Source organism: Triticum aestivum, chromosome 2D (assembly GCF_018294505.1).
Source record: "Triticum aestivum cultivar Chinese Spring chromosome 2D, IWGSC CS RefSeq v2.1, whole genome shotgun sequence".
In the NCBI taxonomy this organism is placed as follows: Eukaryota; Viridiplantae; Streptophyta; class Magnoliopsida; order Poales; family Poaceae; genus Triticum; species Triticum aestivum.
In genome coordinates, this window is record NC_057799.1 from 460,990,061 (window position 1) to 461,061,792 (window position 71,732).

A 71,732-nucleotide genomic window follows, 5' to 3' on the forward strand; every position below is an offset into this window, starting at 1 on the left:
CTCGGGGCCCACCTCGACGCCCTCCGCGCCGCCGTCTCCGCCGCCTTCGACCTCGTCATCAGAGGAGAGCGCGATAACCTCGCCGCCCTCCGCGCCGCCGTCCTCGCCGCCTTCGACCTCGTCATCGGAGGAGAGCGTGATAACCTCGCCGCCGTCCGCGCCCGCAAAGATCGCCCGCTCCGCCTCCACGAGCTCCGGGTGCTGCCGGCGGAGCTCTTGCATGTAGGCCTCGTCGGTGGCCTCAGCCTCGAGACACTCCCACGCCTCGCGGTCCTCCCACGCCATAGCCAAGCTCACCACCCTTGGCTCCGGCGGAACAAGGTGGACCGGACGTGTGCCGAAGGGGAAATTGAGCCTAGCCGCCACGCCATGGTAGCGGACCTGCCAGCGGTCGTACTCCATGGCCGCAAGCTCGGCTGCCTGGAAGCTACCGAGCCACCGGCGGGTGTGGGTCTCTCGATCTGTAATCTCGGCGACCCACGTCCCCCACTGCCACTGCCGGACCCCGAGGTAGGACTTCATCGGCTGCCGGGTCCGGGGGAGGACGGGGAAGTCCTCGAACCGGCGTAGGGGTGCGGCGGCGGGCGGATCGGGGGACCGGCGACGGCGGATCAGGCCCGCGGAGGACCACGGGGACACCTCGGCGGCCACCTCGCCGGTGTCGGGCGAAAAGGCCACGATAAACCTCTTTTTGGCCATTGGCTCCTCGAGCTCCCCGGCACACAGGCAGAGGTTGAGGATGGAGGCGCCGGCAATGGCGGTGACCTACCAATGGTTTCGAGGGCTGTGTTTGTGTGTGTGAGCGGAGGTTGTGTTTGAGGAAATACTGCGGCAACTGAAAATTTTACTAGGCGGGAGTAACAAGGCGGGGCTACTGAAAATTTGGATCAAGGGTGAGCAGATATTTTTGAGATTGCGAGGGATGCAGAGGCGGGAGTAAAATGTTGGGGCTACTGAAAATTTGAATCAAGGGACTGAAGCAGAGAGGGATGTAGAGGCGGGAGTTTTGGGGGAGCGAGCTAGTGTGCTTGACACGCCGGTTGTGGACTGTAGCCGACACACCTTCTCGCGTAAGCCATAGGCGTACTATACACCGACAGTGCTCCAAGATATTTTGTACTACATCTCACACGGTTGGTGAGAATAAACTGTGTGGGATCTACTTGATTTGAATTACAAAATGGGGTCACAGCGGCAATGGACGGTGTTTGAATTGCTAGACCTTTGATCTATAGTGAACATGCAACTGTATGTGTGTCGTAAAAGAATTGGAATTATTCAGGGTTCGTTTGGACATTTCATACATTAAACTGGTTTTCTAGCCATTTCAGGTGCACAATTCAAAATTAAACTACATGCACATGCTCCGGTGCATACAAATTGGTTGAAAAATCAAATTTGTGTCCTTCAGTGCATGCTTAGGTCCCATGGAAGAAATGGGAATGAATTTTTCGGGGTTCATTTGGCCTTTTTTATACATTAACTGGGTTTTCTAGGCATTTTATGTGCATAATTCAAATTTGAACTATAAGCACATGCTCCAATGCACTAAAGTTGGTTAAAAAATCACATGTGTGTCCTTGGGTGAATTTCTAGGTCCCATGCAAGAGATGGGAATGAATTTCAAACACCAGGGCACTGTTGATTGCCGGCAAAACGTTGAGATACCTAGTTTTTAAATTCTAGTAAATCTAAAACTCATCTGAAATTAATGAAACTTGGCATGCTATCATGGAGCAGCATCAACATGCCGTGGTGAAAATTTTGTCCCATTTGGGGCAGGTTTGGGTATAAGCTTCTCACAAACCAGAGCTTCTCACAACAAACATGATGGTTTCGATAGGGAACGTACCACCTTTGGGGACGAGACGATATCCGTTGCCTCTTATTGTTTTCAAAAAATTTCTAGTGTCAACATAGAAGAACAGGAGTGTTGTGTTCAATCTTGGAATTTTTCGGGGTTCGTTTAGCCTTTTTTATACATTAGCTGGGTTTTCTAGGCATTTCATGTGCATAATTCAAATTTGAACTACAAGCACATGCTCCAATGCACCAAAGTTGGTTGAAAAATCACATGTGTGTCCTTGGGTGAATTGCTAGGTCCCATGCAAGAGATGGGAATGAATTTCAAACACCAGAGCACTGTTGATTGCCGGCAAAATGTTGAGATGCCTGGTTTTTAAATTCTAGTAAATCCAAAACTCGTCTGAAATTCATGAAACTTGGCATGCTATCATGGAGCGGCATCAACATGCCATGGTGAAAATTTTGTCCCATTTGGGGCAGGTTTGGGTATAAGCTTCTCACAAATCAGAGCTTCTCACAACAAGCATGATGGTTTTGATAGGGAACGTACCACCTTTGGGGACGAGACGATATCCGTTGCCTCTTATTGCTTTCAAGAAAATTCTAGTGTCAACATAGAAGAACAGGAGTGTTGTGTTCAATCTTGGAATTTTTCGGGGTTCGTTTGGCCTTTTTTATACATTAACTGGGTTTTCTAGGCATTTTATGTGCATAATTCAAATTTTGAACTACAAGCACATGCTCCAATGCACCAAAGTTGGTTGAAAAATCACATGTGTGTCCTTGGGTGAATTTCTAGGTCCCATGCAAGAGATGGGAATGAAATTCAAACACCATGGCACTGTTGATTGCCGGCAAAACATAGAGATGCCTAGTTTTTTAATTCTAGTAAATCCAAAACTCGTCTGAAATTCATGAAACTTGGCATGCTATCATGGAGCGGCATCAACATGCCGTGGTGAAAATTTTGTCCCATTTGGGGCAGGTTCGGGTCTAAGCTTCTCACAAACCAGAGCTTCTCACAACAAGCATGATGGTTTTGATAGGGAACGTACCACCTTTGGTGACGGGACGATATCCGTTTCCTCTTATTGCTTTCAAAAAAATTCTAGTGTCAACATAGAACAACAGGAGTGTTGTGTTCAATCTTGAAATTTTTCGGGGTTCGTTTGGCCTTTTTATACATTAACTCGGGTTTCTAGGCATTTTATGTGCATAATTCAAATTTGAACTACAAGCACATGCTCCAATGCACTAAAGTTGGTTGAAAAATCACATGTGTGTCCTTGGGTGAATTTCTTGGTCCCATGTAAGAGATGGGAATGAAATTCAAACACCATGGCACTGTTGATTGCCGGCAAAACATTGAGATGCCTGGTTTTTAAATTCTAGTAACTCCAAAACTCGTGTGAAATTCATGAAACTTGGCATGCTATCCTGGAGCGGCATCAACATGCCATGGTAAAAATTTGTCCCATTTGGGGCAGGTTCGGGTATAAGCTTCTCACAAACCAAAGCTTCTCACAACAAGCATGATGGTTTCGATAGGGAACGTCCCACCTTTGGGGACGAAACGATATCCATTGCCTCTTATTGCTTTCAAATATTTTCTAGTGTCAAATAGAACAATAGGAGTGTTGTGTCAATTTTTGTAATTTTTCGGGGTTCGTTTGGACATTTTTATGCATTAACTGGGTTTTCTAGGCATTTTATGTGCATAATTCAAATTTGAACTACAAGCACATGCTCCAATGCACTAAGGTTGGTTGAAAAATCTAATATGTGTCCTTGGGTGAATTTCTAGGTCCCATGCAAGAGATGGGAATGAAATTCAAACACCAGGGCACTGTTGATTGCCGACAAAACATTGAGATGCCTGGTTGTAAATCCAAAACTCGTCTGAAATTTATGAAACTTGGCATGCCATCATGGAGCGGCATCAACATGCTATGTTAAAAAATTTGTCCCATTTGGGGCAGGTTCGGGTACATGCTTCTCACAAACCAGAGCTTCTCACAACAAGCATGATGGTTTCGGTAGGGAACGTCCCACCTTTGGGGACGAAACGATATCCATTGCCTCTTATTGCTTTCAAATATTTTCTAGTGTCAAATAGAACAACAAGAGTGTTGTGTCAATTTTTGGGATTTTTCGGGGTTCGTTTGGACATTTTTATGCATTAACTGGGGTTTCTAGGCATTTTATGTGCATAATTCAAATTTGAACTACAAGCACATGCTCCAATGCACTAAGGTTGGTTGAAAAATCTAATATGTGTCCTTGGGTGAATTTCTAGGTCCCATGCAAGAGATGGGAATGAAATTCAAACACCAGGGCACTGTTGATTGCCGACAAAACATTGAGATGCCTGGTTTTTAAATTCTAGTAAATCCAAAGCTCGTCTAAAATTTATGAAACTTGTCATGCTATCATGGAGCGGCATCAACATGCTGTGTTAAAAAATTTGTCCCATTTGGGGCAGGTTCGGGTACATGCTTCTCACAAACCAGAGCTTCTCACAACAAGCATGATGGTTTCGGTAGGGAACGTCCCACCTTTGGGGACAAAACGATATCCATTGCCTCTTATTGCTTTGAAATATTTTCTAGTGTCAAATAGAACAACAAGAGTGTTGTGTCAATATTTGGGATTTTTTGGGGTTCGTTTGGACATTTTTATGCATTAACTGGGGTTTCTAGGCATTTTATGTGCATAATTCAAATTTGAACTACAAGCACATGCTCCAATGCACTAAAGTTGGTTGAAAAATCTAATACGTGTCCTTGGGTGAATTTCTAGGACCCATGCAAGAGATGGGAATGAAATTCAAACACCAGGGCACTGTTGACTGCCGACAAAACATTGAGATGCCTGGTTTTTAAATTCTAGTAAATCCAAAACTCGTCAGAAATTTATGAAACTTGGCATGCTATCATGGAGCGGCATCAACATGCTGTGTTAAAAAAATTGTCCCATTTGGGGCAAGTTCGGGTATATGCTTCTCACAAACCAGAGCTTCTCACAACAAGCATGATGGTTTCGGTTGGGAACGTCCCACCTTTGGGGACGAAACGATATCCATTGCCTCTGATTGCTTTCAAAAAATTTCTCGTGTCAACATAGAACAACAAGAGTGTTGTGTCAATTTTTGGGATTTTTCAGGGTTCGTTTGGACATTTTTATGCATTAACTGAGTTTTCAATGCATTTATGTGCATAATTCAAATTTGAACTACATGCACATGCTCCGGTGCATATAAATTGGTTGAAAAATCAAATATGTGTCCTTGGGTGCATGATTAGGTCCCATGCAAGAAATGGGAATGAATTTCAAACACCAAGGCACCGTTGATTGCCAGCAAAACATTGAGATGCCTCGTTTTTAAATTCTAGTAAATCCAAAACTCGTCTGAAATTCATGAAACTTGGCATGCTTTCATGGAGCGGCATCAACATGCCGTGGTAAAAAATTTGTCCCGTTTGGGGAAAGTTTGGGTATATGCTTCTCACAAACCAGAGCTTCTCACAACAAGCATCATGGTTTCGGTAGGGAACGTCCCACCTTTGGGGACGAAACGATATCCACTGCCTCTTATTGCTTCCAAAAAATTTCTCGTGTCAACATAGAACAACAGGAGTGTTGTGTCAATTTTTTGTGATTTTTCAGGGTTCTTTTGGACATTTTTATGCATTAACTGAGTTTTCTATGCATTTATGTGCATAATTCAAATTTGAAGTACATGCATATGCTCCAGTGCATATAAATTGGTTGAAAAATCAAATCTGTGTCCTTGGGTGCATGCTTAGGTCCCATGCAACAAATGGGAATGAATTTCAAACACCAGGGCATCGTTGATTGCCGACAAAACATTGAGATGCCTGGTTTTTAAATTCTAGTAAATCCAAAACTCGTCTGAAATTCATGACACTTGGCATGCTATCATGGAATGGCGCCCGATATGATGTGGTATTTTTCATGTCCATTTTGAGAGAAGGCGCACTCGAATAATGACAGCCAACAAAGGCATTTTGAAAAAATAGCTGCCACTTAATATCTCAAACGTTTGTATAATTCAAAACGTGTGCGTTCTATTAACCATTCACGTGACGCCACATGTCTTGGTTTTAATGGCTGTAGGAGGTGCCGCGCGGACAGCTGCTTGACCTTGACTGAACGGGAGGCGTGCGAGTGCAGTCCGGTGCGCAGGCTGACCGAGAGGCATGCAAGTTGTCCTCCAATGCGCAGGCTCACCGGGAAGCGTGCGAGCTTTACGCTGCGCAGGCTCACTGGGAAGCGAGCCCTTTGACTTCCATGGTCGCCCGCCTTCCTCTCCATTAATGGCGCCCGAGCCGCTGTTTAATATGGGCGGCCTTACTGTTCGCCTCCCATTCCCCTCCCCCCCCCCCCCCGCAGACCTCCACCGCCATGGCGCAGAATGATCATCTGCCACTAGTCTTCAAGTTTGGTGAAGTTGACTCCGAGCCGGAGGAGATAGAAAATAAGGAGGAATGGGGCCTCATGGACATGGCCCAGAACAAGCTGGTCGCGGCGTTTGCTGCCCCCGCTCCGGTCCCAGCTCCCATCCCCGCGCCCGCGCCAGCGATCATCCCTGTAGCATTGACGGGCTGGTCGCCGATCACTATCGCAGAGCTGGAAGCCGCGGGCATCAGGGAGGTCTCCGCGGACCCGCGCAAGCTCGTGTACATGCCAGCACCAGCGCCGGTGCCCGTGCCCGTGCGCGCCCCTCCACCCATCGTGCCGCCGACCCCCGTGCGTTTGGCTGTACCCGCCGCGCCCATGTGTGCCCCTCCACCCACCGCGGCATCGGTCCCCGTGCGTTTGGCTGCACCCGCCATGCCCGTGCCCATGCCCGTGCCTGTGTGCCCCCCTCAGCGGCATGGGACACTGCCGTCGACCGCTACCTCTCAGCGGCGCCAGTTGCCGTCCTCCCGCGCCCCGCCCATCAATCGTGCGACGACATGATGTTTGATTTACAAGTGAAGAACATTTTGTGCTGCCTTGAAGACTTCAACAACGGCGTCCTGGAGGACGACAACGACAACGACGGAGCGGCACGCCGCCTCCGCCGCCGCAAACATTTTAGTTAGAACACCCGTATGCAAACCTACAGCATCCCCAGGAAGCCAAGGGAAAATGTGCCGAGCAGGATTTCTGCATCCCTTCAACGCAAACGGTTGTTTTGCATGACCCGTGTGCAACCACGTACAAACAATTGGGTAAGATTTGCATATCTATCATTTTGGGTATGTTGCCATTTCTCAAACTAGAAAGATTTACATTTGTTTATCTCATAACATTGCCATTTGTCAACCTTGTCACACTGCGATTTGTCAAAATGTGCAGCTACAAATCACAAGCACTATCTAATTTTTGCAACTAAAATCACTAGCACTGTTCATATGGACACCACTAGCAGGCATGAGTTCATGGACGCATATGCAAATGTACCATTGATTACATACAACATGTCGTCAACCCACAACGACAACGAGGATACACGTTGGATTATAGATCATTTCCAACAAAACATTCTAGTAAAGTTTTTCTCACACCACAAATAACAAAGCGATGAAATGAACTTCAGCTCAACCACTTGTCGGCGTTGGAAAGACTTGCTTTGAACCAGAAGTGATTCTCTGGGAAGGGCCAGCTACTGTCAATCTCGAGACCAATGCAGGACTGATCATCCAGGCTGAAGCGGCCTATTTCAATACCCATATTGGGACGGTAGGGAATCATAGTAATGTCCGAGGTATAGATACAGTTGCTTCTCATAAATGGTAGTAACGTTGTGTCAACAGTAGCTGGATCGCCTTCCACCATCATTGGATAGTTTTGTCCAAGGAGGAGCGAGTTTCCTCCAAAGGGAAACTAGCTAACCCGCATGCATGTGGATGAAACGATTATAATTACGGTGGAAGACAAACGTACCGAAATCATGAGGATTCCATGCAAAAACAGTGCCACGAGTGGTGGCAGCAAACACAAGACCCTCGTATTGAATTGCATCACAGTACTCATCCGTGTATAGAAACTGATTTTTGAGCAATATCCATCAAGTCGAACCATGAAGGACGGCAACAAGCTTGGAGAAGATAGCGACAACATAAGCATTCCTATAACCCAAGAGCGGTTGGGAACTCGACGAATTGCTATCTTCCGTAGACGACAGTCAGCATGATCGTATTTGAACTCACGTAGAATACCGGTGTACTCAACCTCTGGGCAGTCGTCTGAGATTTTTTGAAGTGAACCCAGTGACGAGTGTACACATTCACAAGTTCCCACTCGTAGTTGTACCCAATATAAACAACCCACTCTCCATTTGCGCCTGCCCAAGCCTTGCCCTCAAGCGATGGCATCTTAACATCATACGTATCATTATCAAGCGGCATCAACTTACACAAGGCGAGGCTTCCCTCGTCCCCGCGCCAGTCAGCAGGGTCACGGTGAAGAAGATAGGGGAGATCAAACCGCTCCTGAACCCCTGGGTTCCTTGTAATGATGTTATTAGTTGAGTCGAGAATGGTCTTGAACGACCTGCCATGCTAGCCGAGGTGATGACGTCGCACCGATCAATGAGTTCCTCCACCGCGCCATCATTCAGATCGGGGCAAGAATAACAGGGTCGTTTCTGGCTTGTTCCCTCCATGGAGAAGACGATCAAACAATGGCAGAAGGAAGGCTGAAGGCAAATGGAGGAGGGAGGAAGAGCTAGCGTGCGACAGCAGTTCCAAATCGAGAGGGAAAAGCGAAGAGTCGGTGGACGGTTGCCACTGTACACGAAGAGGCGCCTGGGGAGCGAACGGTTGCCACAGAGGTCACACACTGTCGACAAGGGCCAAGTGAACCGCATGCAATCCCATCGCACAACACACACGTCTTGTTAAGTTGAGCCATTTCTGTTCTCTTGTGTCAACGCAAACAGTTCATCCGAGTGAACCGCATGCCGTATATCCCACACACCTTGATTTGGCTGACCGTTTCTTTTGTGTTGCCTAATCACAAACAGTTCATCCGAGTGAACCGTATGCTGTATATCGCACACACCTTCATCTGGCTGCCCGTTTCTTTTGTGTTACCTAATCACAAACAGTTCATCCGAGTGAACCGTATGCTGTGTATCACACACGCCTTCATCTGGCTGCCCGTTCCTTTTGTTCCTCCTCATCGCAAACAGTTAATTGAACTGAACCGTATTCCCTTCATCGCACACGCAACTAAAACCTGAACCATGTTTGATGCATCCATCATCGCAAACGTTTGATACATTTCTGACGGTTTTCATACAGCACCGTTTACGATTATGGCATCGCACACAGTTTCTCGAAGGGTCTCTGATTGTAGTGTCGCGTTAGCAGCATCCTGCATTAGTGTCAATAGGTAAGGACATATGAGAAACCATTTCGAGGTTGGTTCACAAACAGTGGTTTAGTGTCTGCTACCTCTTGAGCACTGCGTTGGTTTTCCCTTGAAGAGGAAAGGGTGATGCAGCAAAGTAGCGTAAGTGTTTCCCTCAGTTTTTGAGAACCAAGGTATCAATCCAGTAGGAGGCCACGCATGAGTCCCTCGCACCTACACAAACAAATAAATCCTCGCAACCAACGCAATAAAGGGGTTGTCAATCCCTTCACGGTCACTTACGAGAGTGAGATCTGATAGATATGATAGGATAATATTTTTGGTATTTTTATGATAAAGATGCAAAGTAAAGAAAGTAAAATAAAAACGGTGCTAGAAATAGCTTGTTGTCGGGAGATTAATATGATGAAAATAGACCCGGGGGCCATAGGTTTCACTAGTGGATTCTCTCAAGAGCATAAGTATTTACGGTGGGTGAACAAATTACTATTGAGGAATTGATAGAATTGAGCATAGTTATGAGAATATCTAGGTATGATCATGTATATAGGCATCACGTCCGAGACAAGTAGACCGACTCCTGCCTGCATCTACTACTATTACTCCACACATCGACCGCTATCCAGCATGCATCTAGAGTATTAAGTTCATAAGAACAGAGTAACGCTTTAAGCAAGATGACATGATGTAGAGGGATAAACTCATGCAATATGATATAAACCCCATCTTGTTATCCTCGATGACAACAATACAATACGTGCCTTGCTGCCCCTACTGTCACTGGGAAAGGACACCGCAAGATTGAACCCAAAGCTAAGCACTTCTCCCATTGCAAGAAAGATCAATCTAGTAGGCCAAACCAAACTGATAATTCGAACAGACTTGCAAAGATAACCAATCATACATAAAAGAATTCAGAGAAGATTCAAATATTGTTCATAGATAAACTTGATCATAAACCCACAATTCATCGGTCTCAACAAACACACCGCAAAAGAAGATTACATCGAATAGATCTCCACGAGAGAGGGGGAGAACATTGTATTGAGATCCAAAAAGAGAGAAGAAGCCATCTAGCTAATAACTATGGACCCGAAGGTCTGAGATAAACTACTCACACTTCATCGGAGAGGCTATGGTGTTGATGTAGAAGCCCTCCGTGATCAATGCCCCCTCTGGCGGAGCTCTGGAACAGGCCCCAAGATGGGATCTCACGGGTACAGAAGGGTGCGGCGGTGGAATTAGGTTTTTGGCTCCGTTCTGGTAGTTTGGGGGTACGTAGGTATATATAGGAGGAAGAAGTACGTCGGTGGAGCAACGTGGGGCCCACGAGGGTGGAGGGCGCGCTTGGGGGGGTAGGCGCGCCCCTACCTCGTGGCTTCCTGGTTGATGTCTTGACGTAGGGTCCAAGTCCTCTGGATCACGTTCGTTCCGAAAATCACGTTCCCGAAGGTTTTATTCCGTTTGGACTCCGTTTGATATTCTTTTTCTGCAAAACTCTGAAATAGGCAAAAAACAGCAATTCTGGGCTGGGCCTCCGGTTAATAGGTTAGTCCCAAAAATAATATAAAAGTGTATAATAAAGCCCAATTATGTCCAAAACAGAATATAATATAGCATGGAATAATCAAAAATTATAGATACGTTGGAGACGTATCAGTGTCGTACTGGCCAAACCAAACCTGAAATGACATTTGTCGCCATCCCTACCATTGCATGATGAAACGTCTGATGATAATCCATCAAATCTAGAACCGACGATTCACATGGATGATAACACCATAGGCGCTTGTTGTTTGTGGTGACGGCAACACCTGGATGAGGATAGAGTCATGAGACATCTATCTTGTGTGATGTCCATCACCTCCACCATTGAGATGCCCCAACATTAACAAGCCAAAAGCTAACTGAAAGTGCATATGGCACTTAATTATATTTTGGTGTGATGACAATGTGGTAAGAGGAACTAATATCGGTTGTGAAAGTTTATCTCGGGGATATTGGTTCCATGAAGATTATTATGGAGTTGTGTGACCCCCCAATTCAAAAAGATCAAAGGCGTGGTCTACCGGTGACTCGAAGGTTTTCGTTTGATTTGATTCGTAGGAAAAACCGCACTATTAAGAGGGGTCATCGTGGATTTGTGTTGTGTGGGAATGCCATCCAAAATATATACACCTACCACCATATTGCCTATAGCGTGCTTCGTCGAGGTGTCCAAAGAGTGTCAACATGAACTTTCTGGACACCCCGTGCGCACGGGGTCTTCATTGGTGTCAATATGGATGTCCACGGTTCCGCTATTGATCATTGGACGAAAGGTAGTTTTGTTCATATTTATATTTTACCGGACCTACAGGTTCACACGCTTAAGGAAATCACAACCTGTTGAGTGTTAGTGGAGTGAGAGTTATGAGAAAAGTATTCTTAGAATAGTTTTGAGAACATAAGAAATAGTTTTGAGATAAACCGGAAGCGTTTCGGGGTTTACCGGGTAATACCGGGAAGTGGTATATAAGTGGAAAATGTTTTCGGAGACATTAAATAAATAATAAAAGGTTATAATATTGATTAGGGAGCTTTTGGAATGTATTTAACATAAATGGGCTAATGAAAATACTAAAAGGCCTGGTGGTGGAGAATTATTGGGCCGTAGGGCCCAATAACAAAGGCAGTGCCCCCTTAGCCATTTCAGAGGCCTAGGGAGGCCGAGTTGGAAGGGGAGGAGGACTCCTCCTCCTTCTAGGGCTCGCGCAAGGGGGAGGAGTCCTCCTTCCCTTTGTGGTGTCGTGGTTCTAACTCTGACAGTAGAATGGGGGGTAGGTTAGGAGAGGCAAGATCCTAGCTACGATGAGGTTGTGCACGCAAGACTTATGAGTTCAGACCCTTCTCAGAGGAAGTAACAGCCCTATGTCTCGGTGCCCAGAGGCTGGTCGATTGGATTATGCGTGAAGTTACAGGGGGTGCGAACCCTTGTCCCAGAGGAGGGGGTGACTTATGTAGAGTGCGCCAGGACCCCAGCCATCCCCGTTACATAGGGTTTAATGTACATAAAGATGGGACGTTACTGGTAACGTCAGCAATAAAGTCATATAAATGCTCATTAAGACAACGGGGTGAACGCCTGACCGTTGCCATCCAGAGTGACTTTAGATCTTCTCTACCCCGAGTGGTTTCTGATATGGTCGAATGATTATATCTCTGTCGAGTGGAACTGTTGGTCGAGTGGGTTACACCTTGAGGTGATTTCAGTCGGGAGATGTTGTTATCCTTTGAATGTCTTTAACTGTAGGGCAGTGTCCTTGGGAAGGGTGTCTAGATCAAGTCTATTACCCTACCCTAGGTACATGTCATCGTCATTAGCCCCCGAATGGTTCAGGGTCCGAGTGGAGATGGAGTTGAAGATGGTTCCGACTCAATTTTCGCGCTTCGGAAGCATTTCACTTGGATTGGTGAACCATGCAGAAACTTCGACCTCATCTTCAGTCGCCTCGATCCATTCCGAGGTCGTCGGGTGAACTTTGCTGATAAGCTTCGAACACCGATATGGTATAAAATCTTCGGCGCGATCGACTGCATTGCCGTTCCCGGATCTCACGGGATTCGAAATTTGGGGAAGCGCGCGGGACGGAGAGGACCGTAGTAAACGGGGCGGATTAGGCAGGAACGCCTCGATTCTCGCGCCAACTTTTTCGCCACGTACCGCGCGCGCGGCTATCGCGGGATTTGACAGGATTGCTTGGGCCCATGAGTCAGCCACTCGGGAAATAGGCCCATATAAGGCGTCGGGGCTGGTGTATTTTGCACAGTGCGCTCCATTCTCCTTCCTCCTCCTCTGCTTCTCCATCGCTTCCGCCTCCACTCTCGATGCCGCCGCCCAACCCGAGCGCAACCCGCTGCGATGGCGAAGGACAAGACGGCGGCCCTGGAGCATGCGAAGAAGGCGATGGCGAAGTCGAAGGGCAAGAAGACAAGCCGGGGGGTCGTCGTCGAGATCTGGCCTGCCGCCCGGCTGGATCCAGGGCGACTGGATTCGATCCATGATCCAGCAGGAGGATCTGGAGGATCTGGTTGAGGGGGGTCTGATTCCCCATGGTTCCTGGCGGCTTCCGGGGGACGAGACCGAGCCGCGGCCGCGGGAGGGTGAGTGTGTCCTTCTTGCGACTCACGTCGACCACGGTTTCTCTTTGCCCCCCCATCCTTTCTTCCGGGGTTTTCTGAACTTTTTTGGAGCCCAACTTCAACACTTTTCTCCCAACACTATCACATACCTCGCTGCATTCGTGTCCATGTGTGAGAACTTTTTGGGCTGTCGACCGCACTGGGGTCTTTTCAAACACATTTTCACTTGTCGTTCCCAGTCTGTAAAAAAGGCTAATCCGACCGATGAGAGGACACATGTGATCCAGATGTGTGGAGGTCTAGGGATCCAGATAAGGGGTAAAAGCATTTTCCCTGCTATGATTCTTCCCGACTCAGTTAGAGGGTATCAGTCCACCTGGTTTTACTGTAAGGACCAACCGACCCCTGGTCAGTTGACTGGCCTTCCTCCGTTTTCCATGGAGCGAGTTGAGAAGCCCTCTCCCTTAAAAGTGACTCCAGCTGAGAAAGTGGAGGTGAACATGTAGGTTGAGCGAGTAGTCCAACTTGTCCGTGATGGTGTGACTGGCATGGACATGCTAGAGGTGTTTCTCAGTCGACGCATCCAGCCACTCCAAGCTCGCGATAATCCAATGTGGATGTACTCGGGTATTGATGACAACACTCGGATCCACCCGGAGGAAGTTGACGAGGAGACGGTGGCCCAGTGGTTGCAGGGCATCACTGGCAACAAAGAAAACCCCAAGGGGTCTAGGAGGGTTCATCCACTCGACAACACCAACGAACCAGACAAGGTCCAACTCTTTACTTCCGAGTGTCTTCTTGTTCTGACATGTAATTGCTCTCGAAACTGACTGATATTCGCTCAACTCTGTGTCTTGCAGATTTACACTGAGATGTATTCGATGCCCAACGGAGAGCAGGAGCAAGAGGGAGAGGCGAGCGGAGGTGACAGTGGCGACTGGCATTCTGACGGAGGAGAAGACAAGGAGAGTGAAGACTCAAGCAGTGGTGAGGATGTCGGCTCTCCACCTCGCTCGGAAAGACGCTCCAAACAGAGGCAAGACCCAGCAAGTGTTCGTGGCAAAGCGACTGCGCCGACTGGACAGACTTCAAAGCGCACTCGGACATCTTCTCCTGTGCCGACTGAGAAAGCTCCGAAGTAGCCCAAGGTCGTGCCACCAAAGCCCCGGAAGGCCTTGCCCAAGATCAAGGTTGACGTTCTCGTTGCCTCTGCATAAGTGTTTAGTATTCACTCTTTGCTCAAGGAGTCTTATACTGGTTGTCGACTCATTCCCTTGCTTGACCGAGTGAATCCTGGAATTTGTAGTGCTGCTACCTCTGGGACTTCCATTTATAAATATGATGATGACGAGGAGATGGAAGACGCGGTCACATCCAACGCGGGTATGACTCTTGTCATCTTGTCCTTACTTTGTCAATCACTTTGACAGTCGACTGAATTCTTGTGGTCGATTTTTTGCAGCTCCGCGAAATATTATTGAACTTCCAGACGACGATGAAGATGTGCCAAAGAAACCCACGGGAAGGAGGGGCAGGACTTCTGGCAGGAGGGCACCAGCTAGCAAGACGCCCCAGTCGACGCCGGCGAGGAAACCAGCGATCCAGCAGTCCGGAGACCTCAACCGAGCTTCTGTTACTTTTGCGATCCCATTGTCAAGTGCACATCCTTCAGCATCGACTGCACAGGCCCCTGTTTCATCTGCGCGACCCCATGCTTCAGATTCTCAAGCTTCCGCGACTGATCCACCGTCTCCACTTTTCACCGCCTATCATGTCCCAGAGGACCAAGTGAGCGCTGCCAAGGAAGCCATACGCCAGGCAGGCCTTATGATGGAGCAAATGAAAGTGGTGCGCGAGGCCAGTCAGGCTGCCTACGACGCTAGCTCAGCACTCCTGGCCAATGTCCAGGTTAGCTGATTTCCGACTGATCTTTGACGCTTGTTCTGTTAGGATATGCTACCTGAAAACCTTTATTGTGCATCTATCTGTCAGTTTGCACCTTGCGACTATACACCCACTCGGTGTTTTAATTTTTCGCTGAGTAATTCGTTCACTTGAGTCGACTACTTGGTGTCGATTGTATCTTGTATCTTTGAACTAGTGGGGGCACGCAGAGTGAGTCCTTGAGGCCATTGTCGAATGTGTGATTCGGCGGGGGTCTTGATAAAAATATCTCTTTTCAGTTCTTCCAGTCAGACTAAACAGGTCTTGGTCGAGTGAAATCCGGACCAGTGGGGGCACGCTGAGTGCACCCACTGGGTGTAGTCCCTGAGACCGCAGTCGACTGCGGGCAGTCGGCTGTGGTCTGAGAATGACTGTTGCTCTCTCCTTTTTTTGACTGGACGGACCAAGTCGAATGAAAAGTCAAAACCAGTGGGGGCATGCTCAGTGCACCCACTGGGTGTAGTCCCCGAGACTACTGTTGAATGTTTGATTCGGCAGTAGTCTTAGAGCTCTTTGAACTTGAACTTTATTGCTCGGAAGCAATCGAACTCTGTTTCTGCCGACTGACTGTCCTCTGACCACAGAGATCTTGTGAACTTGGAGCTCAATTTGCTGACTTGGAGCAGAAGCAGATCCAGCTCAATCTTGATCTGGAGTTGGCCAAGGAGAACTTGCAAAAGGCTAAGGACGATGCTGCTGGTATGGAAAACTTATCAACTGGCCCTCTTCTGAACCGAGTGTTATTTCCTTCCTTTGAACCGACCGTTATTTTTTCAGAAAAAACGAGACAGGCTTTGGAGAAGAAGGATCTTAACCTTGCGGCCGCACAAAAGTCGGCCGAAGAGAAAACAGCACTTACCGACCAGAAGCTGGCTTCAGTCGGAAAGTTAGAAGAAGAAAATGCCAAGCTGAAGACTGCTCTTAATGAGGCCAATAAGGAGGTGACTCGGCTGAAGAAGGACAAAGGAGCTTTGACCGACAAGATTGGTGATCTCAGTCGGAGGAGAAACGAGCTGGAGACTTATCTGGGAGGACTCGCCAAGAAATTGTTCCTTACGCTTGAAGGTATTTTCCCCTTCCGACTGATTTGCTATTATCGACTTGCTCTAAATCTGTCGACTCACCATTCATCTGTGTGTGGGGAGTTTTGCCAGAGCTTCGAGGAAGAGACTAGGCGAATTGAAACGAGCTTGGATCCCATCAACTCCCCCATTAAGGACGAAGCTGCCATGAATGTGCTCCGGCTTGAGTCTCGCCTTTCTAGCGCCATGGACTATCTTGCACGACTGAAAGTGGAGGTGTCACGGATTGATACCGCCCTCTGGCCAAGGGAGACGCTCCAGAATGATCTTGAGTCTCTGATGACTCGACTTAACGAGATCCCTGGTCGAGTGCAGGAATGGAAGAAGTCGTCTGCTCGCTGCGGTGCTGACGTAGCTCTGTCCCTGGTTCACGTCCACTGCAAGGAGGCCAAAGAAGAGAAACTAACAGCGATCAAGGTTGCCAACACCAAGAAACTTGACTTCCAGTCTTTCATGGAGACCTTCATTGCTGTTGCTACTCGAATTGCAGATGGAATCGACCTGGATGAGTTCGTCAAGCCTGCCAGCCCTCCTCTCGCGGAGTGAACAAAACTTTAAGCCTTAATTAAATTTGCCTCGGTATGCCGAGTGATTTTGTAACCATTAAACTCCTTCGGGCCTGATGCCCGGGTACTTTTATCTGCAGTTCGGAACCTCGTGGGATTTATCTAGACTTGGTTTTTCCTTGAATATGCTTGTCTTTGCTCTCAAGCGGAACTTGTTTCTTCACTCAGAACAGACTTTTGTACATGTGATGCAACTCTAAAGAGAAGGTCGCAGACGACCTGCACCTCATCGTCCTAGCGGATCGAGATGGAGCATACATTGTATTTGTGGCGTAGCTCCGAGGAGAGGGTCGCAGACGACCTGTACCTCATCGTCCTTGCGGATCGAAATGGAGCGTACATTGTATTTGTGGCGCAGCTCCGAGGAGAGGGTCGCAGACGACCTGCACCTCGTCGTCCTTGCGGATTGAGATGGAGCGTGTGGCTAAGTCTCCGAGGGAGAGGATTGCTCTTCACTCGGAGGTTTAAAAACTTAGGCGGGTACGAGACTGCAGCTAAGCCCCCGAGTGAGAGGATTGCTCATCACTCGGTAGGATTTCTATAACTTAGGCGAGTACGAGACTGCAGCTAAGCCCCCGAGTGGGAGGATTGCTCATCACTCGGTAGGATTTTTATAACTTAGGTGAGTACGAGACTGCAGCTAAGCCCCCGAGTGAGATGATTGCTCACCACTCGGTAGGATTTTTATAACTTAGGCGAGTACGAGATTGCAGCTAAGCCCCCGAGTGAGAGGATTGCTCACCACTCGGTAGGATTTTTATAACTTAGGCGAGTACGAGACTGCAGCTAAGCCCCCGAGTGAGAGGATTGCTCATCACTCGGTAGGATTTTTTCAAACTTAGGCGAGTACGAGACTGCAGCTAAGCCCCCGAGTGAGAGGATTGCTCACCACTCGGTAGGATTTTTATAACTTAGGCGAGTACGAGACTGCAGCTAAGCCCCCGAGTGAGAGGATTGCTCACCACTCGGTAGGATTTTTATAACTTAGGCGAGTACGAGACTGCAGCTAAGCCCCGAGTGAGAGGATTGCTCTTCACTCGGTAGGATTTTTTCAAACTTAGGCGAGTACGGAACTGCAGCTAAGCCCCCGAGTGAGAGGCTTGCTCTTCACTTGGTGGGATTTTTTCAAACTTAGGCGAATACGGAACTGCAGCTAAGCCCCCGAGTGAGAGGCTTGCTCTTCACTCGGTGGGATTTTTTCAAACTTAGGCGAATCGGGTTCGCGGATAAGCCCCCGAGTGAGAGGCTTGCTCTTCACTCGGTGTTTGTTTTTCAAACTTAGGCGAATCGGGTTCGCGGCTAAGCCCCCGAGTGAGAGGCTTGCTCTTCACTCGGTGTTTGTTTTTGAAACTTAGGCGAATCGGATTCGCAGCTAAGCCACCCACTAGGGGATTTTGAACACATGTATAAGTAATAACAATCATTTAGGAGACTGTAAAACCATGTCTTTGATAAACAAACTGAAAGGTACTTCTTATTACATCTCAACAATATGAACGCTTAAGTAAAAAAGTGGCGGAGCAACTCCGCGTTCCAAGCGCGTGGCTCGTCTTTCTTGTGTTCCACATCGTACAGGTGGTACGCTCCATTGTGGAGCACCTTGGTGATGATGAAGGGGCCTTCCCAAGCGGGAGCAAGCTTGTGAGACCGTTGCTGATCTACTCGGAGCACGAGATCTCCTTCCTGAAATGCTCGACCTCTCACGTTTCTAGCATGGAATCGACGGAGGTCTTGCTGATAAATGGTCGACCTGATCAGGGCCATCTCTCTTTCTTCTTCCAGAAGATCAACAACATCTTGTCGGGCTTGTTCTACTTGTGCTTCTGAGAAAAGTTCTACTCGTGGAGCATTGTGGAGTAAATCAGACGGTAGCACAGCTTCAGCTCCATAGACCATGAAGAAGGGAGTCCGACCAGTCGACAGATTCGGCGTTGTTCTTAGACCCCACAGTACTGATGATAACTCGTCCACCCAAGCACCTGCCGCGTGTTTGAGCTCACGCATCAACCTGGGCTTCAGCCCTTGGAGGATCAAACCATTTGCCCTTTCTGCTTGTCCATTCGACTGCGGGTGAGCGACTGAAGCATAGTCGACCCGAGTGCCTTGGGAAGCACAGAAAGCTCTGAACTCATCTGAATCAAAGTTTGAACTGTTGTCCGTGATGATGCTGTCCGGGACCCCATATCTGAATGTTAACTCTCTGATGAAGCTGACGGCGGTACTTGAGTCGAGGTTTTTGATGGGTTTGGCTTCAATCCACTTAGTGAACTTGTCGACTGCAACAAGCAGATGAGTGAAGCCACTCCTACCAGTCCTTAGAGGTCCAACCATATCCAATCCCCAAACTGCAAAGGGCCAGACGAGTGGATTGGTCTTCAGGGCTGATGCAGGCTTGTGAAACATGTTGGAGTAGAACTGACAGCCTTCACACTTGTCGACTATGTCTTTTGCCATTTCATTTGCTCGTGGCCAATAGAATCCCGCTCGGTATGCTTTGGCCACAATGGTCCGAGAGGACGCATGGTGACCACAGGTCCCCGAGTGGATGTCGTTGAGAATCATTCGACCTTCTTCTGGCGTGATGCACCGCTGAGCAACTCCAGTAACACTCTCTCTGTAAAGCTGTCCACCTATTACCGTGAAGGCTTTAAATCGACGGACAATCTGACGTGCCTCATCTTCATCTTCTGGAAGCTCTTTCCTAAGAATATATCCAATATACGGTACTGTCTAATCAGGAATGACGACCAAAACCTCCATGATTAAGTCGACTACGGCTGGGATTTCAACTTCAGTCGGATCAGTAGAACTCTTAGGCTGCGGGGGCTCTTCTGTGAAGGGATCCTCTTGAACTGATGGTGTGTGAAGATGCTCCAAGAACACATTGCTGGGAATGGGCTCCCGCTTGGAACCTATCTTTGCAAGGTCATCAGCTGCTTGATTCTTCAGTCGGGGAATGTGGTGGAGCTCTAGCCCTTCAAACTTCTTTTCTAACTTTCTCACTGCATTGCAATAGCCAGTCATAGCTGGGCTCCTGATGTCCCACTCCTTCATCACTTGATTGACCACCAAATCTGAGTCGCCGTAGACCATTAGGCGACGGACGCCGAGTGAAATGGCCATACGCAACCCATACAGAAGTGCCTCATATTCAGCTTCATTGTTGGAGGAATCAAAGTGAATATGGAGAACGTAATTGAGTTTGTCGCCTCGCGGGGATACCAGGACTACTCCAGCACCAAAACCATTCGGCATCTTGGATCCATCAAAGAACATAGTCCAATATTCCGAGTGAATCTGATTCGGTTGCTGCTGCTCAATCCACTCGACGAGGAAATCTGCTATTGCTTGGGACTTGATTGCTTTCTTTGCCTCAAACTTGATATCCAACGGAAGGAGTTCAATCGCCCACTTTGCCACTCGACCAGTTGCATCTCTGTTGTTCAGAATTTCTGATAATGGAGCATCGCTGATGACTGTGATCCAGTGATCTGAGAAATAATGTGCAACCTTCTTCGTGGTCAAGTAAATTCCATAGACAAGCTTCTGATAATGCGGATATCTCTCCTTGGATGGAGTTAAGACTTCAGAAATATAGTACATTGGGCGCTGAACCTTGTAGGCTTTACCTTCTTCTTCCCGTTCGACCGTGAGTACTGTACTGACAACTTGTCCAGTGGCTGCAATATAAAGCAGTAAAGGCTATTTGCTGATTGGAGCAGCGAGCACCGGCTGGGTGGAAAGCAGGGTTTTGAGCTCTGCAAACGCTGCGTCAGCTTCAGGAGTCCACTCAAACTTATCAGATTTATTCATCAGTCAGTAAAGAGGTAATGCCTTTTCACCGAGACGAGAGATGAATCAACTCAAAGCGGCCAAACAACCCGTAAGCTTCTGAACGTCGTGTACACGCACAGGGTGTTTCATTCGGAGTATTGCACCAACTTTCTAGGGTTTGCATCGATCCCACGTTCGGAAATGAGGAAACCGAGTAACTTTCCACCTGGAACCCCGAATGTACACTTCGACGGATTAAGCTTGATATCATATCTCCTCAGATTGGCAAAGGTTTCAGCGAGGTCAGTCAGCAGGTTGGAACCTTTACGCGACTTAACCACGATGTCATCCATGTATGCTTCCACATTCCAACTGATTTGAGTGAGCAGGCACTTCTGTATCATGCGCATGAATGTGGCACCAGCATTCTTAAGACCAAAGGGCATAGTAACAGAGCAAAAGCACCCGAACGGGGTGATGAAAGCTGTTTTTATTTCGTCGGGTCCATACAGTCGGATCTGATGGTACCCGGAATATGCGTCCAAAAAGGACAATCGCTCACATCCCGTAGTCGAATCGACTATCTGATCGATGCGGGGAACAAGGAAGTGATCTTTCGGGCAGGCCCGATTGATATGCTTGAAGTCAATGCACATACGAAGTGAATCGTCCTTTTTGGGGACCATGACAACATTGGCGAGCCACTCAGAGTGGTAAATTTCACGGATGAACTCAGCTGCCAGAAGCCGCGCCACCTCCTCGCCGATTGCCTTTCTCTTCGCCACGGCGGACCGACGGAGATGCTCTTTACGGGTTTTGCTTTTGGATCGACACGCAAACGGTGCTCAGCCAGTCCCCTGGGTACACCCGGCATGTCAGAAGGTTTCCATGCAAAGATGTCCCAGTTCTCACGAAGGAACTGGATGAGCGCTTCTTCCTATTTGCTGTCGAGTGTTGTTGAAATATGAGTCGGAGCAGCATTGGGATCGGTCGGGTGAATGTGAACTGACTTCGTTTCACCGGATGACTGAAATGCAGAATCTGAAGCAGGCTTCCTGGCACGTAACAAATCACTCGGATCTGCGTTCTTCTGATATTCTTGCATTTCCACCGCTGCCATTTGGTCATCGGCAATTTTTGAGCCCTTCTGGAGGCACTCTTCTGCTCTCTGCCGATTACCAGTGACTGTGATCACGCCCCTGGGGCCAGGCATCTTCATCTTAAGGTACACGTAACATGGTCGAGCCATGAAACGAGCGGACGCAGGTCTGCCTAGAATAGCATGATAGGCACTTTGAAAATCCACAGCTTCAAATGTCAACTTCTCCTTTCGGTAATTCTTTGAATCACCAAAAACCACGCCCAGAGTGATCTGGCCAAGTGAATCATCTTTCTTTCCAGGGATGACACTGTGGAACCTCATGTTGCTCTCACTAAGTTTGGACATCGAAATGCCCATCCCTCTGAGGGTCTCAGCGTAGAGAATATTCAGACCACTGCCACCATCCATCAATACTTTGGTCAGTCGAGTGCCCCCAACAACTGGGTCGACTACCAACACTTGCCGTCCTGGAGTGGCAACGTGTGCTGGGTGATCAGACTGGCCGAATGTGATTGCATTTTGTGACCACTTCAAATATGTTGTCGTTGCCGGAGCAACCATGTTCACTTCTCTGTTGATGACTTTCAGTCGACTCTTGCTTTCGACATCAGCAAAATCACCAAGGTGGAGTTGACATTGGGGAAACCATCATCCTCCTCTTTGTCCTCATCCTTATCGGATTCCTTTTCTTTCTCACTGGGTTGTTTCTCTCTGAACTGCTGAATAAGGAGTCGACACTGTCGAGTGGTATGCTTGGGGTAAATCAGGTTTCCCTCTTCATCCTTGTTGGTGTGTATATGACACGATAAATCTAGCACATCATTTCCTGCCTGATCTTTTACCTTCTTGGGGATCCAGGGCCCTTTAGGTTTCCCCTTGAATTTTCCTTGGACTACGGCTGCAGTATCATCAGGTCCCGCGGGTTCAGCTTTGCGTTTCTGCTTCCAATTGGAATTACCTCCTCCAGTGTCCTGGCCTACTGGTTTGCTCTTGCCGCTACGGAGTCGGTCTTCTTCTTCGCCATTAGCATACCGAGTGGCTATTTCCATCATTCGGGTCAGGGTCATGTCTCCTGTCCGACCGAACTTCAAGTTAAGCTCTCGATACCGAACGCCCTCCTTGAAGGCGCACACTGCTTGATGCTGAGACACATTCTCCACTGTGTGATGCAAAGTGGTCCACCTCTGGATGTAATCCCTCAAAGTTTCATTCGGCTATCGCACACAATGTTGTAATTCTGCCAACCCTGCAGGTCATTTGCATGTACCCTCGAACGTTCTGACAAACACTCTGGCTAACTCTTCCCAGCTGAATATACTGCATGCAGTCAACTGATTCAACCAAGCTCTAGCTGATCCTTCAAGCATCAGGGGGAGGTGTTTCATGGCCACCTCATCATTACCACCACCGATCTGTACAGCCACTCGGTAATCCTCAAGCCAAGTGTCAGGCTTCGACTCACCAATGAACTTACTAACTCTAGTAGCCAACCTGAAGTTGGGAGGGATCTCTGCAGCTCTGATGGCTCTGCTAAAACACTCGGGACCAGAAACATGCACTCTGCTTCCAGTCGGGTGATCTCTGTCTTGCCTTTCTCTGTGTGCTCGATTTCTGTCGACTAAGCCTTGCACCAGAATTGATCTCGCATCAAATCCTGGCTCTTTGGGGTTGACCGGCAACCTCCGCTCCTCGCTGTACGGGCGCCTGTCATCATAATGCCGGGGCACATATGATCCGCCCCTCGGAGGGGGCGTAGGCACTCAACGGCGATCATCACGGCCGAGCCGATGATCGTACTGCTCATGGTTCCGACCCAAGTACTGCTCTTGGCGATGCCCACGTCCCTCACGCCGCGGAGGCGATCTAGGGCTGTGAGCCGACTGGATTGTGTCAGCCACCACGGATCTGCTACAGATTTTGTTACGCGACTGAGATACTGTTGTGTTTTGCTCTCCTGCTGCCCAGAGCAGTGCCCGGATCTGCATCAAACCTCGTCCAGCCTCTGACTGGGAAGGCTGGATGGACTCTGCTATACGAGCTGCAACTGTGAGATTCTGAATCGGAGTGCGGTATACCTGAGGTTGAGGTGGAAACAATTGTCGCCGTGGACTGGACTCAGGGATCTGCTATCGAGCGCGTTCGTCGAGTGCATGCTGAAGGTTCTCCAGTCGAGTGCGCTTAGCCAAAGTGGCCAGGCACGCGGCCTCCAAGACCCGAGCCTCAGAGGTTTCTCCGACGATGGGAGTGTGGAGCGCCTCCATGTTGCGACGGTGCAGTTCCTCCCTTTGCTGCGAAGAGAGAGCTTCGGGATGATATTCCTCATGAACACGCGATGGATCATCGCCGCCATCGCCGCCGTCGCCGCAACGGAAACCAGGCGGGCTGTGCGGTGTGTTAACAACCAAGACTTTTGCCGCAGGGTCACTGCTGTCACACTCGGACAGTGTCTCGCCGGAGCCATTCGACAGGTCGAACAACCCGTAGAGCAATTCGTCAGGCTCGATTGCCGCGACCTGAGGAGTGGCCGATTGACGGGCCACCGCATGCTTCACCCACCGCTGGAGTCGCGATCAACCGGGCCGCTTGCGGCGACGAACGGCGGGGAGTGAAGGTGTCACGGGAGCCGACCGATACTGGGTCGACGGCTGCCGCAGAAGGACACCGCGGACGCATGCACGAAAGTGAGTAGCTCCGCAGACGGGGAGCGTCTCGACGTCGAGAGGGGCCTCCTGGAGCCAGGCGGAATCGTCGGCGACGAAAACAAGCGCGCCGAGACGGATCTTGCGGCCCTCCGCTAATCCACCGCCGGAAACCATGATGATGGGAATCGGAAAAATCGCAACCTCACCGGAGAGTCGCTAAGACACCTGCCCCACGGTGGGCGCCAACTGTCGTGGTTCTAAGTCTGACAGTAGAATGGGGGGGGGGGGTAGGTTAGGAGAGGCGAGATCCTAGCTACGATGTGGTTGAGCAAGCAAGATTTACGAGTTCATGCCCTTCTCAGAGGAAGTAACAACCCTACGTCTCGGTGCCCAGAGGCTGGTCGATTGGATTATGCATGAAGTTACAGGGGGTGCGAACCCTTGTCCCAGAGGAGGGGGGTGGCTTATATAGAGTGCGCCAGGACCCCAGCCATCCCCGTTACATAGGGTTCAATGTACATAAAGATGGGACGTTACTGGTAACGTCAGCAATATAGTCATATAAATGCTCATTAAGACCACGGGGTGAACGCCTGACCGTTGCCATCCAGAGTGATTTTAGATCTTCTGCACTCCGAGTGGTTTCTGATATGGTTGAATGATTATATCTCTGTCGAGTGGAACTGTTGGTCGAGTGGGTTACACCTTGAGGTGATTTCAGTCGGGAGATGTTGTTGTCCTTTGAATGTCTTTAACTGTAGGGCAGTGTCCTTGGGAAGGGTGTCTAGATCAGGTCTATTACCCTACCCTAGGTACATGTCATCGTCAGGTGGCGCCCTCCCTCTCCCCTCAACCTATATATAGTAGAGGATTTTGCCCCTTGGACATATAAGTTTTTGGAGCCTCCTTTAGTTCTTTACTCCTAGTTCTAATTTATAGTTGATCTAGATTTGAGCTAGACCTAATTCTCTCTAATACTCATAATAGAGAATCCCCGTGTGGTTCTCTTCTTCTCCCTCTAATTCTTCGGGGACGATATCTTTGGACGGTGAAGTGTTGCCGGATGTGAAGCCCTGTACGCCTGCAATCCGGACAGAGGTCATGCTTCCGGTCTTCGGTTTGAGGGGGGCATTCATGAACGGTTTGAGGAACTTCATCAACGATCTACACCAACTCTTCTTCCACTGCAACTCAAAGTTGGTAACGATCCGATCTAAACCTCTAATGCATCTTCATAGTGTTCCTGGAATCGTGATTGTAGGTCAAACATTTTTGTTTTCTACTACGTTTCCCAACAATCATTGTCATAAGCATAGCAAGTATGAAGTTCATCAAAAGGAAACATTTCAAACGAATCCAAGGGATCATAACATTCATTCTCCGGTAAGCCCAAAGGGAAATTAAACAATGTATGAGTTAAAGAGTTACTCTCATTAAAAGGTGGGCTCGAGTGATCAATCCGCTCTTCCTCCTTTTGTTCCTTACTATTAGGGCATGACATGTTTGAATTATTGGAGCATCACAATATTTAAGAATTGTTTTGCTCTATTCGATGACAGTTTCCAAAGAACCAAATTCTCAACTCTTCCCAAGGCTTCTTTAGAGCAACTTGTATTTGATCAGATGGCATTTTGGTGTGAAGTGGCATGAACAAATTCTGAAAAATGGCAAATTGAACACATGGTAGAAAAATCACATGGCAAATTCAAAACATGGCAGTTCTTGCTTACTTAAACATGGCTTTTTAGAGCAAATTGTCTTTGGTCACATGGCATTTTTGTGTGAAGTGGCATAAATTGCAGTTTTTAGAGCAAATTTATATGCGAGAAATTCATATGGCAAATTCAAAACATGGCAGAAAAATCATATGGAAAATTCAAAAAACACGACAATGTTTGTTTAGTGAAACATGGCTTTTTAGAGCAAATTTTATTTATTTTTGTCACATGGCATTTTTGTGTGGATTGCCATGGCAAAACTATCACGCATACATAAATTTCTTCTCAATTCTTTTTGTTTTGAGATAGTATCAACTCATGAAGATTTTTGGATGCAAATCTTTTCGTACTAGGTATATGCCAGTTCCACATGTGCAAAAATGTCCACATGGCTCATTCATAGAGTTTTTGCCATGGCAATTACCTACAGTTTTTTTCTTAATCCACATGTAAAATATTTTGTTAACATGGCAAATTTATAGAGTTGTCATGGCATATAATTTTTTTTCAACATGCCAATTTGTTGTTCTATTTTAACCAACTTGTTCTAATGTTTGCCATGTGTAAATTTCATTATAGGTAGCATGATTTTTTTTACTTCTTTACACCATGGCATTTTAACTCGTTAGACCATGTCAGTTTTATTAATCATCCATGATAGTGTTATCGTTAAGATGATACCATTTTTCATTATCAATAATAGGATGGCAGTTTAATAATTATTAGCACGACATTTTAATCGTTAATAACATGAAATTTTTAATAATAATAGGATGCCGGTTTTTATGAATAACATGAAATTTTTAATAATAGGATCAAGCCCATAAAATTTTTCATTTTTTGTACAAGCATGGCATTTTGAAAAAAAAGAGGATGGTGTTTATTTTATGTTAAAGAGCGTGGCAATTTTTAATAGATCATGCTTTTTTCCCCCTCTTTTAGAGCATGTCATTTTTTGTTAGAAAGAACTTGGCATTTTTTAGCATGGAGTGGTAATTTTTCTCTTTGTATGGAATTTTTTAGGTACAAAAACATCCCAACACTTTTTTTGTGTGTGCATAACACATTTTTTAGTTTTAGATATGGCAAATTTGTACTTCGTCTCAAAATAAATGTCTTAATTTTAATACAACTTTATACTAAAGTTAATGGGTCTGCCTATGTCACATCTAGATGTGAGATATTATCTCGCATCTAACTCCCTCACCCTTAAAATCCATGGAAGACTTTAAAAAAAAAATCAAGGTTGAGTGAGTGGAAGACTTTAAAAAAAACAAGGATGAGTGAGTTAGATGTGAGATAATATTTCACATCTAGATGTGAAATAGCAAACCTGAAAGTTAATAGGTTTAATGTTGAGACACTTATTTTTGTGCAGATGGAATACAAACTAGACACCGGTCGAAGCGGTTGCGTTGCAGCAGGACAACTAGTCCGGTGGGCGCCCGCCATACCGTACGTACCTGTTTCCGGCGCAGGTTGTTGACGGACGTGCGCCTCGCGCCTCCCCTCCAGGTGCTCGCGGAAAAGGTTTTTCCACCAGGGATGGGAGGGACGCGGGAATCGGTGACCTGACTCGACCCGCACCCGGCGGGTATTCTTCGCACGAGATCATCATTGGCATCTTCCCCGCCTTCTCCCTCTCCTGAAGCGATCCTTCCGGCCGGCCCGCCGTCCGTTCGTCCAACAGCCGGAGCACCTGCTACTGTTTTTCCTCTATCAGAGTAATTTATTATTACCACTCGAATAGTGCCCATCTGTCACCGGAAGGTTGGGAACATTTTAAATCGTTGGAAAAGGGCTAAAGGCATTCCCACTTTCGCTTTCACCACCGAATAAAGGATAAATAATCATCGCAAAGCAATGCCTTTCTCTCAATCTTCAGTTCGCTTCATTCATTCAGCACGCACCTGTATTTATCTGTTTTTCTTTTGCATCAATCTGTATTTATCTGTTTGATGAGTACCAGCTTTACGTACACGACGGACAGCTTTACGTATGGCCCGAATCCGTGTGCTACCAACCGTCCGCCCGCAGTACCACACTAGCCGCCCACAGCAGCACCGTGAAACGTGCAAGCATAAACGCCAGCAGTCAGTACACCCGCAGTACGTACGATACAGTACAACACCGTTCGGTGCACGTAATAAATCACACGGGAAATGTGAGTCAAGCCACCACCACAGCACGGCCAGCCACCTCCCCGTTAAAAGGGACGGCCCCCCTGCCGACGCCGACGCGCCCACAACCCGCCCCATTTTCTCCCCTTCTCTTCTGACTTCTCCCAGTGCTCCGCGCATCGACGCATCGCCGCCTCCTCCCTCCCCCACAAGCCGGACAGAGTCCACTCACACTCTCCTCCTCCTCCTCCGCACCACCATCATAATAACCGCCTCCTCCTCATCCGCGCCGCCCGCCGAAACCGGGACCCCGATAATCCCACGCCCATGGCACCCTTGAGACTCCTCCGGTCCGCCGTCGGACGGCTCAGGGCGGCGCAGTCCGCCGGCCGCGCAGCTTTCTCCAGCGCCGCCGCTACGACGGAGGCCAAGGCGACCGTCCGCGAGGGGGTGATCGCCGCCGCCGCCGCGGCCGTCGCAGGGTCCGGGCTGGGGCTCTGGCTCATGCCGCCGGCGCTCGCGGACTCCGGCGAGCTGGCCCGCGCCGCCGCGCCAGGACAGATCGCCGCGGCCGGGCAGATCTCGGCGGACGCCGGCGCCGTGGAGGAGCGGCACGAGAAGAAGACGAGGTTCCTGCTCGCAGGTGAGCCGTCCTGTTCCCCCAATTTACTCCGATGTACGGTGCAGGACGCTCCGTCCGTCCTTGGTTCCAACGGCGTTTGGGCGATACAGGCGTCTGATTTCGCCGCCGCCGTTGCCCCGTGACGCTTGCTTTCCTTGCCCGCTGGGGTCTGGAAAAGCCGCGCGCTTTCGCATGATTTCCCCCCCACCAACACTGCCTTTTTTTAGCGGCTGCTGCTACCTTTCCCAATAGTTTGATCTCACGCCTTCCCTACTTTTCTTCTTCTAGCAAAGAACGTTACTAGTACGTTTGCGATAGGTACGGTGCTTGCCTTGCTGTACCGATATAGCTCCAGATAAGCGATAAGCCCACTGGCCGCAAATATCCAAACCTGTTGACACGGCGTTGGGTGGTGTAGTAAATCCAAACCTACTACTTCCTCTGTCCGGGTTTATTAGGCCTCTCAGCATCACAGACATGTCCCCTTTTATAAGGCCCCGCTTTGAAAAGGTGCATGCATGCAACCAATGAAATGGTTGCATTGAAAGCCATTGTTGTTGGTGCCATGGTTGGAAAATTAATATACTTCGTGCGTGCTTTTTCATTGGCTGCATGCACGTGAGAGAGTGCATTGGGAGTGGAATGGAAGAATTAATGTGAGCAAATTACTATGTGTCTTGGTCTAAGAAAAGTTGTTTTTAGGCCTACTACCTCCGTCTAGGTGAATAAGGGGGTGTTTGGTTCAGGGACTTTTTAGTCCCAGAGACTAGAAAAAGTCCCTAGAAACCAAACGGGAGGGACTTTTTCTACAGGGACTAGAAAAAGACTCTACTAGAGAGTCTTTTTTGATTAGTCCCTGGGACTAGAAAAAGTCCTAGGACTTCTGAACCAAACACCCTCTAAGTCATTCGCGTAGTTCTAGGTCATCGATTTGAAGAATTAAATATTTATTATATGTCATGAAAAGTATATCACTAGATTTCTACACGGATGTAGTTTCTAAATATATATTTTTTGTCACATATAATACATATTTAGATAGTTAAATTATCGACCTAGAACTACGCGAATGACGTATTCACCGAGATGGAGGTAGTAATAAACCCGGACGGAGGGAGTAGTATTAATGTAGTAAAGTCTTGCGACGCTTTCTGTCATGTTTTCAGATCAGACAGCAAATAAGCATGAACTGGCTATAACTACGTGCATTTATCGCTATTATATGCTAAGTTTTGAAAATTTTAACCCATGATGATCATCTGATCAAAACCCCTTTTCTCTGCTCTCACTGCAGACTCATACCGCCGAAGGGTGTTCTTCAACTACGAGAAACGGATACGGCTTCGCAGCCCTCCGGAAAAGGTGAAGCATCATTGTCTGCATTGTAGGTGGTTGCGTGTAATTTGATTTTGGTTTGTCCTATGTTTTCTAACTTTTGGTGCTATCTGCGTAGATTTTTGAGTACTTTGCGTCTGTGCGAAAACCGGATGGGGAAATGTTCATGTTGCCTGCCGACTTGATGAGAGCGGTGGTCCCTGTTTTCCCTCCATCGGAGTCGAACGTCGTGCGGGAAGGGAGGCTAAGGGGGGAACCCAGCCCCGGAGAGCTGCACTGCGCGCCATCCAAATTCTTTGTCCTGTTCGACACAAACACCGATGGTCTCATCTCATTTGCCGAGTAAGTGAATTGTGATTTCTCCCCGTTTGACACAAACACCATGTTATATGACTGTACTCAGCTTTGTTGATGGTGATTTATGCTTTTGGTGGCTATGGCAGGTACATCTTCTTTGTTACATTACTCAGCATTCCTGAGTCAAGCTTCAGTGCGGCCTTCAAAATGTTCGACGTTGATCTCAGTGGGTGAGTTCTATTTCTACCACACTACCTTGTCTTATGAACACGGTCCTGCTGTAGAATTATATGTATTATCCATGTAGCTGTTTGTTGATTAGCAAACCTGTTAGAGCAACTCCAACGGGCCGACCCAAACGGACGGCGATTTCGTCCGCTTTTTGTCCGTTTGGGTCGGCCAGACGGATTTGTCCGTTTGGGTCGGCCAGACGGACACGGATATCCGCTTCCGCATTTGGGTCGGCGCGTGCGCCCAACGCTAGCCTGAGACCCATTTTGACGGCGCCAAAAAAAAATGAACGCATGCATATTAAAAAAAAGGAAAAACAACATTAATTAAACATTAAAGCCGGCCACAAAGGCCGGCGAGAGTCCACGCGTCCACATTTGCATTAAAAAAAAGCCTAAACTACGAGGCGGCGCGCTGCCCTAGGCGTCGTCGTCCTCGTCCTCGGGGTCCGTGAGGTCGATGAGCGTCGGCGCCGGCCCGGCCCAGGCGAACGCCGTGTTCCAGAGCGCCGCCATGTCGGGCTGTGCCGGCGCAGGCAGTGCCGGGGCAGGGGGTGTGCGCCGCTCCGCCTCCGCCGCCTCCGCTCTGCGCCGCTCGTCCTCCTCGCTCTCCCGGTAGACGGCCGCAAGGGCCGCCTGGTCCTCCTCGCGGACGACGAGCGGCGTTGGCCTCCGGTCGACCTCGCGCACACCCCGTCGCCTCGCCTCCTCGTGCTCGAAGGCGAACCACCTCGCCCAGTTGGGTGAGTCGGTTGCGTAGGCCTTGTCGAGGAGCTGCTCCGGCGTCAGCAGCGCCCGCCGGCGCCGCACCTCCTTCGCGTGAGCACGAGCCGTCCGCGGCGCCGCCGGCACTGGGATCCTATCTGGATCCAGATGCCAGTCGTGCGGCAACGTCACGTCCGGATACGCAGAGGCTGGCGGTTCTGCCAGTGCCACTCCGCCTGGTGCATTGGCACGTTCACGCACTGCCTCTGCCAGCGAGGCGCCGGCGGATGTGGGAGGAACTCTGCAGGGGAAGGGGTGGAGGGGACTTGCCCTTGGCCTTGTTGCCGCTGGTGCCGGAGAAGAGGCCCATCTCGCTGTGGTTGTGGTGACTAGGGTTTGCCGGTGACCAGGGAGCAAAGGTGGGCAGATGTGGACGGCGAGTTTGGATGAGGACGGCCCCGCCGCACGGTCGGCTTAAAAAAGGACGAGCGCCGTCGCTGACGCGTGGGCCCGTCGTCAGAAATTAAGCTGACCGCGTGGGCAGCGGGTAGTTGGACGGCCGCCATGTGGGGACGCGGCGGATAGCGAGAAGGCGCGCGAAGCGTCCGTTCGGCGTCCGCGCCGACGCATTTGGGGCGCAAATTTGGGCCGCAAATGCGTCGGCGCGGACGTGATTTGGGTTTGGGTTGGCGCGTTGGGCCGCCACTTTTGTACGCGCCGACCCAAACGGACGCAGGCGGACGAAATGGGTCGGCCCTTTGGAGTTGCTCTTACAGTTCTGTTTGCATTAAAAAACAAATAATAGTAAAACACTGACTTTTTGGTAGGAGAAGAAATTAATTAATAGGCGGTGTTATGTATCAAGTTTAGTGGCTTCAATCCAATTTTCTTTGTTTATCGTGTAGACGTGTTTTGTTTACTGAAGCTGCTAAAGGTATGTTATCCCCTTTTGTTCTCTTTGATTGATTTATGCATAAACAAGATACATTTGAATAATATATCTTGTTTGTGCTATATTGTTGTTTACCTGTGATCATTCGCGTGCAGTTAATTTCTCTTGTCCAGAAAAAAAGACCTGCTCTTTATGAGCATGTTCAATCATCTGGCTTGTTAGTTGATGGTAAAACAAGGGTAATGAACAAATTTTGGCAATCTTCTTCTCGGTTGTTTTGTTGTTCTTATCTGTCGATTCTCATCATTTCCAGGGAGATAGACAAAGAAGAGTTCAAGAAAGTAATGGCATTGATGCGGTCCTATAACAGACAAGGAGCTGCCCATAGGCATGGCTTACGTACAGGATTTAAAGTTGGCCAGTCTGTGGAAAATGGTGGGGTTGTTGAGTATTTCTTTGGTAATGATGGGAATGAACCTCTACACTTTGATAAGTTCACAAGTTTTTTGAAGGAATTGCATGAAGAGGTAATTTGCTTCTTCCATATTCCTTTTGTGGACTTCACTAGGCACGGCCTCTCATTAATGCATGCAATATTCAGTGACTTGTCAGAAAGCATGTCGTGTAATGAACGTGAAACGCAATCTCACATTCTCTCATCATCTCCCCTGAACCATTTATCTTCTAGTCAGTCTATAACCGTATTTGCAAACTGGCAGCTGGTACATAATGTTTTATTTTTGCATACTGGAAGGATGCAACATTTTTTATTTCATAATGGAAAGTGAATGTTTCTTCTGATGTTTAAATCTGAATGGCATATTTGCTTGCTTCCATTTTTTGTATAGCTATAAAATATTTTTAACATAGTTTGTGTATTGAAAGTGTGTGTTTTTTATCTAAATTTACATTTACGATATTGCAATTGTCCAGCGTTTTTCCATTTGTATATCTCTCAAACTCCCTCTGTTTTTCTCAGCCCCCTTGATTCATTTCTCTGCAGATTATTCGTCTGGAATTCAGTCATTATGATGTCAAGTCGACGAACACTATCCCGGCAAAGGATTTTGCACTGTCCATGGTGGCTTCTGCTGACATGAATCACATTAGCAAGCTACTTGATAGAGCTGATACGTTGGAAAATGACCCTTATCTCAAGCACTTGCGCATTACCTTTGAGGTTTGACTTGCTGTCATGTTGGTCTTTTCTGCGTAATTACTTTCTCATGTGGTTCTTATAGATGTATTTTCTGGGACTTCAGGAGTTTAAGGCATTTGCTGATTTACGCCGAAGATTAGAATCATTGACGATGGCTATATTTGCTTATGGTCAAGTAAATGGGCTGTTGACAAAGCAGGATCTGAAGCGTGCAGCACAGCATGTAAGATTTTGTACCAAGCTTGTTTTAAGCGTTTAGATAATTACTCTCTCTGTCTCAAAATGTAAGACGTTTTATGACACTAACTTTTACATTTTGAGACAGAAGGAATACTTAACTTCTAGCTGTCCTTTCGGCTGTTCAATCATGTACCTAATACTATAACATGTTTTTTTTACTGATTTCATGCCTTTTCTGGTTTGTTATAGGTCTGTGGTGTTGAATTAACCGACAGAGTGGTGGACATCATTTTCCATGTGTTTGACATGAACAATGATGGGCACCTGAGCTCAGAGGAGTTCCTGAGAGCACTACAAAGACGAGAAGCCGATATTCATCAGCCAGCGGCGCGAGGAGGTCCCATGGGCTGGCTGAACCCTAAAAATCGTTCTTCGCTCCTACAGATGCTGCGCTAGTAGAGTTTTTGATCGTCGCAAGATCTTTTCTTCTTTAGCCTTGGGTTAAGTACCATCTGAATGGTATGTCTGCCAAGTCTAGGTCACATAAGATTAGTTCATCCAGTCTTGTTATAGTATCCTGTTCTGTCACTTGTGCTCAGGAGTGGGAGGAGATTTTGCTGTAAATATCGTGTAGGTATAGCGGTTGATCCGGTTGTAAATAGTGTCTTTGTTATAGTCTCTCAATACATTGGTGAGGGTAATGTATTGTATCAGTATAGGATATAGGTGTAAGTTTCAAACCTTGTCCATTTTTGCCGTTCCATTTTTATTGATTTATAGATGCATTTCATAATATGACAGCTTCAGCTCTGTCGATATTTGTTTCTAAATGATAAAGATAACTGGTTACTGAGATTGGTAGGCGCTATCGATGGCTAGAGTCCAAGGGCTCAATGCTTGCCTCTTACTGTAATAGATAGGCAAAATGCTGAGGTGACATTTCTTCTTTAAACGATGCTGGAGTACCGCCTTATGGGGGTATCCGCCGCCTCCAACACACTCCGTGTCGTTTGGCCTTTGCATCGTCTGATGGAGATGGGGCGTTCCTCATTGTGTTGGTGGCTTGGAGATCTATGATTTATTTGTCTATCTATGAATTATTGTATTTTCTTCTGGCATGTGTTGAATTGTTCTTTATTTTGCTTCGTTGCATTGTTGCATTGGTGATGAATTTGTGATATATGATGGATGTGCATTGAATTTGAATATAATGGATGTGGTTGTCCAAAAGGACAAATGAGGATCCGTTTGGTGTTGTCCAGAGACACGCGGGCGGACGTTTGGGAGGGTGGATTTGCCCAATCCAATTGTAGATGCTCTTACACCGTAGAGCCTAACAGGTGGACTGAAGAAAGGTAATCACTCATGCTGATGCGGAGCATCCCAAGGTCATCCCCATGGACCTACCGTCGTCTCATTAAGTGCCTAGTGGACCCATGACTCGATCACGTGCAAGAGCTCTCGAGACCGAGGTGACATCTCTCCTCTCACAATTCCACTTCGATGACCATGAGACATGGCTACTACCTCAAACGGAGACATTGTGCATACTCAGGTATCAAGGAGTTAGCCATGGAGACGCCAAGGAGCAAGGAGAATCCGAAGAGGGAGATGGACGTGAAGACGGAGAAGGAAAAGGGCTAAGTCAGCAGAAGCCCGGACGATCCGGACCGCCATCCGGACGATCCGGCTAAGATGCCCAACGACACCCGAAGCTTCAACATGAAGCCGGATCATCCGGACCCAGACCCGGATCATCCGGCCACACCCGGACGTCCGGACCCGGACATCCGGCCCTTCTGCAGCTGCTCCAACACAACCGGATCATCCGGACGCCGACCCGGATCATCCGGACCCCCGAAGCCCGGATCATCCGGACCAACTCCCGGATCATCCGGCCACCGCCTGCGTGCGTGACCTGGGCCGAGGCCCATGTACCCGTTTCGTCCCCTCACTTACCCCTTCGCCCCTTGGGCTATAAATAGACCTTCTCCTCCCCATTTTTAGGGTTAGCAAAGTAGTAGCTCATATGTGAGGATAGCTTTTGCTCATCCATACGGATCGTCTCCTCGAGAGTGACCGTGGCCCCTCTACGGAGAAGATCCCTTGGATTCAAGACCCCCTTTTGGGTGGCCCCATCAAGACCTCCTTACGGAGAAGAACCGGTTACCTTTGTATCGTCCTTTGTTGGATTTGGACCTTGTATCTTACCTTTGTGTTCATCGATCTAGCGCATGTGTGATCTATTCTTGTTGGTCGAGTGATTTCTCTCGTGTTCCCCTCGTGTTTCCCTCGTGTTTTCCCTCGTGTTCATCACGTTCTTCGTAGGGATCCGCTCCTTTCGTGAAAGATCAGCCATCTAGGGTTCCACCCTACATCATCTTGGTATCATGAGCCACGTTGATCACGATTTCGGAGCCTCCCCTCTTCGTTTTCTAGCTTGATTTTGTTGTTTTTCATCCTAATCCGAAAATCCCCACAAAAATAGCCCCATTTTTTGTGATTTGTGAGTTTTGATGACGTTTTGTTGGTTTTGATCCGTGAGTTTGTTGTGTTGCAAGTGGATCTAGCCTTCCCTCACCATCTCCACTTCGCAATCCCTCCAAAATCCGTGAAATCCCCAAATTTGTGGCCGTTTTCGAGTTCATCCCGAGCCATCCCCGAGCGAGATTGACCCGCCCGGATCATCTAGCTGTTTGCCCGGATCATCCGGCTCCTGGCCCGGATCATCCGGCTTCTTCTGTCGAAACTGCATTTCCTGCAGTTTTTGACCACCGCCGCCTACGCCTCCGCATACCCACTTCGACCACCACCACCTAACTTCCGCAAACTCCTCCGCAAACCCTTCCAATACCCCCAAACCATACCACCAATTGACCGCTACCTATTCCGACACTTTTTGTCACGTTTGGTTTTGAGAATTTGAGTTGTGGCTCACCGTTTCCTCTCGTGTTTCGGCTACATAGGGACGGTTCGACATCAACATCACCACCGCTCATCTTTGCCAAGGACTACTACGAACGACTACACCCTTGTGGTATCAACTTCACATTGGTATCATCTTGGTATCGTGATCTCATCATACTCTCTTGCATTTGCATTGATAACCCCATAGCCTTACTTTTGCGTACCTTTCCCATCGAGACTAGCCTTTGAGTATTGCCGGCAACTTGACTTGTGCACATTAGTGATCATACTTCCCATAGCATACATACTATCATCGTGTTGCATATCTTGGAATCATCTCTTGTGTCACAAAGTTGTCATTGCATTCACAATTGCTATCTTGGTTCGTGAAGCATTGCATGAAACAAGAGCTCAAACAACAAAGAGCCAAACAAGCTTTTAAGCAAAAGGGAAAGATAAGCAACGAGCTTATAAGCAAGAACCATAGCATCATACAACATTAAGATTGTCATACTCGGTCATATCTCCGGAACATCATACATAGAGCATACTTGGGATAGAAGTCGTTGCATTTTTGCTTAGTACGTTGTGCACAAGTTCGTATCCGCCTATTGTGCAATCGTGCTAGCGTCTCTCTAGTGTTGTGCAACAAGAGCATTTTCGTGGATTCAACATTTTGGCTCACCCTTGATTGCACGACCCCATTTATCTTTCCGTGTGTTGTGTTTCCGTGTACCATATCTTGCTATTGGTCTACTTGTTGCATTTACAAGTTGCGAATCTTCTCCAACATTATTGAATCTTGCTTACATTCGCATCAAAAATTGTGCCACCATCCTAACCAAGCTCCACCATAAGCTTTTACTTGTGTAGGTGTGAGGAACCGACAAGAATTGGTACCAATTGTGCTATTTCCTTGTTACACATTGGAGTGATCTTTGATCCATCTTCAACATCGGTCAAGGTACATTTGGTATTGGTTCTTCCTTTTCTCCCACTCACATATCTTTGTTTGGAATGATGGATAGGCCAAGTAATTCTACCAACCCACTCTTATTGGAGCAAGACAACGACATGTCATCCTACGTCACCAAGACTCAACTATTTGGTGCACATCGGGCTTTGCATCAAGAACAACTTGCTTTGGGCGACCGCATCGGCAATCTCGCCACCGACCTACGACAATCCGAGCAACGTACAAGAGACTACTTCGACGCATCCAGAGTTCCCTTAAAGAAGATATCCGAACCATGATGGTCCGCTCTTCTACAACTTCGTCCTCTTCAAGACGGAGCCGCTCAAGTCGACACTCCGACGACACCCTCTCCGGTTCAAGTACACCGACATCGAACACTCTTCATCGTGCCGCGCTTGAAGACCGTCAAGCTAACCTCAATCCTCTACACGACACCGACTCTCAAGAGCATCGACATCGTCAAAACCAAGCTGCTTTCGCACAAGCACAAGAACGGCAACGCCAACGACAACAAGAACAAGAGGAGCGAGCGCGACAACATCAAGATGCACAAGAAGCCGAGGCGCAACGTCAAGAACAACAACTACGTGAAGCTCAAGCACTTGAGGCGCAACGTGCCCTTCACGATTCAAGTCGTGCCGTAGCCAATCGAGGCCGACAAGCTCGACTACATCAAGAAGCACTTCGCGACGAAGCTCAAGAAAGGATTTTCCAAGCACGTGTGCATCGACAAGCTCCTCGTCAAGATAGACAAGCTCCTACTCAGGCGAGACAAGAACGTCAAGTCCATCGAGAGCAAGAAGACAATGGACCCCCTCCTCGCCAAGAGCAACATGAGATTGTCAATCCTCACCGACATGGGCGTCATCATCCCCGACCCCAACACAATGAAGAGCAACGATATGGCAAGCTAAAGTTCACCATGCCCAAGTTTACCGGAAGCAATGACCCCGAAGAATACATATCATGGGCATTGAAGGTTGACAAAATCTTCCGCTTGCACAACTACGAAGAAGAGAAGAAGATCGCAATGGCATCTCTCGAATTCCAAGACTACGTCCTCATTTGGTGGGAACAAGTCATTGAGCGCCAAGCGGCAAGAGGTGAACCACCCATCACCACTTGGGCACAAATGAAGGATGTCATGAGAGCACGATTCGTACCAAACTACTACAACCGCGACCTCTTCAAGAAACTCCAACAACTCAAGCAAGGAACCAAGAGCGTTGAAGAATACTACAAGGAAATGGAGATTGCCATGATACGAGCCAATGTCAAAGAAGATGATGAGCAAACTATGGCGCGTTTCTTGAATGGACTCAATCACCCTATCAAGAAGATTGCTGACTTCCAACCATACTCGAACCTCATCGAGCTAGTGCATCAAGCTACGAAAGCGGAACGGCAAGTCCAAGACGACTTCAAGTATGCCAAGTTCTCATCCAAGTCCTACGGCTTCTCCAACAATCAAGCTTCGATGACTCCCACTACAAGCAACGGCGACAAGTCAAGTTACAAGAAAGCTTCGACAAGCTCAAGTCGTCCTCCTACTACAAGCAACAACAAAAAAGCTCCATCATCATCTACCCCAACCGATGAGACCATCAAGACAAGTTCCATCAAATGCTTCATATGCGGAGGCCGAGGCCACAAGTCCTTCGAGTGCACAAACAAGCGCACCATGATCCTCAACGACGACGGAACCTATGACTCCATGAGTGAAGGAGAAATGGAAGCCCTTGAGCAAGTGGCCATGCACCGACAAGTGAACAATGATGAAGAAGATGATCACATCTTTTGTGACGAAGACTCAAGTCCCGCTCTTGTTGTCTCCAAGGTCTTGACTCTTCAACATCAATAAGACGAAGATCAAAGATGCCACATCTTCCACACAAAGGCCGGCATCAATGGACGGTCCGTCAAGGTCATCATCGATGGAGGGAGTTGCCATAACTTGGCAAGTGAAGAACTATGCTCCAAACTCCAATTGGTCAAGATGAAGCACCCGCACCCCTACAAGGTTCAATGGCTAAGCGACACCGGCACCATCCAAGTCGAGTATAGAGTACAAGTCTCTTTCAAGATCGGCGCCTATGAAGACACTTTGGAGTGTGATGTCCTTCCGATGACCGTGTGCCACCTCCTTCTTGGACGGCCATGGCAATTTGATCGAGGTGTCATTCACAATGGGCGTACAAATCACTTTAGCTTCAAGATGAAAGGGAAAGAGTTTGTGCTACGTCCTATGTCTCCAAGCCAAGTGCTCGCCGACAAGCAAAACACCCATCGTGGAGAGAATAGTGAGAGAGCGAACCACCAAAAAGAGAGTGAGCGCCACAAGCCCAAATTGAGTGCCTCCACGATGAGCGACAAGGAAACCTTAGTTCTCTTTGCCACCAAACGTGAGATGAGAGAAGTGTGTGAGAACCCATCAAGTGTCCTACACTATGTCCTATTGTGCAAGGACGAGGAACCAACAACTAACAACTCTCACAATCTTCCTCTAGTGTTATCCTCTTTATTGCAGGAATTCCAAGATGTTTTCCCCGATGAGCTACCTCCGGGTCTACCTCCACTACGAGGCATTGAGCACCGAATCGATCTCATCCCCGGAGCGCCGCTTCCAAACAAAGCTCCCTACCGCGTCAACCCCGAAGAAACCAAAGAAATACAAAGGCAAGTAAAGCATCTCATAGACCATGGTCATGTGCGTGAAAGTTTGAGTCCTTGTGCCGTACCGGTCATTCTTGTGCCAAAACGAGACGGTAGCTTTCGCATGTGTTCCGATTGTAGACCTATCAATGCTATCACCGTTCGTTATAGGTACACCATTCCACGCCTTGATGATATGCTTGATGAACTTTGCGGTGCCACTATCTTTTCCAAAATTGATCTTAAAAGTGGTTACTATCAAATCCACATACAAGAGGGTGATGAATGGAAAACCGCTTTCAAAACAAAGTTTGGTCTATATGAGTGGTTAGTCATGCCTATGGGTTTATCGGAAGCACCCGGTACCTTCATGCGTCTTATGCATTATGTGTTTCGCCCTTACATTGGTGAATTTGTTGTTGTCTACTTTGATGACATCCTCGTTTTTAGCAAATCTCTCAAAGAGCATGTCACCCACCTTCGCACCGTGCTACAAACTCTTCGAAAAGAGCAACTTTATGCTAATATGGAAAAATGCCTTTTTGGTGTTGATAAGCTTGTTTTCTTGGGTTTCGTAGTATCTTCTAAGGGTCTTCATGTTGATGAATCTAAGATCAATGCTATTAAAACTTGGCCCCAACCAACCAATTTGCAACAAGTGCGTAGTTTTCTTGGTTTAGCCGGTTTCTACCGTCGATTTGTGAAGGATTTTAGCACCATTGCTTCACCTTTGCATGCTTTGAGTAAGAAAAATGCACCGTTTGTTTGGGGAACATCCCAAGACATAGCTTTCAATGAGCTTAAGAATTTGCTTACTCATGCTCCCGTGCTTGCATTACCCAATTTTGATAAACCTTTTGAAATTCATTGCGATGCTAGTGGTAATGGCATAGGAGGTGTGTTAACGCAAGAGAAGCGCCCCATTGCATACTTTAGTGAGAAACTCTCCGGAGCGCAACTCAACTATCACATCTATGACAAAGAGCTATATGCTTTAGTGCGAGTTTTGCATGAATGGGAACATTACCTTCGCCCTCATGAGTTCATCATCCATACCGACCATGAAATGCTTAAATACCTTAAGGGTCAAACTAAGTTGAGCAAGCGTCATGCTAAATGGAGTGAATTTATTGAGTCATTTCCTTATGTCATCAAGTATATTAAAGGTAAGGAAAATGTTGTGGCGGGTGCACTTTCCCGTATATGCATGCTTGTTACTCAACTTGAATTAAATGTCATTGGCTTTGAGCACATAAAAGACTTGTATGAGCATGATCCTACTTTTGCCATTCCTTATGCCAAATGTTTGACGCACACATCTTGGGAACGCTATTACATCAAAAATGGATATCTTATGAGAGCTAACAAACTTTGCATTCCCGAGTCTTCTCTTCGTTTGTTACTTTTGCAAGAATCTCATGGAGGAGGACTAATGGGACATTTTGGACGCGACAAGACCCTTGCTACGCTCTCCAAGAATTACTTTTGGCCAAAGATGTTTCGTGACGTCAACCGCTTCACCAACCGATGCTCTATATGTCGCAAAGCTAAGTCTAAAGCTCAATCTCATGGATTATATATGCCTCTTCCAATTCCATTCCAACCATGGGAAGATATTAGCATGGATTTTGTGCTTGGTTTGCCTCGAACTCGAAATGGCAAGGATTCCGTTTTTGTTGTTGTGGACCGATTATCTAAAATGGCACATTTCATTCCTTGCAACAAGATAGACGATGCTTCACATGTTGCCAATCTCTTTGGTAGGGAAATCTTGCGACTTCATGGAGTGCCAAAGACGATTGTCTCGGACCGCAACGTCAAGTTCTTGAGTTACTTTTGGAAGACCTTATGCGCCAAGCTTGGAATCAAACTACTATTCTCCACGACATATCATCCACAAACCGACGGCCAAATGGAGGTGACAAATCGTACGCTCTCCACCCTTCTTCGCGTGTTAATCAAGAAGAACATCAAGGAGTGGGAGGAGTGCCTACCTATCGCCGAGTACTCCTACAACCGAGCAAGACACAAGACTACCGGCAAGTCCCCCTTCGAGGTCATCTATGGTTTCAACCCGTTGTCCCCATTGGACATCCTACCCCTACCACTCCAAGAGCGCACAAACATGGACGCGAGTGCCCGAGTCAACCACCTCAAGAAGATGCATGAAGATACACGGCACACTATTGAGCGCCAAGTACAACGACTCGCGACCAAGATCAACATCAACAAGAAACCCATGATATTCAACATTGGAGATCTTGTGTGGCTACACCTTCGCAAGGAACGCTTCCCCAAGGAACGTAAGTCCAAGCTTCTACCACGAGCCTATGGACCATTCAAGGTGCTTGCACGCTACAACAACAACGCATACAAGATCGACATCCCACGTGACAAGTACTCCGTGAGCGACATCTTCAACGTCAAAGATCTCTCCCCGTACCATGGTGATGAGGATTTCGATCCGAGGTCGGATCTTTCCCAAGGGAGGGGAGATGATGCGGAGCATCCCAAGGTCATCCCCATGGACCTACCATCGTCTCATCAAGTGCCTAGTGGACCCATGACTCGATCACGTGCAAGAGCTCTCGAGACCGAGGTGACATCTCTCCTCTCACAATTCCACTTCGATGACCATGAGACATGGCTACTACCTCAAACGGAGACATTGTGCATACTCAGGTATCAAGGAGTTAGCCATGGAGACGCCAAGGAGCAAGGAGAATCCGAAGATGAAGATGGACGTGAAGACGGAGAAGGAAAAGGGCTAAGTCAGCAGAAGCCCGGACGATCCGGACCGCCGTCCGGACGATCCGGCCTCAGCCCGGATGATCCGGACCCCGGCCCGGACGATCCGGCTAAGATGCCCAACGACACCCGAAGCTTCAACATGAAGCCGGATCATCCGGACCCAGGCCCGGATCATCCGGCCACACCCGGACGTCCGGACCGGACATCCGGCCCTTCCGCAGCTGCTCCAACACAACCGGATCATCCGGACGCCGACCCGGATCATCCGGACCCCCCGAAGCCCGGATCATCCGGACCAACTCCCGGATCATTCGGCCGCCGCCTGCGTGCGTGACCTGGGCCGAGGCCCGTGTACCCGTTTCGTCCCCTCACTTACCCCTTCGCCCCTTGGGCTATAAATAGACCTTCTCCTCCCCATTTTTAGGGTTATAAAAGTAGTAGCTCATATGTGAGGATAACTTTTGCTCATCCATACGGATCGTCTCCTCGAGAGTGACCGCGGCCCCTCTACGGAGAAGATCCCCTTGGATTCAAGACCCCCTTTTGGGTGGCCCCATCAAGACCTCCTTACGGAGAAGAACCGGTTACCTTTGTATCGTCCTTTGTTGGATTTGGACCTTGTATCTTACCTTTGTGTTCATCGATCTAGCGCATGTGTGATCTATTCTTGTTGGTCGAGTGATTTCTCTCGTGTTCCCCTCGTGTTTCCCTCGTGTTTTCCCTCGTGTTCATCACGTTCTTCGTAGGGATCCGCTCCTTTCGTGAAAGATCGGCCATTTAGGGTTCCACCCTACATCACATGCTTAACAGATCTCTGATAGAAATGTCTGTTCCCAAAATGTAGGAGAATTTCATTAACAATATACAAATATCCCGTGATAAGAAGTTTTGATATTATTTTAGGGATTAAGCATTCATTTCATGCGGAATAATATTGGACATAAACAAAGTGGTACTCATAAGGAAACGGTGTCATTACTGATCAAACTGAAGAGAAATATCTGAAAAGAACTGATATGTTGAGTTATGTTGAAGAAATATTTTAGTTAAGCTAGGTACTCGTAATAATTAGCAGGCTTGTTGGAGAATATTATTTTGGGGAAAATGTTTGAAACTTTTGTAGAATAAAAGTATATTGTGATATAGGGATAAGATTTTTTTTTAGGTAAATGCCGTCATGACGATTTATATTTCATGTGAAAAAGGGCTACATCGTTCGGTCAAATATCGAGCAAAAGTCAGGAGGCTCGGACTGCCACACAAGAGTTCGCTGGCCCTCGCACTTACTCCCTCCGTTTCTTTTTAGTCCACATATAAGGTTTGGTCAAAGTCAAGTTTTGTGGAGTTTGACTAATTTTATATTAAAAAATATAAACATTCACAATATGAAATCAATATTCTCAGATGCACCATGGGACGTATTTTCATACTATATAGTCTTAGTATTGTAGATGTTCATATTTTTTTATATAAATTTGGTCAAGGTTTGTGTAGTTTGACTTTAACCAAATCTTATATGCGGAGTAAAAAGAGACGGAGGAAGTACTAGCCAACAAATCAGCTGCCAGCATACTGACTTCCTTAGGGCAGTGTTAAAACCTAAGAAAATGAGTCCTCTCACTTAGTACATCGCAAAAAAAAAAAGAGTCCTCTCACTTAGTAACCACAGACATGGAGAATTATGACTTGCACAAGGAATAATTGTCTTTGATGTAGAACCCGGATGTTGTTTTGCGTACAATATTTTTGACGTGGTGAGAAAAGATAGGATGCTTTTGGCAAGAAAGAATAGTAAAGTGGAAAATGTGATTTTCTAGACAATACATCTTCAAGAATATAGGTATAATAAATTTTGCAATAAGCACATAAGTACAGATCCAAACAGCACAAGTTCCTCTCGTGCATGCTATACGCTGAATTTTAATCAAGCGTGGGTGGCCGTTGAGACCGCATTAAAGCTTAATCAGTCTCCTACGAGTATATGACATGTCGGCAAGCTGCTTTTTTTTCATGGTAATACGTGTCTTATTTATATCATAAAGATCCTAGTACAAATCATGTACATACCGACCTGACAAAACTAAAAAAACAGCAGAATGCTAGCCTTTGCATACAAGAACACCAGCCAAGAAGTAAAATTACAAACAAAACTGAAGAATCCTCTAAGCTTGACACCAACGCCTGTCACCTGCCTCTGGCACCACCATAGCAGCCACCAAAGAAGAAAATGACGGATCACCTCCACACCCGAACTCGACGCGGCTCCATCGCTGATATGCAGATTTGCGGACATCCAAGGTGGCTCGCCAAAAAAGGCGAAGCCATTGCCGCTGAACGAATCAGACCGGGACAACACCCCGGACACGCCATCGAACTCCAGATCTGACACCCCCGCCCAACTAAGACGTTGGAGGAGGAAACCATACCTGCCTGCCACGAACTACGAACCCAGATCCACCATCTTCCAGATGCCGTCGATGCATACCACAATCTGCATCCGCTCCTGGACTACCTCCCAAGCTCCACGCCGGCGCTGGAGCAAACGCCGTCGCAATGGCGGAGCCCGAGGACACAAGTCCACCATGAGGATGCCGCCGCCGCCGCACCATCCTTGCTTGAACAGTCTGGTTTCCAAACCCACCCTAAAAGCGGATTGCCTCGTTGGAGAAGGATCTGAAGATTTATTAGTCGACGCCGCCATCACCACCGTCAAAGCTATGGCGATAAACAGCCCAAAACCCTAAGAAACTAAGGACTAAAACAATCCACACGCGTGGATCCGGCGACCCCCTCACTACCGACGACCGAGGTCATCAGCGGAGGGGAGCCGCCGGAGGATGGCGGCGGAGAAAGGCGCCCTGGCGGCAAGAGGCAAGATCACCTTTCTTTCTTCTCCTGGAAGAAAGAAAACGTGTATCCAATCTAGAGTTCTAGACAGAGATGTCGGCAAGCTGCTACTCAGCGCTCCAATCTGCCAAGCAAGGACTCTACGTTTTTGCGAAAGAGAGAAGACATGTATTCTACGTAGGTGCGCAGAGTTGCACGCGTGGAGCCATGGCCGCGCGCGGTGCGCAGTTGTCACGCCAGCTGGGGAGAGAGGTGGAGCCGTGGAAGTCGGCTGACAGGGAAAGAAACGCCCCGCAGGCGGAGCCTCCAGATGTGTATCTTCTGTGTAAAGACATGATGTTTGTTGCAGTAAATATAATCCCAGCTTTCTCTCGCTCAAGAAAAGAGAAAACAAGAAACGCAACATCAAAGAGTTAAGACCGCGGCGGCTTCACAGGAAGCTACGTATCGTCAGACAGACAGCGCCCAAATTTGCAGATCTCTCGGCGGCTCCGCAACGAGCAACCGGCGCTAGCTGCTCCCCTTCCCTCCCGCGTGCCGACGGAAGCTGTAGGCACGCCCCGCTCCCTCCCTCCCTCCCTCCCTCCCTCCTCTGTTTTCTGTACCGCACCGGCCGAGAGGCAGCGCGTGGCGACCGCCGATCTGGGTTTGGGCGCGGCGGACCGGAGGCATGTCGCCCTCGGGGAGGCCGCCGCTGAGGTACCTGCCCGCACCCTCAAGGCGGCCGAGGACGTCTGCATCCTTGTCTGCCTCGGCGCCTCCGACGACGGGGGCCGTTATCATGCTGCTGCTACACCGCCGCTGCTGCCTCGCGTTGGTGCTGCTGGCTGCCGCTGCTGCCTTGCTGTGCGCTGCTCCTATCTGCTCTCTTCTCTCTTGCTACAGATTTTTGCTGGCTAGTATTTTTTTTGTATGGCTGGGTAAATTATCCTCAGAAGTACTGTTTGTTTTTATGAGTTGACCGGTACATCGATAATCAGTGCATCAGTTTGTTGAGTGAGGGGAACACAAATGCAAGTAGTTTGATGTTAGTAGTTATAGGAAATTGATAAAATAAAATACAGATGAGTGCATTTGAGGAGTCGGTTGGAGTGCAAGCAAAAAATGGACAGGGTATCTTCTGTAGTGACTCTCCAAATGAGGATTTGGAGATTCAGTTGGCTCTTCACTATCTTGAAAATGATCATACAAATCTTCACGCTCTTGGTGTTTTGTTCTTCTAATGCTACTTCTTTGTTTTGAATAATCATTAGCTTAAGTTAATATCCCTGATGAATAAACATGAATATCTGCATCTTCAGGCACCATGTCGATGTTCCCAGGGATGGATCTTACTAAAATGGATGCTCCAACTCTTACCCTCCTTGGAGCAGCTTGTTGTGTAATGTTATCTATGCATTTCACAGTGCAGCTGGTATCACAACATCTTTTCTACTGGAAAAATGCCAAAGAGCAGAAGGCCATACTCATTATTGTGCTAATGCCTCCACTGTATGCCATAACTTCCTTTGTTGGTCTTCTGGATATTAAGGGAAGCAAAGCGTTTTTTACATGCTTGGAGTCTGTTAAAGAATGCTATGAGGCACTGGTGAGTCCTCTTGGGTCAATGACATTTTCACCTGAAGTTTGTGATTTCACTCACTTTTCCTTATATTTTTTCCTTTCAATTGTGCAGGTTATTGCTAAGTTTCTGGCATTGATGTACAGCTACTTAAATATATCTATTAGCAAAAATATTGTACCTGATGAAATCAAAGGGAGGGTGCTTCATCATTCTTTCCCTGTTTCTCTTTTCCTGGTATCTACTTACACCCTTCTATACTCTTATAGAAAGTTTGATGAATGTTGCTGTAATCTGCTCTTGAATTTTGGTAATGCAAGCTGCACTATGAATGACAAATTAGTAAGGGGGTCCTAGGTGCATACCCATGCTGAACCTTTACATATTTGAAGGATGCTGCATTGTTCAGTAATACTAAAGTGATTCATGGTCTGAACAAAAAGGTTTTTATACTCCATTAATAAAGTACTTATTCACATAGTAATATCTGTTTTAATTGAACCATGTACATATGAGTAGTCATGCTTAAGTTATGATTTTAACTTAGATTCTTCATGTGTTGTTCACTATGTTTGCCTATATGCGTTTAAATGTTGTCCTGCATGTGTAGTCTGGAAGCTATTAGCAGTACTGATAGTTAAGGCTTTTCACGCTGTTCATTAGTTTTACTTTGTGTGTACTGAAAGTAACCAATATGCTTCTGGTTCTGTGCTTTGGCAGCCCCGCAATGTTCGGCTGGAGCACAAGACATTAAAGCTTCTGAAGTACTGGACCTGGCAATTTGTTGTTGTTAGGCCTGTATGCTCCATTCTGATTATTGCACTTCAGCTTCTTGGGCTGTACCCCAGCTGGGTCAGCTGGACGTTCACAATTATACTGAACTTTTCAGTCTCCATGGCATTATATGCCTTGGTCATATTCTATCACTTGTTTGCTAAGGAGTTGGCACCTCACAAGCCTCTTGCGAAGTTCTTGTGCATCAAAGGGATTGTCTTCTTCTCTTTCTGGCAGGTAAATCACTTCCTCTCCTGGCTGGAAAGAGTTTGAATATTCTTATAAATATCTTTGGGGTTACTTTGTCTGTGTGTATGAATGTTATTGATGTAATTGTATGCCAGTTTGTCTTGATGGTTGCATTGGAACATTTAATTGAGGTGGCGATATTGGTTTAGTAATGTTGATAGTTAAGACATTTTATTCTTGCCATGTTATCTGTGATAATTTTGCATGAAGCTTCTTCTCTCATTTGCTCTTTGGATTTTGTCCAGCATGATATTTAATTACCTTATTTATTTTTATTACGGCTGATGGTTATCGATATAGGAGCTTTGTCTGCAATTTAATTTTCCATGCATTGCCATGTAAATATCCAAATTCAGTAATAATAATAAAGGTCGCAAAGAAACAACTATACATGGCTACCCTTGCCGTGAAAAAATAAGCTAGAGATAAGTGTGAAACGAGTTTATGAGCATAAATCAGTTAAATTGTTTCACCTTTCAACGCACAACTTTGTTGCAGTAGACATTGCTAGTGGACTCTTGTTGTGAGTGAATCACCCTATTGTCTACTATGGGTGCTTGAGGCAACATTCTAACTTGCAATCCTTCGCTGTAGGAAACTAACTAGCTAAATACGACACCTGTTTCATTTTGTAACACCGTTTCTTTTTATCAAATCAAATACGATCAAACTCCTGATTCTTGAATGCCGTTACTTGTCTGCAGGGCTGTGCACTGGATATTTTGGCTGCTGTAGGGGTGATTCAGTCTCACCATTTCTGGCTGGACGTGGAGCACATCCAGGAGGCAATCCAGAATATCTTGATTATCCTGGAAATGGTCATCTTCTCAGTCCTCCAGCAATATGCGTACCACGTCGCTCCGTACAGCGGCGCTGACAAGGCGAAATCCGTGAAGAAGAACGAATGATCCAGGGCTTCGTGCCAAGCAACGTCTTCCGCTGGCTCTTGTATGATTTTGTGTGTATGTGCTGGGAGTATTGATTCAAAGATGTTATAGGACGTGTATTTCCTTGTGGACACGTGTAGAGTCGTCGTTATACCTTGAACATTAGAAAAACGAGATGATCAGGAACAAGATATAGGAATGCTACTGTTGTTACCGTGCTGTGAGACTATGTAATGCCCGAATAAGGAGAATTTTGGGGGTTTCCTGCCCCGAATTGCGCCCAGAATAAATGGTGGTTTACTGTCGCCAAGATCATCGCGTGTCACTGCATGATTGTTCCAAAACTTGTCTGAAATTATCACAGTGCTATGAGTCCAGGTATGGTTTGGATGGCATTGTTGTCGCATCTCTCTGCATACATAGGTGGTACCTGAAAGGGGAGGGCACCGCACACAGTGGCAAAGTGGGCGACTGACTGGTGTGGACTTGGGATGCCAGAAATTTGCAGGGTTTGATTTCAAGGTTCCTTTTCTCTTCAAGAAATGTAGTAAGAGGGTCCAGCGAAACGACTATCAGCGATCATTGATGTTCCCACTGGATGATGAGAAGCCCGCCTGTGTGAACGACACAGCCTGCACGACAACGGGACGATGCCCGATCCAGCCGTCGGCTGCACTTTACTGATATGCGTAGACGGACTGATATACGTTGTCGTTTGCACATCATCGTGTGCATAGCAGCACTCCACCATGATATGGACCTATTCATGAAGAACGAATCAACCTGTGAAGTTCAGCCTCACACAAAATTTAAGCCAGTGGAGAAGCCAAAGGAAGACCGGGCCGGTGAAATCGTATCTACGTCGGAAAGTTTGTGGTGCCTATTTTGGGCGGAATGCCACATCATATTTCAAGCTGCAACTTCCCATGTAAGCTAAATTAATTGCTCAAAAAACCCCAAGCTATATTAACTCTAGAAGGCTCTAGCACGTTTGAGGGGTTGCATAAGATGACATTTGAAGTCAGCTTTCATGCACAACAAACGATAAGTGACTAGCCTAAATTTGAATTTCAATCTATTGACATTTAAAGTTAGTGCAAAATAATATAAATGTGGTCAAACTTCTGACAAAATGTTAATAGGCGGAGAGAGAAAAAAACGAGAGGTAGTCATGTCATTACGAGAGAAGAGCTGCAAGGTTTTAAGAACTACAAGTACAGCATCGTGGACACAAGAACTCGAGAAGATCCGCGTTCTTTCGTGCTACCAAAAGACGGGCCCATAACTACGGCAGGGATGGCAACTTTTAGTTCAAGTGCGACAAGTTTCTTTTAGACGGTAAGTTTTACTAGTTTTTTGGGGGGTTGTTTTGGGATGGCAAAACGTCCATGCCACAGGGGCACTTGTTCTCTTGGGTCCTCAACACACTTCTTCTCTTGGGCCCCGCCGTCTGGTAGAAGATTTTGCACAGGACCAGCTCCCCATCTTCGTCTTCCTCGTCCTCGACGTCGCTGAGGTGATACTCGTGCATCACCCAGTTGGTCTTCCTGGCCTTGTCTCGCGCGCTGCCGCCGAACGTGTTGGTGTAGAGCACCAGGATGTTCTTCCAGCCCGTCAGCCGGCCGTTGGCCTTCAATGTCATGCTTTTGCCGGTCTTGTACCACGCGGAACGAGCGTTGCACTCCGCCTTTATCTTCCGATGTTTCGTCCGTCCACTCTTGAACGCCTTGGGACGGTAGAAAAAATGCTTGATCGTGCCGTCCATCGTCACACCTGCTAGATCGATGATCAGACGAAGTAATTAACAGTCAGTTTGAGTTCGGCCGCGCCTGTGCGTGAAATGCCAGTGCTCTATAGCTTGGCGGATGCTAGACGCACCAAGGTTTACTTGAGGATTTTACGGCCTAATTAAATCGGACCAGTAGAATTGCAGATTTGCTACTACTGAATTGCTCCGCCTTCCACTAGTAGGTCTGTTTGGATTGCAGCCAACAGCGGCCCAACCAAAAAATTGGTAGTAGACCGGGGCCAATAATTTGGGGATATTTGTTACTGAGGAGGTGTTTGATTCAGAAGTCCTAGGACTTTTTCTAGTCCCAAAGACTAATAAAAAAGACTCTTCAGTAGAGTCTTTTTCTAGTCCCTATAGAAAAAGTCCCTCCCATTTGGTTCTTAAGGACTTTTTAAGGACTTTTTTTAGTCTCTGGACTAAAAAAAGTCCCTGAACCAAACACCCCCGAATTGCTCCGCCTTCCACTAGTAGGTCTGTTTGGAGCGGCCCAACCAAATAATGTTACTGAATTGCTTCATCACAAACTGATTTCAAAAACAAAAACAAAAACCCAACAAACTCGACAGATCGGATCTAAAAACCCGAAACCCAACAATAATCCAATCCGTTCCCGGTTAGAAAATCCCGATAAGAATCCAAATCTGTTGACTAATACTTACAAGGTCGATTCCTTCCAAGGGGCTTGACTCATCTACTGCCGCGATGTTGAGGTCAAATCCCTTGAGAACTGGATCAACGACCATCGCGACCAGTGGATCGAAACGACGGCGGAACCTAATGCGGCTGTTCTGTTCTGGGAGGAAGAGGACTAGAGGAGGTTCAGCGAAGCGCTTGCAAGGGAAGCCTCTGGTGTCTCTTACTTCTCCATCTATCTATCTCTACCGAGTACTGACTGAGAACAGCAGCAGTTAATGCGAATGGGTGCGAGCTGGGGAAATTGGTGCCCTCGCCGGAAATCACAGGCAATAGTTGTTGCCTTTTTTTTCGGGGATACATTAGTTGGCTAATGTTGATCCTACTCGGCTGGATGATTGTATTTAGCCGCCGGGTGATTTGCTTCTTAACCTTGATCTTACGACTTACGACGGCTTATTTAGCAATAGTAAGTTTTACGTAGTCACCCCGCAAAAAAAAGTTTTGCGCGTTCTTTTTAAGAACTTCCAAACTATTCATTATCAATCTTTGAAGTACAACGAACACCGAAAATAATAAATATTATAATCAGATTTGTAGACCACCGAGCGACGACTACAAGCACTGAAGTGAGCCGAAGGCGTGCCGCGGTCATCACCCCTCCCTTGCTGGAGCCGGGCAAAACTTGTTGTAGTAGACAGTCGGCAAGTCATACCAAGGCCCAATAGGACCAGCCCGCTAGAACAGCAACCGCTGCCGATGAAGATAAGCGTAGCTCGAAAGGGTCCAATATGAACAAACACGAACATAGAGGAACGAATATCAGATCCGAGAGGATCCACCAAAGACAACCACCAATCGAATCTCCGTTAGAAACACACCTCCACATGTTCTCCGACGACATTTGTCGCACCGCCGAAACAAGGGCTAGACGGGGAGAACTTCATTCCATCTCCAGGGAGCCACCGCCACCTCGTCTTCCTGAGCAGCACACAATCCCTAAACGGACACAAAAAACATCTAAAAACGGAGAAAGAGCCTTCCCGCCATCAAGGACTGAGATCCACCACGCCTCCATGGCCTAAGGCCATAGGACGAGGTAGACCTGCCGCGCCGCTGGCAGGAGGCAAGAAACCCTAGTCTCCCTGTCTTGCGAGAGCACACAGGCAAACCCTAGTCTCCCTGTCTCGCAAAGTTCTACGTACTCAACCGAACCATTTTCTAATTACTCCCTACAACCCAATATATTGGCATTTACAAAAATCAGAATAGGTTAAGGAGGTGCTGAAATCTTCTTTCTACCCTTTGTTTTGGAAGAGCATCAGCTGATACCACCCTTCACATGCTTCCGTTCTCCCAAGTTTGGTAAATGTTTTAAAACATCTTGATTTATTTTGTGAATGTTCACAAGACATGTGTCTACAAACCTTAGAAACTTCAAATCCATATTTGAAAGACACATAGGTAAACAAAAATGATAAATCCAAATGTGAATAGTGTCATTTTAACTCCTAGCTTTTCCTTTTTGCTGCTCTAGTGTATTTCAAATTTGGATTTTGAATTATGTAGAAGTTGTACGCACATGCCTTTTGAACATTCATAAAAAATTCAGAATGTTTTGGAACATTTTAGAAGCGATTTTAAAAACTGGCAATCTATTGACAAAATAAAAGATTATACTCCCTCCGTTTTTATTTAGTCCACATATTAGCTTTGGTAAAAGTCAAGCTTTGTAAACTTTGACAAAGTTTATAAACAAAAAAATTAACATATACAATAACAAATTAATATCATTAAATTCATTATTGAATGTACTTCCACATCATTTTGATTTTTATGATAAATATTTATATTTTTTCTATAAACTTGGTCAAACTTTACAAAGTTTGACTTCAGTCAAACATAATATACAGAGTAAATAAGAACGAAGGGAGTATTACGATGGGACAACACGATTGTGATTGCCACCATATTTATTCGTGCCATCGTTTTTCTTTTTCTTTTTTGAGTCGACTGCCATCGTTATGCATAACCGGACCATGTGTGAGAAATTCCCGGTCCAGAAAAACTGCACACGACGAAGACTGTACATGACCGACGTGGAATCCATCATTTATGGAGCACAGTCGTGGGCAGGGAGCACTGTTCATAATATTGTCAGTATCATTAATACGTGAGCATATACAGTTCTTAGAGCAACTCCAATAAATGATTCAAATTTTGGCGGTCCAAAACTGGAGATGTAAAATTTAGACCGCCAAAAAGTGCATTTTGGAGCTCCGAAAAACGCTCAACTCCAATATATGGTCCAAATTGATGGTCCAAAAAAGCAACTCCAATAAATGGTCCAAACCAAAGATGTAAAAATCTGAAAACGGTCGCGGGGCTGCTGCCAGCCACTGTTCAGCTGCGGTGGCCGTCGGCGTGGCCACATCTTCCTCCACTGCCGGCGGTGGCGGCAGGGGAGGTTGAGGAATGGATGTGTGGCTGCTGGAGGAGGCCGCCGGCCGCATCGGCTGCGAGTCGTCGCCCCGAGCCGCCGCGGCCGCCTTGGAGGCCTTCACCGGCCGCGTAGAACTGTCGGTCGGGTTGCGGTTGCGGTTGGCCGCCCGTTTTCCGCCGCCTCGTCCCTTCGCCGGCTTCGCCGCCGGCGCGGTGGCCACCGGCCGGGGCGGCGCTAATCCGGGCCGGCGGGCGGGGGGCGGTGACATGGCAGCGGTTGCAGGCAAGATGGCAGCGGCGGCGGCCACGTGGGTCAGCCCACCGGCTGCGGCGGAAAACGGGCGGCGAAGAAGGCGACGGGGTCGTCGCCTTCGGCCATGGTGGCGCCGGACCGGGGGGGGCGGCTGGGCGGGTCGCGGGCGGGCAGACGGGCGCGGGCGGGCGGGAAAGGAAATGAAGTGGCGGTTGGACGTTCGCGGGCGGCAGCTGGTTTTGGACCAGATGCATCTCGTGATGTAAATTTGCACCGTGAGGTATTGTATTTTACATCACGAGGAGGCTGCGGTCCAATTTTTTTTACATATGGACCGTCTGTTGGAGCAGCGTTTTTGCCTCAGACGGTCCAAAAGTTAGGTATTTTTATATTTGGACCCTCTGTTGGAGATGCTCTTAGAGCAACTCTAGCAGACCCCGCATCCCGCCCCGACCCGGAAAATAACCGCCAAAATGCGGGTCGGGGCGGAAAAACCTGCTCGATCAGACCCCGCATCCCGCCCTGGTCCGCAAAAAATTTTAGGGGGCGCGGCAAAATCTCGGCCCCAACCCGCGAATACGCGGGTTTCCCCGTCGCGACTGCGGTGCCCTGCATCATAGAGAAGTAGTTGGCGGGAGGGACATTTCAGCCCGCGCGCATTTTCCCCACCCCTTCCGCCGCCGACCGCCTTTGCTTCCGCCCGCCCGCCGCCGGCGATTCCGCCAAATCTGCGGGTAGAAACGCGCGGCGGGGCCGCCCACCATCCTCCCGCGCCGTCACGCTGCACCGACACCCCCGGATCCGGCGAGAAGAGCGCCCTCGTCGCTGCCGCCGCCGGGGATCGACCACCGTCGAGCCTGCCCATCGTCGCCGCCCGGTATCACCCGCCGCATCCTCCACTGGTTAGTGCGTATTTTTGTGATCTTTGCGAGCGAGCGCTATAGTTCCTTGACGCGCCGGTGTGCATATAGATGGATTTGAACCCGTGCGAGAAGTTCTTGCTCACTGATTCGTCCGATTCGGACGATTCGGATGTTGAGACCATGCTTGCCAACTTTCGGCAGCACACATTAGTCATGGCACTTGCCGTGAAGGAGCACGAAGACGAGAACCGGAAGAGAAGGCGAGGATCGACCGTCGGGCGTCTTTGCATTCCTCGGAATCGTCATCTTGGGAATGAGATGTTGATGCAAGACTACTTTGCGGAGAATCCTACATATCCACCACACCTCTTCCGGAGAAGGTACCAAATGCGCCGATCTCTTTTTGTGAAACTTGTTCAAGCTTGCGAGGCAAATTGCCGGTATTTTACGCAAAGAAGAAATGATGCGGGCTTAAAGGGATTTAGTGCATATCAAAAAATCTCCGCAGCTATGCGGGTGATTGCATATGGCGTTCCGGCTGACTATGCCGATGAGTACCTTTGCATTGGTGAAGATACTACAATTGAGTCCGTGCGTAGATTTGCAAAAGTGATCATCCGTGTCTTTGGTCCTGAGTATCTTCAGGTACCCAACGAGGATGACACAAAGAAATTGATGGCATCTAATGGGAGGAGAGGTTGGCCTAGCATGCTAGGTAGCATTGATTGTTTGCATTGGACATGGAAAAATTGCCTGAAGGCATGGCAAGGAATGTATTGTGGCAAGTCTCGTGATGCAACAATTGTGCTAGAGGTCGTAGCATCCGAGGATTTATGGATTTGGCATTGTTTCTTTGGTATGCCGGGCACTCTCAATGATATCAATGTGTTGCAACAGTCTCATTTGTTTGCTAGGCTTGCTAGTGGTGATGCTCCTGCTTGCAACTACACTATCAATGGGCATGAATACACAAAAGGGTACTATCTTGCAGATAGTATATACCCTCCTTGGTGCACATTTGTCAAGAGCATCAAAGAACCCAAAACTAAAAAACAGTGTGAATTTGCAAGGGTGCAAGAGGCAGCCCAAAAAGACATTGAAAAAGCATTCGGTGTTTTGCAATGTAGGTTTGCCATTGTCCGTGGTCCTGCTTGTTTTTGGGATAAGAAAACATTGAAAAATATCATGACATGTTGTGTTATCCTTCACAATATGATTCTTGAAGATGAGAGAGGAATGAACTTGGAATTCTTCTATGACAATGTGGGTAGCCGTGTCAAACCAGCTAGAGACCCTAACCGCATTAGAGCTTTTCTTCAGACATACAAGGAGATTGAAAATGCAGACACACATTTTCAACTTCAGGAGGATCTCATTGAGCACCATTGGTAAAGGGCTGGACAGTGACTCCTTTTTGTATTCATTTGTATTTGTACTCATCACAAGTTTTGTATTGCATTATTTAAGATTTGAATAATTATTTGTAATGTGGATGATTGTTGTATTGGGTTGAATTTGAATAATTATTTAGTTTGCTTCCGTTTGTTGTATTATTGCTGGATTTGATATATTTTGCAGGCTGATGAGATGCGGAAAGCAGCGATGCAAGAGCAGACACCGCAAGCCGACCCGTATAAAAGCATATTCGGCGAATATACTTTTATACGGGTCCGTTTGGGGGGTCTACATCTGCGGCCGTCCTTGCTGGCCCGCAAAAGCCGTTTTCCGCGAACTGCAAGCGCGTTTTGCGGGCCGGTGGGATGCGGGGTCTGCTAGAGTTGCTCTTAGCTCAGACCCCAAAGAGGGCCATCGGCTCAGATAATGCTAGCATATAGAGGCATGACCCATATCGAATTTCCGGTACTGACTCCTGTAAAAAGCTGAGTCGGTGATGATGTCTGCCATCCTTGACTTATGACCGTCAGATATGCATCCAACGCAGGCGATACAATCTGTGGCGGTTTTGAAAAAAAACGCCCGCCACTCCGGACACATTTGTAGATAAGCCCCTGTAAAATATCGTTCAGCCTATGTCCCCTACCTCATCTTTTTTTTCTTTTTCTTTTTTTGCGGGTGCCTCATCCAGATCCAAGATAGTGTACGAACCATGGAGGCTGATCTGGAGCAGGTGGCCGCTGTCGACGGCGCGGCACCTGCAAGTGCAACACTACCATCGGCTAAAATAGGAGTATGTATGTGGGCGCTGAACCTTGTCTGGTTACTTTGTATTTTTATCTTTTATCCTTCTACTTTTCACCTCCTGTCGGATTGGTTTCTCTGACCACACAGGAGCCTTGGAGGTCCCCATCTGGATGGGTGGATGTCTGGAGCAAATCGATTGGTGGTCCCCATCACGGTGGAGCCTTGGAGGCGTGGAGCGTGGCACCTGCCGACGTCTGAAGATATTTAAGATGAATTCATCTGAACAAGAAACAATTCAATACAAACTGAGCACTTTCTACATCAATTGTTTTATCTTTGCAACATCGTGCCGAGTTACAACGTCCTAACAAATTCCCACTTTCTTGAATTGCCAAAAATATAATTTGGGTTGTTAGTTACTTTACAAACTTTGCAATGTTGAGGTATATTTCCACTTTCTTAAATTTGAGAAAAATATTGCCTTCTGCCTTCATGTCTCATCTGAAATATGATTTTTGGCTATTACTCAGTCATACGGGCCATGAAGCCTGATATTGGGCCAGCTATAGCCACTCCATTCAGTTTTAAAAATGCTAGCACCATGTTCTCGAAAGAAAATCCCTAACACCAGGCCACATCACGCCGCTCACAAAAGGAAAAAGAAAAAACAGGTCACATCACGCTTCCTCTGCCGTCGAGCAGAGGACCTGATTGCAGCCATCACATCAATCAGATCCCGTCCCAGCACCTGACCCCCCGAACCCCGACTCATTGGCAACCATGGCTCCGGCGTAGCGCACGACCTCGCGCATCTGGCAGGGTTCCTCGGCAGGCACGGCGACGCTCGCGTCCGGCCGCGCAGCAGACGTCGGCAGGTGCCATGCTCCACGCCTCCAAGGCTCCACCGTGATGGGGATCACCAATCGATTTGCTCCACACATCCACCATCCAGGCAAAAGGAGGTTGGCAAGCTTTGATTTGCCGGAGGCTGGATTTTACTGTGGTTTGTGGAGTTTCTAGAAGGAGCTAGTACTGTTTTTGGATTGGGGGGAACCCTGTGAGTAGCGAATCCTTGTAACATGAGCCGTTCGATCTAATAGATCCTACGGCTACAAATGAATTGATTATGCTAGCGGCGAGTAAAATAGGTGAGGCCATGGTAGATTCAAATATTGAAAAATTCGTGTACTTTAGTAGTAGAGATTTGAGGTTTTGAGTAAAAAATTGTGTAAAGTTTTTGTGCAAGTTGTCCATGAATTAATTATTTTCATGCATAAAAACGATGAGTGATTTGAGGTCTTGAGTCAAAAGTTATGCAAGTTCCGTTGCAAGCTGTTCAGAAATTAATTAACTTTCATGCACAACAAACGATGAGTGATTTGAGGTCTTGAGTCAAAAGTTATGCAAGTTCCCGTGCAAGCTATTCAGAATTAATTAACTTTCATGCACAACAAACGATGAGTGATTTGAGGTCTTGAATAAAGTCATGCAAGTTCAGGTGCAATGTCCAGGAACCACACAACGCAAGAGTCCACAAGTTCTTCCCCTGCTACAACTTACGAATTAATCCTTCGTTTTGAGTAACTAGTAGGTGATTCTAGTATAAGTACTCCCAGCTGTTCCATGTGAGGGGATGAGAAGTTGAGCGTTAGTTTCCTTGATCATTATCTCTTGTGTGTGCGTGTGCGTGTGTGTGTGTGTGCGCGTGTGTGTGGATTGAAAGGCTTGTCCTTAATCCATATAGGATTGGGTTGTGTCCTTATAGAGCATGCTAGTTAGCCAGTGCAATATATTTAGGAGTGTTTCCTCCTGTGTCTTGCCACTTGAGAGTTAGTTGTTCCTGCTAGTGAGTTGTTTGGTACCGTGAAAGATCGTCTCAGCGGCACCCCGCATCATCTTGGCATCAGAGCAATACGTTGATCATGGTACTATTTTTGTTTTCTCGATGATTTTGTTCTTGAGAAGCTTCCATGAGTTGGAGGAGGTCCAATGGTGTTGATAGAGTACATGGAGGTGGGCGCCTCATGGAGGAGGAACCACCACTTCCCGTGTACGATCCTAGTTTGCAACCCGCCAATGTGTTGGCATTGAAAAATACACGAGAGTGTGTTGAACAAGGTGGTGAAAGGATCGAGATGGACCTAGGGGGGGGGTGAATAGGTACATTTACAAATTTTAATTCTTACTTAGCAATTTTAGGCAATAATGCGGGATATGACGGTGAGCCTAACAATTGCAAATATGATACTAAGAGCTAAGCAAGGTAACCGGCACCACAAGTATACAAGTAAGCAAGCATAATAAGAGATAAGTAAAGACTAAGAGACAAGTAACCACAAGTAGGAGATAGGGTTAGGAATAACCGAAACTCTGAGAGACGAGGATGTATGTCGATGTTCACTTCCTTGGAGGGAAGCTACGTCACCGTTTAGAGAGGTGGGTCTTACCACGAAGGCACACCAATGCCACGAAGGCTCACCCTATTCTCTCTTTGAGATATCACCACGAAGGCGATTCTCAAACATTAGTGGTAGACCTTGGGGTAGTCTCCAAACGCTCACAAACTTTCTGGGGGTAATCACAATGAATGATTCCTCGCCGGAGTACTCCTACCGCCTAGGAGTCTCCAACCTCCAAGAGTAACAAGATGCACCACAAAAACAAGGGGGAATCAACTTTCGCTTTGGTGAATGTGTAGATCGGGCACTCCTCCTTTGCTCCTCAAAAGATCAAGAGCTTTTGGTGGCTAACGAGGGAGATCTCCAAGAAATTGAGGTCTGAAAATGGAGGTCCGAGAAATGGAGTCGTCACCTTCTTCGTGTTGGGGAACGTAGTAGTTCAACAAAATTCCTACGATCACGCAAGATCTATCTAGGAGATGCATAGCAACGAGACGGGAGAGTGTGTCCACGTACCCTCGTAGACCGAAAGCGGACGCGTTTAATAACGCGATTGATGTAGTCGAACGTCTTCACGATCCAACCGATCCAAGTACCGAATGTACGGCACCTCCGTGTTTAGCACACGTTCAGCACGATGACGTCCCTCGTGCTCTTGATCCAGTTGAGGACGAGGGAGAGTTCTGTCAGCACAACGGCGTCGCGACGGTGATGATGAAGTTACCGGCACAGGGCTTCGCCTAAGCACTATGATGATATGACCGAGGTGTTAAACTATGGAGGGGGGCATCGCACACGGCTAAGAGATTGTCTGTTGTGCTTTGGGGTACCCCCTGGCCACGTATATAAAGGAGGGAGAGGAGGAGGCCGGTGGCCAGGAGGGGCGCGCCATAGGGGGAGTCCAACTAGGATTCCCAATCCTAGTTGGACTCCCCTTCCTTTTCCAAGAGGGGGAGAGAGGGAAGGAGGAAGAGAGGGAAAAGGAAAGAGGGGGGCACCGCCCCCTCCCTGGTCCAATTCGGACTTGCCATGGGGGGCGTGCGGCCACCCTTGCAGCCCTCCTCTCCTTTCCACTAAGGCCCATGAAGGCCCACTACTTCCCCCCCCCGGGGGGGGGGGGGGGTTCAGGTAACCTCCCGATACTCCGAAAAATACCCGAATCACACTGGAACCATTCCGGTGTCCGAATATAACCTTCCAATATATCAATCTTTACCTCTCGAACATTTTGAGACTCCTCGTCATGTCCGTTATCTTATCCGGGACTCCGAACAAACTTCGGTCATCAAATCACATAACTCATAATACAAATCGTCATCGAACGTTAAGAGTGCGGACCCTGCGAGTTCGAGAACTATGTAGACATGACCGGGACATATCTCCGGTCAATAACCAACAGCGGAACCTGGATGCTCATATTCGTTCCTACATATTCTACGAAGATCTTTATCGGTCAAACCGCATAACAACATACGTCTGAAAACAGAATATTCTGTCTCATAGTTCTGAAATAGAGTTCTTTATTTTTATTTTATAGTATTACTTCTCATTAATTATACTGTCACTTTGTCATCGGTATGTTACTTGCCCGAGATTCGATCGTCGGTATCATCATACTTAGTTCAATCTCGTTACCGGCAAGTCTCTTTGCACATTCTGTAATGCTTCATCCCACAACTAACTCATTAATCACATTGCTTGCAAGGCTTATAGTGATGAGCATTACCGAGAGGGCCCAGAGATACCTCTCCGATACACGAAATGACAAATCCTAATCTTGATCTATGCCAACCCAACAAACACCTTCGGAAACACCTGTAGAGCATCTTTATAATCACCCAGTTACGTTGTGACGTTTGATAGCACACAAGGTGTTCCTCCGGTATTCGGGAGTTGCATAATCTTATAGTCAGAGGAACATGTATAAGTCATGAAGAAAGCAGTAGCAATAAAACTGTAACGATCATAATGCTAAGCTAAAGGATGGGTCTTGTCCATCACATCATTCGCTAATGATGTGATCCTGTTTATCAAATGACAACACATGTCCATGGTTAGGAAACATAACCATCTTTGATTAACGAGCTAGTCAAGTAGAGGCATACTAGGGACACTATGTTTTCTCTATGTATTCACACATGTACTAAGTTTCCGGTTAATACAATTCTATCATGAATAATAAACATTTATCATGATATAAGGAAATATAAATAACAACTTTATTATTGCCTCTAGGACATATTTCCTTTAGTCTCCCACTTGCACTAGAGTCAATAATCTAGATTACAAAGTAATGATTTTAACACCCATGGAGTCTTGGTGTTGATCATGTTTTGCTCGTGGAAGAGACTTAGTCAACGGGTCTGCAATATTCAGATCCGTATGTATCTTGCAAATCTCTATGTCTCCCTCCGCGACTTGATGGCGGATGGAATTGAAGCGTCTCTTGATGTGTTTGGTTCTCTTGTGAAATCTGGATTCCTTTGCCAAGGCAATTGCTCCAGTATTGTCACAAAAGATTTTCATTGGACCCGATGCACTAGGTATTACACCTAGATCGGATATGAACTCCTTCATCCAGACTCCTTCATTTGCTGCTTCCGAAGCAGCTATGTACTCCGCTTCACACATAGATCCCGCCACGATGCTCTGCTTGGAACTGCACCAATTGACAGCTCCACCATTCAATATAAATACGTATCCGGATTGCGACTTAGAGTCATCCGGATCAGTGTCAAAGTTTGCATCATTGTAACCATTTACGACAAGCTCTTTGTCACCTCCATAAACGAGAAACATATCCTTAGTCCTTTTTAGGTATTTCATGATGTTCTTCACCGCTGTCCAGTGCTCCACTCCTGGATTACTTTGGTACCTCCCTGCTATACTTATAGCAAGGCACACATCAGGTCTGGTACACAACATTGCATACATGATAGAATCTAAGGGTGAGGCAGAGGGAATGACTTTCATTTTCTCTCTATCTTCTGCAGTGGTCTGATGACCCACAAGTATAGGGGATCTATCGTAGTCCTTTAAATAAGTAAGAGTGTCGAACCCAACGAGGAGCAGAAGGAAATGACAAGCGGTTTTCAGTAAGGTATTCTCTGCAAGCACTGAAATTATCGGTAACAGATAGTTTTGTGATAAGGTTAACAGGTAACAAGTAACAAAAGTAAACAAGGTGCAGCAAGGTGGCCCAATCCTTTTTGTAGCAATGGACAAGCCTGAACAAACTCTTATACAAAGCAAAGTGCTCCCGAGGACACATGGGAATTATCGTCAAGCTAGTTTTCATCATGCTCATATGATTCACGTTCGTTACTTTGATAATTTGATATGTGGGTGGACCGGTGCTTGGGTACTGCCCTTCCTTGGACAAGCATCCCACTTATGATTAACCCCTCTCGCAAGCATCCGCAACTACGAAAGAACAATTAAGGTAAACTTAACCATAGCATAAAACATATGGATCCAAATCAGCCCCTTACGAAGCAACTCATAAACTAGGGTTTAAGCTTCTGTCACTCTAGCAACCCATCATCTACTTATTACGTCCCAATGCCTTCCCCTAGGCCCAAATAATGGTGAAGTGTCATGTAGTCGACGTTCACATAACACCACTAGAGGAAAGACAACATACATCTCATCAAAATATATCGAACGAATACCAAATTCACATGACTACTTATAACAAGAGTTCTCCCATGTCCTCAGGAACAAACGTAACTACTCACAAATCATATTCATGTGCATAATCAGAGGGGTATTAATATGCATAAAGGATCTGAACATATGATCTTCCACCGAATAAACCAACTAGCATCATCTACAAGGAGTAATCAACACTACTAGCGACCCACAGGTACCAATCTGAGGTTTTGAGACAAACATCAGATACAAGAGATGAACTAGGGTTTGAGAGGAGATGGTGCTGGTGAATATGTTGATGGAGATTGACCCCCTCTCGATGAGAGGATCGATGGTGATGACGATGGCGATGATTTCCCCCTCCCGGAGGGATGTTTCCCTGGCAGAACAGCTCCGCTGGAGCCCTAGATTGGTTCCGCCTAGGTTCCGCCTCGAGACGGCGGTGCTTCATCCCGAAAGCTTCCTTATGATTTTTTTTCAGGGAAAAAGACACCATATACCAGAAGATGGGCACCGGGGGGCTGCCAGGTGGCCCACGAGGCAGGGGGCGCTCCCAGGGGGTAGGGCGCGCCCTCCACCCTCGTGGACAGTGGTGGGCCCCCTCTGGTGCTTTCTTCGCCCAATATTTTTAATATATTCCAAAACTGACTTTCATAGAGTTTCAGGACTTTTGGAGTTGTGCAGAATAGGTCTCTAATATTTGCTCCTTTTCCAGCCCAGTATTCCTGTTGCCGGCATTCTCCCTCTTCATGTAAACCTTGTAAAATAAGAGAGAAAAGGCATACGTATTGTGACATAATGTGTAGTAACAGCCCATAATGCAATAAGTATTGATATAAAAGCATGATGCAAAATGGACGTATCAACTCCCCCAAGCTTAGACCTCGCTTGTCCTCAAGCGGAAGCCGAAATCGAAAAATATGTCCACATGTTTAAAGATAGAGGTGACGATAAAATAAAATACGGACATGAGGGCATCATGATCATTCTTAGAACAACAACATATATATTGTCATATGATTTCTTATGCTAAAGTAACGATCTATTCACAATGTATAGTATGAATCTGTCACGTCCCTAGTTCTGGTATGACCTAGACTAGCTAGTCATGTGTGCATCATGTTTAAATTCCATTTAAATTTGAAGTGGGGATTTGTGAAACCCTCAGAATCATTTCTGGAAATGACCCAGATAAAATTTGCTCCAAAAGGGTCCAAGAAAATGTTCATGTTGCTCTCTGAAAATATTGGACAAAGATAAAAATCAAACCAATATTTTTAGGAGCTCATAAATATTTATTTTGGGCATTTGGAATTAATGCAGTAATTATTTGCTTTGGATATATATTTTTATATATATAAAATATTGTCCAAAAATTATGCCATTTGTTGAGGAGTTCTAGAATAATACGACTAGCCCCCACAAAAATTGGCATAAGAAAATAAAATGGTTTATTATTTTCATTAAACCAAACAAATGTCAGAAAAATAGAAAAGAAACAGAAATGAAAAAAAACCTACCTGTGCTTACCTGCGGCCCAGCTGGACCAGCCCGCCAGCGCCGTCGTCCTCCTGGCGCCAGTCGGCCAGGCGTGTGGCCGGCGCGCGCACACGGCCGTGCCGCCACGCCACCTGCCTGCCTGTCCTCCCCCTCGTCGCCTGGATGCCCCGAGCGACGCCACGCGCCGCCCCACACCTCTCTTGCTCTCTCCCGTGCCCATTTCCTCTTCCCCTCGCTCTCTCTCGCGCACGGCCGAACGCCACCGTCGCCGCCGCTCGCTGCTGCCGCAGCCACCGCCTCCCCCTCGACCTCTCCCCGCGCCCGAGAGCTCCACCACGACGTCTTCTACGTCCTCGACGATCCAGGCAACTAGGAACGCACCGTATCACCGCCTCCACCGTCATCTTCAACTCCGGCCGCCGTGGATCTCCACCGCCCGTCCGTCGCCTGCAGAGCCTCCCCCGAGCCGCCGTTGCCTCTGCTGGACTCCCCGTGAGCTCCCACCTCGAATCCCCCTCTCCCCTTTGTCTTTTGCAAGCTGCAGCCACGATCCCGCCCAAGGCCGAACTCCGGCCGCCGCCGCGAGCTCCGCCGCCCCCGCAGCCTCTCGCTGGCTCCCCTGGATGCGCGGGCAACCTCCTGGTGCCCCTAGCCGCCACTCCCGTGGCGTCCAGCGGGGACTCCGCCGTGGCCAGTGGTCGCTGGCGACGAGCCCCGTCGCCTGAGCCCTGCCACGTGGGTCCGGCCTGGCAGGTGATTAGCTTAGCGCTAATCACCGCCTGATTAATCCCCCTGACACTGACATGTGGGCCCAGTGCGCCCTAATCTTTTAATTAGATTAGTAACCCCCCCTGTTTAACACTGTGTCACTGACGTGTGGATCCCACAAGTCAGGTTTGACCCAGTCAGCGCTGTTGACTTGCTGACGCAAGCATGACGCAGTGCTGATGCAGTTATTTATTTTCTGGATTTAAATTAAATCAGGAAATTCCAGAAAATAGCCAAAACTTCTAAAATTCATAGAAATTCAACCGTAACTCAGATTGAAATAATTTATATATGAAAATTATCAGAAAAATTCAATCTATCCATCTGTACCATTTTCATGCATGACAAACCAACCTATACATGCTGTATATATGAAAACACACTTATGGCATTTAAAGGGACTTAACATAGAATTGCATTTGAACCTTTGGTTCAAATGGACCTCTTCCAAGTTGAATGCTAGTTGCATTAACTCAAACAGAATCACATCTACATGCCATGATCATGCATCATATTGTTGCATATGCTTTTTAATTGATTGTCGACACCGTTCCTTCTCGATAGGTCCTGCTCCGAAGAGTGCTCGAGAGTACCTGTCTGAGGAGCAGTGGAACCCTGTTGATCTACCAGGCAAGCAAACCCCCCCTGTTCATTCCGATAAAATCCTACTCTCGCTCCTGCTCTCTTTTATTGCATTAGGACAACAACGATTCAACTGCTACTTTATGCTGCCATAGTTGAACCCATTCCTCTGCATGACCTGTCATTGCCACAGTAAATAGTTGAAACCCACTAGCATGTGTAGGAGTTGATTGAGCCATGTTGTCTTCCTACCATGCCATGCCTGCTATTTCTTAGAGTTGTGTCAGGTCTGATTCATTGGGAATGAATTGGAGTGTTACGATATGTTCTGGTGCTGAGAGTTAAGTGTATGAACACGATTTGGTAAAGGTAGCGGTGAGAGGCCATGTAGGAGTACATGGTGGGTTGTCTCACTGGAACCGTCCTTAAGCACTGAGTTCTGTGTATGTTGTCCAATGAGTAGCTACTACCACACATTGGGTTCCAGTAACTCGACCCCTCTCAACTTATTAACCAACTTGATCTCTGTCCAGGAGTTGCAATTAGTTTCTGGTGTTTGTAGGTAGTGTTAGTAGTCTACCAAGTGGCACCCGGCCAGGTGGGCTTGGGACAGACTAGGCACAAGTGGCACGGTGTACCAAGCGTAGATCCATCCGGCGAGGTGGGCTTGGGAACCCTGCACACATCGTTTGGGGCCGTGAGCGACACCCCGGCCGGATCTCCTTGCGGATGGAACCCGAATAGGCGATAAACCTGGATCTAGAGTCTTGTGTGGCTAGTCAGGTCGTGGCCGACACCCTCGCCAGGCTTCCGCTTGAAGGTTGCCGAGATACATGACGTGTACATGGCGGTAAGTGGCGAGAGCGTGTGTGAGCAGTACACCCCTGCAGGGTTATCATGATCTATTCGAATAGCCGTGTCCTCGGTTATGGAATTCTTGGATGCTTACGTGGTACATAGACAACTTGAAGTGGATACTCTAAAATGCTCAAGATAAGTGTGAGTGCTATGGATGGCTTCTCGTAGTGAGACGGGAATGAATCCATAGTGGTGTATTGAGGTGGTGATTAGTGGACTCGTGTGCGCCTTCTTACCTCAAAGAAGTTCCTCGTAGTCGTAGAACAGGATAGCCACTGAGTCAAAGCTGGCTTGCTGCAACTAAACCCCACACTACCTTCTTGATACAAATGCATGTATGATAGGATCTGATGTAAGTCTTGCTGAGTACCTTTGTACTCATGTTGCTTTATTTATGTTTCTGCAGCGGAGACTTCAGTCTTACTAGTAGTTCCGCTTGGACTTCGACGAGTAGCTTGTACCTCAGCTACGATCTTGTACCCTTGGGAGGGGCTTGTAGATAGTCAGGCTTCTCAACCTTTTCTTTTGTAGTTGTTTGTACTCAGACATGTAATGCTTCCGTTGCTTGTATGCTCTGAATGATGGGTCATGTGACCCCTGTTTGTACTTAATGCTATGTGGCTCTTCTGGGCCTTTTATCTATATGAGTTTGCGTTATGTTGTGATGCCATGTTGTACAACACATACTTGCATGTTATGCGTACGTGTAACGTGTATTGCTATGTGTGGGATCCGAGAACCTAGTTGTCTATCCTTGGTAGCCTCTCTTATGGGGAAATGTAGTCTAGTGCTTCCACCGAGCCATGGTAGTCCGCTACAGCCCGGTTTACCGGAGTCCTGCTAGCCCCGCACTACTGCTCCGGAACACTTAGACTGGCCGGCATGTGATTCACTTCGTTCCTGTGTTTGTCCCTTCGGGGAAATGTCACGCGGTGACATCCGGAGTCCTGCCTAGCCTGGTACAGCCCGGGTTCCCGGAGTCCTGTTAGCCTAGTGCTACAGCCCGGATTCGCACGCTGCTGACCGACATGCTCGATGTTGATTCATGTATGCCTGTCCCCGTAAGTTAGTGCCACTTTGGGTTCACGGCTAGTCATGTCGGCCCGGGTTCTCTGTCATATGGATGCTAGCGACACTATCATATACGTGAGCCAAAAGGCGCAAACGGTCCCGGGCCATGGTAAGGCAACACCCATGGGAATACCGTGCGTGAGGCCGCAAAGTGATATGAGGTGTCACAGGCTAGATCGGTGTGGCATAGAATCGGGGTCCCCACAGCTTTGGTATCAGAGCCTGACTGCCTGTAGGATTTCCAAGCCAACCTGGTCGAAGTTGAGTCTAGAAATTCTTTAGTTATATAAGGGAATTGATTGTGGAAGGGAACGTAAGGCTCTTTTTACTCCTTTTACCTCATGCCTTCTCATCTGAGTCATCCTATCTGTCCTACGGGGTTAAGGAACTAGGCTTTCGCTTCCGTCTATCAGGATCACGTGTTACTACTCCGTAGTCTCTTAGGATTGGTTGACCAGAGTCATATCCCAGTTCGAGTACCTCCGGTGTAGCCTGTTTAGTGAGGCCGCAAAGTGATATGAGGTGTCACAGGCTAGATTGGTGTGGCATAGAATCGGGGTCCCGACAGAATCAGAAACTTCATTGAAAATTGGCAAACTATAATCTTAGTCATTGAAGCAATTGCAATTTATCATAACATCGGAAAGATTCAATATAAAGGCTTTTCAGCAAGTTCACATACTCAACTATCATTTAGTCTTTCACAATTGCTAACACTCACGCGATACTTATGGGTATGAAGTTTTAATTGGACACAGAGAAAGATAGGGGCTTATAGTTTTGCCACCCAACCTTTTACCTCAAGGATAATGTCAACAATAATGTTTTATGAAATCCCACATCCAGTTGGATATATATATATATATATATATATATATATATATATATATATATTAGGATCTTTCCAACACATAGTGCTTGCCAAAGGATAAAGTGTAAAAAAGAAAGGTGAAGATCACCATGACTCTTGTATAAGGTATAAGACAAAAACAAAAGATAGGCCCTTGGCAGAGGGAAGCAGAGGTTGTCATGTGCTTTTGTGGTTGGATGCACAGAATCTTAATGCAAAAGAACGTCACTTTATATTGCCACTTGTGATAGGGACCTTTATTATGCAGTCCATCGCTTTTATTTCTTCCATATCACAAGCTCGTATAAAGCTTATTTTCTCCACACTAATAGATCATACATATTTAGAGAGCAATTTTTATTGCTTGCAACAATGACAACTTACTTGAAGGATCTTACTCAATCCATAGGCAGATATGGTGGACTCTCATTGCAAAACTGGGTTTAAGGATGTTTGGAAGCACAAGTAGTATCTCTACTTGGTGCAAAGAATTTGGCTAGCATGAGGGGGAAAGACAAGCTCAACATGTTGGATGATCCATGACAATATAATTTATTTCGGATATAAGAAAACATAACCCATTATGTTATCTTCCTTGTCCCACATCAACTTCTTTAGCATGTCATATTTTAATGAGTGCTCACAATCATAAAAGATGTCCAAGATAGTATATTTATATGTGAAAACCTCTCTTTCTTTATTACTTCCTATTAATTGCAACGATGACCAAAACTATGTTTGCCAACTCTCAAGAACTTTTATTCATCATACTCTTTATATGTGAAGTCATTACTCTCCATAAGATCAATATGATCTTTTTGTTTCTTTTCATTCTTTCTTTTTCTTTTATTCCCTCAAGATCATAGCAAGATAGCAAAGCCCTCGACTCAAAACTAATCTTTATTATATATAGCTCACGGACTCGATTACATAGATAGGGATCAACACAAAAACTCAAAGCTACATCATACTGAACTTTATTCTACTAGATCAAGATATAACCAAAAGGATCGATCTAATAAAAACGGTAAAGATAGAAGTGTGATGGTGATACGATATCGGGGCACCTCCCCCAAGCTTGGCAGTTGCCAAGGGGAGTGCCCATACCCATGTGTTTATGTCTCTTTCTTCGGAGGTGGTGATGTGATATTTTTGGCGATGATGCCCCTTAGGATACGGTTCTCCTCCTCAAGCTTATTGACTTGCTGCTTACGATTCATTGTTTCCTTACGGAGTTTACCCGCGACGGTTAAAGCTTCATTCACCCATGGATGTTGCATAGCTGCGGGAGAAAAAGTACACTCTTTTTCATATTTTCATAAGAAAGAAATCTAGCATTGGGAGGGATGGCCGAATTTGGAATTGCTGAGCTCTGGAGTTCCTCCATCATAAATCTGGCTTGGAGACAAGAGGTAACTTTTGATCCTCCTCCATGGCATCTATCCTTTTTAAGTCGGCCTCCATCTCTTCCTCCGTTGATGGCCCAAAGTGATCAACATCGCTGTTTGCTCTTGGCCATGGTGTCGGGTGAGATACCCAACTCTCCCCGACTGACTCTTGAGAAGACATCTTGCTCTAGATCAGCTGCAGAAGCAACTCAAAACAAAAATAGAGGATTTCGTCATGGTACGGTGGTCAAAACCTTCGGGAGATTATATAATGAATTTTTACCGACCAAAAGGAGCATCGTGCAAGAAAACGGAGTCCGGAGGGCACACGAGGTGCCCACGAGGCAGGGGGCGCCCAGGGGGTAGGTCGCACCCTCCACCCTCGTGGATGCCTCGTGTCCTTTCCGGATTACTTCTTATTTTCCTATTTATTAAAATATTCCAAAACGGAGAAAAATTGCCATTAGAACTGTTTTGGAGTCGGTTTACTTACCGTACCACATACCTATTCCTTTTCGGAGTCTGAAACGTTCTGGAAAGTGTCCCTTATGTACTCCTCCGGGGTTACGGTGTTAATAACATTGGTTTCAACATTTATGGGATTACTTGATATATAATGCTTGATTCTTTGACCGTTCACCACCTTCGGATTTGTGCCTTTGAAGTTGTTGATTTTTATGGCACCGGAACAATAGACCTCTTCGATAACGTAAGGACCTTCCCATTTAGAGAGGAGTTTTCCTGCAAAAAATCTTAAATGAGAGTTGTATAACAAAACACAATCACCTACATTAAACTCACGCTTTTGTATCCTTTTGTCATGCCATCTTTTAACTTTTTCTTTAAACAGTTTGGCATTCTCATAGGCCTGGGTTCTCCATTCATCAAGTGAGCTAATGTCAAATAGCCTCTTCTCACTGGCAAATTTGAAATCATAATTGAGCTCTTTAATGGCCCAATATGCCTTATGTTCTAGTTCGAGAGGTAAGTGACATGCTTTTCCATAAACCATTTTACGCGGAGACATGCCCATAGGATTTTTGTATGCAGTTATATAGGCCCATAATGCATCATCAAGTTTCTTAGACCAATTCTTTCTAGATCTATTAACAATCTTTTGCAAAATTAATTTAATCTCTCTATTACTCAATTCTACCTGACCACTAGACTGTGGATGGTATGGGGATGCAATTCTACGATTAACATCATACTTAGCAAGCACTTTACGAAAGGCACCATGAATAAAATGTGAAC

At 47.0% G+C, this 71,732-nt stretch overlaps 3 protein-coding genes across 5 annotated transcripts; 2 read left to right on the plus strand and 1 right to left on the minus strand.

Moving 5' to 3' along the window:
- Nucleotides 1–28,366: 28,366 nt before the first annotated feature.
- Nucleotides 28,367–34,475, plus strand: LOC123053818 (calcium uptake protein, mitochondrial). The gene is made up of 8 exons (XM_044477384.1): nt 28,367–28,905; nt 30,179–30,246; nt 30,338–30,561; nt 30,663–30,746; nt 32,657–32,870; nt 33,347–33,523; nt 33,606–33,725; nt 33,932–34,475. Exons 1-8 carry the CDS (start codon nt 28,590–28,592, stop codon nt 34,136–34,138), a joined length of 1,410 nt encoding a protein of 469 aa, XP_044333319.1. The 5' UTR covers nt 28,367–28,589; the 3' UTR covers nt 34,139–34,475.
- An 11,660-nt stretch (nt 34,476–46,135) lies between these two features.
- On the plus strand, nt 46,136–49,596 carry LOC123053819 (protein LAZ1 homolog 1). 2 transcript variants are annotated; one of them, XM_044477386.1, is made up of 5 exons: nt 46,136–46,368; nt 47,117–47,403; nt 47,491–47,613; nt 48,097–48,387; nt 49,104–49,596. In XM_044477386.1, the coding sequence occupies exons 2-5, from the start codon at nt 47,122–47,124 to the stop codon at nt 49,305–49,307; spliced, it is 900 nt and encodes a 299-aa protein (XP_044333321.1). In that variant the 5' UTR covers nt 46,136–46,368; nt 47,117–47,121; the 3' UTR covers nt 49,308–49,596. The 2 variants fall into 2 exon arrangements, with proteins under 2 accessions (XP_044333321.1, XP_044333322.1); XM_044477387.1 differs by having other exon boundaries at nt 46,149–46,364.
- An 841-nt stretch (nt 49,597–50,437) lies between these two features.
- On the minus strand, nt 50,438–52,082 carry LOC123053820 (NAC domain-containing protein 73). Of its 2 annotated transcripts, none has more exons than XM_044477389.1 (2): nt 51,738–52,082; nt 50,438–51,062 (listed from the first exon to the last, which is right to left on the minus strand). In XM_044477389.1, the coding sequence occupies exon 2, from the start codon at nt 51,049–51,051 to the stop codon at nt 50,635–50,637; it is 417 nt and encodes a 138-aa protein (XP_044333324.1). In that variant the 5' UTR covers nt 51,052–51,062; nt 51,738–52,082; the 3' UTR covers nt 50,438–50,634. The 2 variants fall into 2 exon arrangements, with proteins under 2 accessions (XP_044333324.1, XP_044333323.1); XM_044477388.1 differs by having other exon boundaries at nt 50,438–51,059; nt 51,738–52,076.
- Nucleotides 52,083–71,732: the final 19,650 nt, after the last annotated feature.

Coding starts and splice junctions, on each gene's coding strand:
- LOC123053818 (XM_044477384.1), top strand. CDS start 28,590: ATGGCACCCTTGAGACTCCTCCGGTCCGCCGTCGGACGGCTCAGGGCG. Junction 28,906..30,178: donor GACGAGGTTCCTGCTCGCAG/GTGAGCCGTCCT, acceptor CTCTCACTGCAG/ACTCATACCGCCGAAGGGTG. Junction 30,247..30,337: donor TTCGCAGCCCTCCGGAAAAG/GTGAAGCATCAT, acceptor CTATCTGCGTAG/ATTTTTGAGTACTTTGCGTC.
- LOC123053819 (XM_044477386.1), top strand. CDS start 47,122: ATGTCGATGTTCCCAGGGATGGATCTTACTAAAATGGATGCTCCAACT. Junction 47,614..48,096: donor TCCCTGTTTCTCTTTTCCTG/GTATCTACTTAC, acceptor GTGCTTTGGCAG/CCCCGCAATGTTCGGCTGGA. Junction 48,388..49,103: donor TCTTCTTCTCTTTCTGGCAG/GTAAATCACTTC, acceptor ACTTGTCTGCAG/GGCTGTGCACTGGATATTTT.
- LOC123053820 (XM_044477389.1), bottom strand. CDS start 51,051: ATGGACGGCACGATCAAGCATTTTTTCTACCGTCCCAAGGCGTTCAAG.